Here is a 72,089-nt window from a genome sequence, read left to right as displayed (position 1 = left end):
CTCCTTTCAAGTGACCTGAATACCATTTCAATAATTGGTCATATTATACATTATGGTTATAAGTTTGACTCATGGGTGTGGCAGCTTCTTCCTAATAATAATCAAGGAAGCGTATGTCACGATTCAGAAAAAAAATATATATATACAGGCTAACTTCATTATAACGAACCCCCATGGGATCTGGAGAAATGTTAGTTATATCAGGGTGTTCACTATAATAGGGTTTGACATTTTTATGTATCAGAATAACGATAAAACGGTAAATTTGAATTGAACATCAATATATAGTACTATTATGAAGATTCCTTCACGTTAATCAACATTTAAATGGCATTGTGACAAGGTGCTCGTGTCACATGTGTGGGTAACCGCATTGCAAGACAGAGACATGGAAGTTGGAGTTGAAACGCCGGCACAGGCCCGCAGGATTTATTAAACACAAAACAGAAGGTAAATAAGTGGCTCGTGATACTACCAACGATGGTAACGAACAGAGGACACACGCAGAAGACAGGCAAAGACACTCCAAAAAGCGCACAAAACAAACCAATTTCCACATATAAATAACACTAATTTCCCTCTGTGCAGGTATATTTAAAAGAAAACAGTAAAGAAATGAAAAAAGGAAAGAATGTATACTTACATGCTGAATACAGTAATAACATGTCCTTTCTCTTGAAAAACTATCCAGCCCAGATTGTGACTCACACCTGTTGCCTGGTTGCAGTTTGTGTGAAGATGACGGACAAGCAACGATAGCATTCATCATGCATAATTTGTACTACAGTAGGCCATCTTTGAATTAGTCAACCATGGCCTTTGTTTTCACTGAGAGAATAACACTTGACACTGGAGAAATTTCAGTGTCAGTCAGTACTGACATCGTTGTATCCAGCTGGGTCCTGTACGTGAACGTTCTAATAGGGCTGAAAAAATCGGTTCTTACATTTTTTTTTTTTTTTTATATTTAACGGAAACGTCTTTTGTCTAATGGCCAAGATCTACTTGTTGATATGTGATTGTTCTTGTGTTGACATCCTGGGACAGGGTGCAGTCTATGTAGGGTTGCATTCATTACAGTATGTGACAATGGTGCGTGACATAAACCTGAATACCTCTTGCATCAGAAGATCTGTCTGTTAGTTGATAGGTTACATTCTCAGTTCACCCAGGTTAGCCAGTTCATTCTCTCCCACATTGATTACTTCATAATAATTAACAGGGAATTTCAGTCCTGACTTGAGGCTCAATTCCCTGAAAATAACATTTAAAACATACTTTAAAAAATAATAAAATAGATCAGTTCTGTATTATGCAACCTTAAAAAACATAATCATAGTTTCTAAGATGAGACATGCCTGTTGCCTCGAGGTAACATGTGGCTTATGAAAAATTAAGAATGGGAGAACCGAGGGCCTCCTCACAGCAGTCATGGGAAAGTTACAGTAGCATTCTAATTCCTTTTGTGCTGCTTATCTGCTATATCCATTGACCTCTGCTGGATGAGGATAGTCTGTCTGCAGATGACCCCTCCTAAAAAAAGACACAGTAAACAGACATGAGAGTCAGCTGCCTATATGTTCTATATGGTATTACCACTGCCTGCATACTTCCTGATTTCTACGCAATGCACTGCTGCAGGCATTTTGTGTTAAGGCCTCAAAAGGGGAAAGGCTGAGCATTTTCTTTACCAACGGAAAGTAAGTGTTACTGTATGTGGTTTGATGCACTAAATGTTTCCTGCATTTAGTGTTTCAAAAAGCAAGTGGTAAAAAGAGTGTTTATTTAAATATTCCACATGTTGGGTCCTGAGAGGTCATGCTTATTTTTCAAGCTGTTCTCAGTTCTCCCACATCTATGAGATATATTTAAAAAAAAAAAAAAGGTTACACAACTTTGGAGGGGTTGGTTTGGAAAAATACTGTATTGTCTGTATACTTTATTGTGTGAAACGTAATAAAACTACTGTACACACCATTCTTACGATTTGTAGTTCAAACCTATTCTATCAGTTTATAAACAGTTTATGTATGTATTGGTGTGCTATCCTGGAAAAGCTCTAGAGATTTTTAAAATGTTTGCATTTACTAACTTGCAATTGGCAGTTACAGAGGGGGCACTAAAACATTTCCTTCCAGTATTTTTTTTAGTTAGTTGAAAAGGATTTTAGTAAATACTGTAATAAACTAAGCAGAAACAACAGTAGATAATCTTAAAGAACACACATAATAACATAACAAACAGGCAATCCATGTTATTTAAAAAAAATAATAATAATGTAAATACCTTTAAGGAAGTGCTAAAAGGTCCACAAAACAGGTTATTTGTCATTGGAACAAAAGTCATTCTCATGAACTACACTAACCTGTGTATGCCTTTGCCAGGAGGGTCGTGATTATTTCTTTATGCTTTGCATACTATGCAGGAGTTTGTGAAACTGTTCATTCAAGCTGGTGTAACTAGGAAATCCCAATGCAGCTGTTCCAGGCATGGGACTGTCTCTTTAAACTAGCAGTTGCTGTTAAGTTTCTCTCAGGTATAGCTTCATTAGTTCTGTGCTTCTTGCTGACTGTCACTCCCTATTTGCTGACTAGTTATGGAAAAAGCCATTTACCCTGGTGAATGTCAAGGTTAGAGCAAGGCGTTCTTGTCATCAGTCTCTCCGGCAGAAGGTCAGGGATAAGCTTTCCTCAAATGGGCAGCGACAAACAAAAGAGAGGCTGACTTAACTCACAGAAAGAAAGAAGACCTTCTCTCAGTCGATAAACAATCCACTAGGCAAAGAGCTATAAAAGATTAACCCACCCTCTGCCACATCTGGCTTTTTGCAATCACGCTGAATTAAACATACCAAAAATGTTTGCTGTAAATCATACCTATTTGAAAAATACAATGTAAATTGGTGACAAGACAACTGAAATAGTTTTATGTTTGTTTAATTGCAGTAAATTCATAAGCATCACATATAAATGTGTTACTTTATAACAGTTCCTATATACAAATGAATTATTAAATTTGGTAAAAAAATAAATAAATAAATAAATAAAAAGTGTTTACTTTAAATATATAAAGTATGACAATAAAAAACAACAATATTCCTCAATCAACTATATTCCTTCCTTAATTATTATTTTCTGATATCATCAATTATCTGTTAGCACAACAGTGAAACAGAATTAAAGAAACAACTTTTCAGTAAGTAAATTCTCTGTATTTCAGAAATAAAATCAATCCTACTTCCAATTCTTAAATTAGATTTTACATTTTAGTTCCGAAAGGGATACATTGTTGGATTATTGCATGTTGAATTACAAATCATGTTGACATTGTACAGTTCTAATAATACATTACTACTAATTAAAAAAAAAAACATTTAGAATTTTTATTCAAAAGCATAAAGAACACTGTAAACTTGTATCATGTTGTTAACATCTCATTCCAATTTTAAATAGCATTTAGCTTTTTTCTTCTTTTTTTCTTCTTTTTTTTTTCCAGTGCACTGGCTTGTAAATGTCACATCCCCAATGGAAGTGGCAAGATCAAATGTGATGTAAGTTTGTATTTCATCAGTTAAGTTCCAAAGGGAAATACTCTCATAACAACAAAAAAGAAACAAAATCAGCTGCCTGAATCCTAAATGACTGCATGGGGAGTTACACAGTGTGAATGTCATGTAAGCCATGTCACACAGACAGCTGAAAATACAAAAACAAGCCTTTGTCAGTCCAGTGTTCACTTCACTTTATTTTACAGATTTTTACCATTTAAAAAAAAATTGAGAAATAAACTAAATATTATATATGTTTTTAAAGTGAAATGCAGTCAGCCTGAAAAACTTAAATGTTTCATTATTAGAGACAAATTTGATTGATGGCTGAGGGCAAGGGGCCCTTTTCACAAAGCAAGAGATATTTATGTTTTTTTTTTCTGTTTTTGATTTTTTTTACAGTCTAAAACTTTTTCACCAATATCAAACATTCTTTAAGTTTATAGCAACTCAGGTTTGCATGCTAATGCACTGTGGGCCATACAACTTTGATACCTGTTTGCATTCAGTACCACTGATTTGCTGTACACAAAAAAATACTTGGTAAAGCATGATGTATCACTGGACCACAAAGTTGATGAGTCACATTAGCAGTTCTATAGATTCATGGGAGCACATCTGCAGAACCCATTGCTAACATATATATATAATTTTCATTTTAAAATAAAATGTTTATTGGACTGTTTCATAATAAAATGTTTCATTCATAATAATTGGAGAGAACCCAGAACACGGTTAAACAAGTCATAATGAACTGCTTACACAAACCTCATTTTGAGACTATGGAGCAGGTTGGAACCCAAGCTTCTCATGCCTTTCACCTCTGGCGACCTTCATTCAAAACTGGCTCAAGTGAAATTAATTTGGTAGTCTCAGATTAGCCCCCAATGAACATAAATGTGTATCACAAAACCACTGCACAATTCTGCACCTGAGAGAGACCCAGGACAGACTGTAAGGAGAGAGTACAGTAGGTCCTCAGAGCTATTAAAGAGAAGTGTTTGTTTGACGCCTGCCAGTGCCATGCCTGACTGTTGACAGTGCCAAAGCCCCTCACCTTTCATGAGCATTAAACAAAAAGTAAATATTAGAACAAATCTGTTTTTTACCCCAAAAAATGTGTTTCTAGTTTTAGTACTCCCTCAAATCTGTTTCCTATTTGCATGTAAGGGATGTGACAACCTACCATTACAACCTGAAGTTCCACTCCAGTGCAATATTTTAAAAAGGCACTTTAGTAAGCAAATTTCAATTGTGGCACATGTACATTCATTTATACATGGGCTCATTTTTCTTTCACAGCTGTCCATGCAGATATGTAATAATACAATCAAGGGAAACCTGCGACGTTCCTGAAGAAACATTTACCTCTTTGTTGTACCGCCTTGTTTAGTCTTTCTGTTTCCCTGTGTAAATATATGTAAGTCTATCACAGGGTTATCATTTCCACAGATATATTTAATTAAAGGGTATTTTAAGTGGTTTAAGTTTGTATAGTCAGCTGTTTACAGTAAGGACAATGTGAATGGGATTAATGTGAAGTTTCAAAACCTTACCCTAATCCAGGATAATAATTCTGTTAAGTAAATGTACGGTATGTTTTGTTTTTGATACTACAGTGTTCGCACACTAAGTATATTGATGTATATTGCGTCTGTAATTTGGTGTAATATTTTTCTTTCAGTCCTGTGCTTTAGTATGCAGTATCACAAAAAATAAAAGCCTACTTAAAAGCAAGGCCATGCATATTAAAAGGTGTGTTCTAGTGTGCTATAAAGAACACAGGGGAAATGAAGCTTAGTAATGCAATTTTGTTTATAAACAGGTAAATTCATTTTCCTTAACTAGCCAGTATAACTGTTAAAAGAAAAATGTAATTTGTTGTTAATATCCAACCACATGTAAGTATATTGAAGCTTGTTTATACTCCCATTTGGAAGCTCCAGCCTAAGACAAAAGGCAGCTGACCGTATAAAACTGGAGTATACTCTAGGCTTTATTTAATGTGATTCCCTAAAGTGTTTTCCAGTTAGAGGATAATCATATTGTTCAGAAATTCACAAAACCATCTTGCAGGGTATTTTCTTAGGTTAATTGTAAGCAAAATGGTGCATGATTGTTAAGGATACTGCACTGCACCAAAGAAGGTCACAGGTTCGAGCTTGAGAACTCCCTAGGTGCCTCTCTTGCTGTAAACAGGCACCTAACCAGAAACTGGAGACCTCTCTGGAGGTCATCTTGAGACTGACCAGGTCACTCCTTTTCACAGCGGTGGCAGTAGCAGTCACTCTGCAAGCCTGCTTTCCATCAGAAATGATAAAACAGTTGGTCTTTTCAACAGAAACTAGGCCCACAAAGCACGGTTCACAAGAATGTATCTCTGACAAGCACATTTTGAGACTCTGAGTTTACTGTAACTGTTTCTCTTCTGTGAAGATGTGCAATGAAGGTGTTAGTGTCTGCACGGTGCAAATACTAAAAGTCACTTCAGGATCTGAACATAAAATACATTAACCTTTAATAACTAAAACAGAATTGTGTTATATTGAAAACATTATCATGTAAAGATACTGAAAACATATCACATTCATACTTAAGAACCCAACAAAAGTGCCTGAGGGTCAAAAGTGTATTTTCTCCTGTTATAACATTAGCAATTGTTGCTACCAGAAACTAATTTACAAAAGTGATTTTGGTACACCTGGCCAAAGTTTTACTTTAACCAGATGATAAAAGTACTGCAGTGAGAGAACATTTCAGTCCACATATCTCATTCTTTTGACTTTCAAATATAAAAGACTATTTCATTTTACTCATGAACCACTGATGGGACCTGAGCAGCTGCAAGCTTACACACAGCTATTACCTGTCCAGGTAAATTCAGTGTGGACTTCCCAAGCTGCCAAAATCAAATGTGTCTTCTGTCTCTGCTGATAGAGTGCCAGTTTATCTGACCTGGCTTGGTGTATTTTACAGGGTAAAAACTATTTAATGATATAGTTCCTGCAATCCCAGTTTCCTCATAGTAGTCCAAATCCATATTGATCCAGAATGTATGAGGTATAATTATACACAGTATATAATATAAAATATATGTTTACATAAGCAATAACACTCAACAGGATGTGCAGTCATTCTGGTAATAATGCTTAGGTGTACGTATTACAGAAACAGTCAAACAGTCTTGGAGGATGTTATTTCACTTCTAATTGTGCTATGAAATGGCGGGGAGGGATTTGTACATCGGTCTTGGCTAATGAGAGAGCTTTGTTTGATTTAACTTAACCCTTACATATGTGTATAAAAGGGGCCACATTCGTATGAGTTCATATATAGGCTAAAGATATGACCACTACTGCATATACAGTATGCTGTATATTTCCTGTGTAAGAATTTGTTCAAGAATTTAAAATAAATAAAACAGAGGGAAACACCTGCTTCTCTGCAAGTCTGCGTGGTGCATTCTTGTGTAAAATATGTTCTCTTTTCAAGCATGTATGCTGCCCTCTGTCATCTCATGTGAAAATACCTGCGCGATATTAGTATACACAGGGTAGAATTAATGGACAGCACTAAAATATAGATGATCCCAGATCCCCGTAGGGGGTTCACCAGCAGATCAAGAGGTCACCACTTTATACCAGTCTCCCATATTTTTGAGTTCAGGAGCTACTCTTTTGTTGTAGTTGTCTGATATTGGCATATGTAACTCTATATCTATATATATATATATATATTATTAGATATATATATATATATATATATATATATATATATATAATATATATATATATATAATTTCAAAAATGTTTGACAGATCCTCAATTTTCCTTAGTCCTTTATCCTAATATTATATCCCCTTGGGAAATCAAAATTACCTTTAGGGATCACATTATAAGTGTCCAAGTTCCTCATCATATTCTATTAACAATTCTAGAATATGATTAGAAATAATAAGACTGTTATTAAAAGTGCCATTTTTTTTTTTTTTTGGCAGAGTAATAAGGTTCAAGTTTATTTTTGTGTTGCTGGCAATACAAAGCTGTTCACTTGATACCGCAGCCTGTTACTTCTACAACGACTCTTGCTACTAGCCTGGGCTATGTGTCTACAGCAGGCAACTAGAACAGAAGACATATAAAGCACAAAGAACATATTAGCCTCTAATGTAATGTTACATAAACTACTTTTATAACATGCTGTATATTTAAATGACAGGATAGACTAACAAAATTAAGCTCCATTAAGTTATAGCAATACCAGCTCATTATATTATCATTATATAATTTTATTTACAAAACTAATGAATATATATATATATATATATATATATAATTATATATATATATATATATATATATATAATATATATATATATATTGAATATATAATCTTATGAATTTAATTTTCATATGCGGTACAGCATGTTACGTGCAATGCAGCAACAGGGGCATGGGAAATTCGAAAATCAACACACAGATCAAAAGGGCACTGCATGCATTCATGTCATTATGCCCCATATAATCAAATGCTTGTTATGTAGCTGCTATATATTTTCTCACAACCAATTTGCATATTCCTTGTGCTACACTATAAATTCTTTGAGATGAACGCACTTATTCCTTCATAAATCTCTTCTTGTCATATTCAAATTACAAAGATTTATTTGGAGATGAACATGCCACGTAAAAAATCTTCATCTTTTATGATCCAACATGGCGGTAGTTGCTTCTGCCTGCTATCTGCATAAGTCTTCTGTGTATTGCTAATGGAGTGCTAGAATTGTGGCAGCTCCAAGCAGGGAATACATGCGAGCAACAATACGCTGACAGACCCCTCGGTGGAATCTAATCTGTTCCAGCTCATGCACTCCTCAGAAACTATTTAATTTTCATTAAACTGTGTTTGATATCAGCTAAATAGAATGCATACGGCTCAAATATAGTTTATATGGTCTCATTCATTCTATCGCAACAGTACTTTTTTCCCCTCCATATTCTCCCTCTGCTTGTGTCAGGACCACGTTAGCTGGCTAAATGGGAGACATTTGAAAATGTTGTTAGTCTTCAGATTCCTTTATTCCTTTGTACTGGTTTCATAGTGTTGAAACAGTGATTCATGTAAGTCTCATGCAGCCTCCATTAATTTCATGTAATGTAGCTTTTATCTCGGTAGCTGGGACAACTATCTCTGGCTCCGTCTCTCCGAAGCATCTTGCTCACAGACTTTTTTTTTTTTTTTTTTTTTAAGGCTGCTCATTTGCAGTTACTCTGCTTCTGCTTTTTCTATTAGAGATAGTAAAAACTTCAAACCCTGGCTGGAAATAATGGAAAATGCGTCAGAGGGGCTAGCTATTGCCTAAAGGTTTTTTTTATTGTCAAGGCTTCATACAACATAGCACTTCCCAAGTGCACTGGCAGAAACTGGATCACATGCACAAAGGGATGTAGTCAAATATTGAAGAAGGGATTCGACAGCCTGTTTCCTATAATGGTTTACTTCCAGGCTGCTTTCGTTTCTGTTAAATTTCAATAAATATTCAACAAGGATAGCCCATCTAATTTACAGCCAGGTTTTGTTTACATCCAGTCTTTTGGATGGCAAGGACTGAACTGAAACATAAGGAAGTGGGATTACATATCCAGATCATATAGTATAAGGAGTGTGCAGAAGTGCTGAAATTTACAACCAGGTTTTCCTAGCACCCAGTCCTAACTGCTAACCACTTGCCACACCAGGCTGCATTACTACTACTACTACTAATAATAATAATAATAATAATAATAATAATAATAATAATAATAATAATAATAATGAGTTTAAATTGTAATGCCCTATATTATAACTGTAACTACCACCAAGGTATATTGTTTCATGAGAAAATATTTTTGGTGAACTTTAACTTTGAATTCAAGATGGGTATCATTAATATGCTCAAAAACTTGTCAAAATGAATAGCATCAAGGCCTGGACTGGTCATACAGAATTTCTCAAATTGGCATGGCTGGGTTTTTTTTTTCTTTTTTTCTATTAGGGTTGGTGCTTATTATGATATTCTCTGTATACTTAAATGGGGGAAGATCAAAATCATACTCCATTGAGGTAAATTGAGGAATATTGTAAAACATGTTAAGGATTAATTTAGATGGGAAATGTATCAATTAGAACCACATTTATGTAACATATAATTAATCAAATGCAATTGTTTTGTATCAAGGTGTTTAATTGAATAACTGTATTGTTTGACTGTAAATATCACTGGGAATGTGCAATATCTTCAACACTGAGAACGGTCGCTTGAGGTTGAAACATGGTTGTTGTTTTTTTTTTTTACTTTTAAACTCCATAATCAATGAATAAAGAATAAAGAAAATAAATTCTTACATAATTTCTGAGGTTTGGATAAGTGCAAACATCTGAAAGCCAAAGCCTCTTTCACACTGGCATTCCTACACGGGTGCTGATCCGGGTTCTGGCTACCCGGGTCACAATCCCATGTAGTGTGAAACCATGTAACTGGGTCATACCCGGGTTGACCTGGGTCCCAGCGACCCACCTCAAGATGTGGGTCCACACACTTTGACTTGGGTTGAGCAAGACAAAATGCTGATGCAGTAACAAACTTCCACGCATGCGTGAAGGTTTAACTTCCACAAGGAACATTTCTGTTTATTCTGTTTAGCCATATTTTTGTCGATTGAGACACACCATGAGCCGGATTGCAGCAGAGATGAAGAAACATTTGCTGTAATCAACACTTGGGCCGATGGTTCAATCCAGAGAAGCTTGGATGGAAGAGTCAGTAACGAGCTGCTTCCGGGACATTGAGACGCGTATTGTGCACTTGCTTCTTTCACCAACATTAACCCTGCTTTATCAAAATCAGTGTTAAATCGCGTAGCCGACCAGCATGACACTGGGTCCTGTCCATTGCTATTGGCAAACATTAAGCAGCTGGCTCTTTGAGAAAATTACCCAAACGGTCCATAATGTCTGATAATGCCTAATGTGGAGGGTCTTATTGCTTTTGTACTTCAACGTTACAGCACAAGTCATTATAATTAGTGTTTATTTTAAACATATTTATTTAGTTTTTCTTTTTTATGTATCCTTCCACATAACATACTCTAAAATGAACATTCTACACAATACAGTCCTCCATTATAACAACTGTCTCTATAGAGTATACAAAAGTGTTTTTTTTTTTTTTTTTTTAAATTGGACATTATGTTACCCTTTTATCTTTTTCCTAATGGCCTGCAAGTATACCAGATATTTGTATCTCTCATATTGGTTGGATCTAGTCCGGTTCATAGCTAAAGAGAAAAGCTGTAGTAGTTCCAAAAAATGTCTGCTCTAGTGCACTGGGGCTTGAGATCTGTCCCCTAAATCACTACAGGAAGAGCAATAAAGTAAAAAAAAAAAAAACATAACAACAAGTGTGCTTACACTACACTGCACTGGAGCGGACATTTTGAAAAGAGCTTTGAAACAGACTTTAAAGTTATAAGTGTAAAAAGTTGTCAGGATGTTAACAATGAACATAACAATTACAGGTACTTTATTTAAACAGTTGTAGCAACACGTGGGGACATATAATGTTATATTTTTCGGAACTCTGCTACTTACTCTTTAAACGAAATTTTGTTACAAATAAAACTGGTGGAGTGATCTTGTTTGATTTGTTTTTGTGCTGAGGTTATAAACATTGTAAGGGCATATACGAGGGATTGTATCAGTTGAGCTCAGCCAATCACAGTGCAGGAAATCTTTCCATTGTCAGACAAACTGAAAAACCTAATATGACTATAACAAAAAAATTCAAATAAAAAAAGCCAACGTGTGTTGCATTGTTTTGTTAAAATAGCAAATCGATGTCTTGATTATACAATATGTGCCTCTAAAAACACAATCTCTCACTGTAAATTCTCTGTTAAAAGTGGATTGCACCGACTGAGCAGCTGCCGAAGTGTATTAAGTCCGTACAAAGTCAATAAATATGCACTAAGTGCACTAAGTCACTGGATAAACATGAAATTCCCAAAGTATCCGCCAGCTTTCTGTCTTTATCCACGAACCTGACTAGATGCAACCAAAGTGAACGATACAAATGTCTGGTTTACTTGCAAACCAGTAGAAAGAAAAAAAAAAATTGGTAACATAATGGCAATTAAAAAAAAAAAAAAAAAAAAAAGCTGTTTTGTACACTAATTTTAAACAGAAGCTCATACGTAACGTTTTTATAATTTGTAGTGCTCATGTGTAAGGATACATTAAAAAAAAGAAATAAATACAGTTAAAATAAGCACACATTATAACTATTTAATAATTGAGCTATAAGATTGAAGTATAATAGAAATAAGACCCTCCACATTGGGTATTACCAGTCATTGTGGACCATTGGGTAATGGGGCCCGGGATAAAGTATTTATACATCACTAAATGCTGTCAATATGTTATTAATATGCATTATTGTTAATTTAATAGTTTATGTTAGTCCATTGGGAGCAGTGTTTTAACAATGCAAAAAAATAAAAAATAAATACTGCAATTAGTCTACCCAAGTATTTGTAAACATGGAGGCCTTAGTGGACCTTATACTGTTAGAGGTGTCATCCTTTAGATAAGACATAAAACTGACTTTCAGTTTTGATGTGTGGTTGTTAAAAAAAACCATAAAGCTTTTAATGACAATGCCACAAGAAAAAAGATAAAGCTTTTAATGACAATGCCAACACCCAAATAGGTGTTTACCAACACCCGAGTGTTTACTTCTGACCTTCTGCAAATTGACTTTCTGTGTTCTCTTTTGAAAAAAAGCAACTAATTAAAAAAAGTAGCTTGTAACTCAACAAAAACTGTCTGCTACACAAGTATATTAACATCCACATATTCAATATAAAAAGCTATAAATTGATTCTGTAAAAATAGCTATACAGCTGTCTCCGCATATAGGAGCATCTCCTAAGAGAACACTTCACCTAAGGGAACACCCTTGTGGTGAAACTGATTTTCCCCATTGTAAATGCGCCAGCTAAAGGAACAGGAACTTCACTTAAAAGAACACCTTCTTGGCACCAATAGTGGTTCGTTCACACTGGATAGTGTATTGTTTTGTAAAAATGCAATTTGTCATTGCGAGAGTGTCTTGAGGGACATTGATTGGTTTATTAAATCTTTTCAGAACCGCCGTCATTTCATTGAATTGTTTTGCATTCTGATTTCCACGACTGCACCTCATCGCTACAAAATGGCATTTAAACAAACGGCAAAATGCGCCGCTGTTTCTCTTGCTACATAAAGTTGGAAATTGCTCGAGCTCCTGAAAAAAATCTGAATCAGACACAAGCCACTGAGAAATTTGGTGTTTCCTGTTCTAGTGAGTTGCTTCACCATTCTGTTAAATAATGTGCATGTCTTGTATATTGTTGCTGAATTTTGTAATGTGTGTAGGGGTGCTGCTAGTTTGACAGTTAGTTACAATATACTTGTGATGTAGTATAACCTTGAACTATCGTAACAGTTTCTCTTACACCAATTATAGCAGTTCAATTGCAGTTGTTTGGCATATGGGTAGTTTCAGTTCTCAAGATGTTTTGCTTAGAAGAATATCCGTCGTTTTAATAAATAATTCTTTGACATGTCATTTGAGACCAAACAAAAGCGGCACATTTTCGCTGTAAAATTCTAACTTTCAATAAACTTGATGGGGACAGCTTTTGGTTTACATTTTCAGGCCTTTTATCCCTTGAATCCCCCTTATTTGGCACACCCTACACCAATGCCTATAGCTGCTCATGCTGAGAGAGCCCAGGGCAGGAGCAGCAGAAAGATCTCCCACAGCCATTGCCTACCAGTGCCTGATCTTGGGGCCAGTGGCAAACTGTGCTGCACAGCATGGAGCTGGCTGCCTCTGATTCGTCCCTACCCCTGTTTATGTACAGCTGAAATCTAGAAAGAAATTACGGCTTTGCAAAGCTGTGAGAAGTGACTGGCAGCAGCCGGGTACCTGAATGGAATTCAAGGGTTACAAACTTGTAACACCGGGTTTACTTGTGGAGCTATTTGGTAAAAAAGAAACACATTGTTACATAACAAGGAAGAAATAGCTGCTTTGATTAAAGAGGTCTAAATGAACATGCTAGAGTGGGTAATGTTTATTTCTGCTTATTAAACATATTTAACATCCACCATCCTTTGTTTCCTGTCACACATTTTTTAAGAAGCATTTTTGTATTACCTGTTAACAATTGACTTACTAAAAATAACCAAAAGTTATTTCTTTTTCATGAAAGTTTAATTAAAAATGTAAGTAGCTTCAAATTGAATTGTAATAGTTTTTTTTTTTTTTTTTTTCATTCACCAACTATTTTAAAGTGTTTCCAATTAATATGAATCATTTGTGTTCTGTTGCTATGATATTGAGCTGTTATAATTTGTATTTAAATCTGCCTTCACCTGCTTTCCAGCTTGCTTTGAGGTTGTCTGGAAAATCTTAAGTGTCTAGTCTAAAAACAGACTTCCTCATTCCATTAACATCAAGTGACAATATAACCTATCAACTCTGCCAGCCCTATCTACTCATGTTGTCACATGATTTGAATGGAATAAGGAAGCCTGTTCAGTCTAGGCATTTAGGATTAGAAAAAAAGGTAAAGTGCACATGTAAGTGATATAAGTTTGTAACACAAAATGGACATCATTGTGAATGTGTTATTTAGCTGCTTGTGAAGAGTTAATAAACCAAAAAAAAAGCCCCTTAAAAAGCTTGACCAAAAAGGAAAGTACATAAACTTTGCACTAGATCACAGTACATTTCAACCATAGCTATTTAAATTATATGGGATTTTGGATGTTTTATCGCCAGTATCTATTCTTTTTTGAGAGGAAGTAATTTCAAAATCTCTCTGTCCTTAATCCATATAGTTGCCATTAGCAGCCAACAACTGATAATAAAACAGCTTTGCAATTGAACTGGAAGATGGGAAGTTGGGAATTGTAGTTTTCTAAGCATTCATAGACATCAAAAATCAATGGTACATCAGAGCCATATGTTCCAAGTGCAGCTGACAAGTCTCTTTTTTATATATTACTTGCTTCTGTCAATTCGGGGATTTGAAGCAATTAAAAGTGAGAGAACAAAATGCTTAGTTCCTTTTCAGTTATTTTCTTTTTTGGAGAACTATATATTAAGCCTTGCTCAAAAGTAACAATGTCATGAATTTCAATATCATTCTGTTTGAAAATAGCACTGCAGCATTTTCAAAACATTGCTCCAATTGAAGAATAACGTTGCTGTAATGTCATTCTTTATTTTTCAGGATATCAGACAAGTTGGGTTTATTTTTCATCCGCACAAAATTAATACCACTGGCAGTATTTTTTTTTCTATTGTGGGAAACAAGAAATCATCTTGACACTCAGTATAGATTGCCCTTGTGTTTTACTGTAAACATTGTAATTTTAGACTGAGTTTATTAATTTTATATTCGAGAGCACTGCTTCAAATAGTACATATTTCAAATTCTAGGCTCGGTGTAGTTTGAGGAGCAGGGGCTAATGAACAGGTTGCTATATTTAATAATCTGTAAACTTTGCGTATTTTAATAGGGATAAAAACAGAACAAATCAATAAGAACAATAACAAGAAGAACATAAGTTACAGTTTTTTATTGTATGTATGTATATATTAATATATGAATTCTGATCAAAATTCATGGTGGAAATGTTGAATCATATAAAAGAGCATGCTCATAAATCATAGCTCTTCAGATACATAGCCCTTTTATTTAGCTTTTTTGAAGGACCGCTAAAACTTATACCCCCCTACACACACACACATGCACGCGCACGCGCACACACACACACACAAAGATTTTTAATTAAAATGAGGAAACATTGCCCAAACTTGCATACCATTACAATCCCCACATTTACCAGTGTGATAATGCCAACATCCCCACATTTACCTAAGAGACTAGAAACATTATAAGAATGTTTAAAAAAAAAAAAACTGTGATAATATGTGGTTACCTCAAATTCTGCATTCTAAATGGCTGACTAACAAATTGAAATATGCCACTCTGGTCATTCAATTCTAATTCCAAACAAGGTTAGTACTAATCCTCTGTAGCACCTGGCATCCAGCAGGAATATATATTTTTTGTACCCTTTAACATAAAAAATGACAAGCAAAACAGATGCAATGACTTAACATCAGTAATAAGCATCATGCATACTACACAATGATTAATCATTAGTCTCAGCACTACAGTAGTTAACGAAAAAATGTGGCATATTGGCCATGCTCTCTGCCAAGCTATAGTCGTGCCCTCTCCCCTATCTCCAACTACAAACAAGGCACTGAGGGTCTCTCGGGGGGGGGGGGGGGGGGGTGGTGTTAGCTGTTTTTACACCACTAACATATGTAAAGACACCTGAGCTGCTCGTGTCCATGGCTTGTTATGGCCCCCATTCGGACACCTTTGCTCTCTCGCCATCAACAGTTAATTTCCTCATAGCAGCATGGCTGTCAGTGCTAGCCAAGTTTCTCATCGCCTGCAGAGCACTTCAAGCTGTGATACAGAGCCAGCAAACACCATTAATCCTCTAAATATGAAGGATCACATATGTAAAATGTCTGCTGCTATAGCCAGTTGGGCAGGTACAGTAGAATAGCAATGGGGCAAAAAACCAAAAGCAGATTAAGAGACACCTAGAGGGAAAAAAAGGACTGTGTCTGCCAATTACTTCATCCCTAGTGTAAAAGTCTCAATCTTCCCCTCTGTCTTTAACATTTGGAGCACTAAGGTTTCCATGCCAGGAAAGGTCAGTCCGGTGATTTATTGAACATATACTGAAGCACTTGCACAAGGCACTCCATTGGAATTGTCTGCTATATTTAAGAAAGTAGCTAACAAAGCCTCTATGTCCCCACATGTGTGTTTTTCATTTTGGTTCTTATGAATTTAGTGACTATTAAAGTGCTGCTGTAATGGGGTCAATAATGCCCCTGTTAACTTTCACATGTTTGTTTGGCACTTGTATGTTTTATTATTATAATTTTACATGTTGATTTGATTAGTGCACATTTTAAATAGTATTGGCTGACACTTTGTAATTGATTTGCATCACTTACTGGTAGCTTCTTCATTCAGTCCTCTTGATATGTCTAATTGAATACTGGCTAACTGAATAGCTTTACACACCTGAATATAAATAGCCTGCATTTCTTACAAATGGGGTGGCCATCTTGGAGGTTTGTTTCTGTGTTATGTCTTGGGGTTTTGTTTATGCAGGGGTGGGATCACAGAGTTGTTTTTTAGAATGGAGAGTAACAGAGGAAAGTGAAACAGGCCTGTAAATGCACCTTCCTGCTGATAAGTATTAGGCAGATTGTATTGTATAGTTTGAATAATGTGTTTTAAGTGTTTTTCGCCCAGTCGGTAGCCAACTGGAAGTGTGGTACTGAAATGAAAGTAAGATACTGTGATACTAATTTCTCTCTCTCTGATGTTACCACCCCTGCACAGTGTGTGTGTGTGTGTGTGTGTGTGTGTGTGTGTGTGTGTGTGTGTGTGTGTTTTGTTCTTACACCAGTCACTGTTTGTTTTATTATTTTATATTGTATTTTGATTAAGATAAGAAACCTTTACTTTTACCTTTACTAAATGTACTAAGCAGTTTTTAATGTTAAGTATTGCCGTTTGTACTTAAATAACTATTTCAACCAACTTCAATCATAAAGACTACCTTTTAGTGGAAAATATGTACTATCTACTTGCTGTTGAATTGAATTGTTGTAGTCTTCTATAAGGATCTTGAACAACATGTTATTTACTTACGTTACTTTTAATTTTCATTGATTTCTTATGTATTGCCAGTGTGTTTTTATTGGTGACACTGTTCCCTGCATTTTAGATATGCTATCTGAATAAACAGAACCTGATACATTATTATATCATATTTTGTTCTCTAGCTTATCACAATGAACTGGTGCAGTCTGGCAACATAATAAAAATAACCCCTTGTCTTAAATCTTTCTACCCATTTTTGGGGAGTATTACACTGCTGGTTACATAACAGCAAGATTGCTGCATATTGCCACTGCAGGCAGGTGCTTATGGGATTCCCATCATGGCCCTGTAAACTCATCTCAATTCTGAGCTGAATACCTCCACAGCATTCAGTCCTGGGCATCACCCAAGCGAGACTGTGTGGTGGCTTTGCAAGTGACAAGAATTAATGGCCATTAGGGGTTAGGTTTACTATATAGTGATGCCATTCCAAATACACTGCATCATCAGTTATTCATTGCTTCCAATAGTTTTTAAATAGGAAGGCAGGTACAGGTAAGGTTTCATTTATGGATATAACCTTCCTTATAATTATATATGTTGTCAATGATTGAACAGTTCATATACTGTATGTTAGTGCTTGAACAGCTCACTATGCAAGTCAAGCTATGTCCAGACCAGTCCTTAATTTGTCAGTTGAGGGGTAATTAACTAATCACCCCCACCCGACTTATGCACAAGGATATTAAAACCCTCACCCCCGCCATGTATAACTTGCCACTGCCTCCACAAGCCTGTGCCACCATATTACTTGACAGGGGATCACTCACCCTACCACAATGGCTATGTTTATGCAGTCTAGAAACTCCAGATTCTCACACCATTGTTGTGAGAATGTGACGTAGCACACTGTGACAGCGTGCCCACCCCTATATTAATGTAGATATTTTTGTTATTGTTATGTTTATTTCCATTTTTTACCTTGGAGGGGCTCCACCATTTCCAGTTCCATTGGGTGGTCTGTGCTTTCTCCAGAGCCCATAAGGGGGGAGCCTGAGCTTCCATAACCCATGAAGGAGGTGCCAGAAATGGAGCAGAGATGGTGGTGTCTGGACTGTGAATAGGGCGACGATTCAACATCCTGCTCCCCAGACCAAGCAACTAAGAGGAAACTGCACCAGGTTACAGCATGAAAGGGAGAAGCCCCGTCATCTCCAGCGAGAAAGGGAGTGACCCCGCTGTCTCCAGTGCTGAGGGAAGACTGTCTGGTGTTCTCACTTCCACCTCTGTCACCAGGAAGAGACTGCTCACTGCTTCTGCCTTCGCTGCCACAACGAGAAGGTCCAGCACTAGAGGAAAAGCCGCCCCAGTCTCCAGTGACCAAGGGAGAGCTGCACCAGTCTCCAGTGGCCAAGGGAGAGCTGCCCCAGTCTCCAGTAACCAAGGGAGACCCGCCCCAATCTCCAGTGACTGACAAAGAGCCGCACCAGTCTCCAGTGACCGAGGGAGAGCCGCACCTATCTCCAGAGATGGAGGGAGATTATCTGCCACTCCCACCTCCACCGCTAGAGAGAGACTATCTGCCTCTCCCGCCTCTACCACTAGAAGGAGATTACCTGCCAATCCCACCTCCACCGCTAGAGGGAGTCTATCTGCTGCTCCTGCGTCTGCCACCAGAGGGAGATGGGTTGCTGTTCCCACCTTCGCCACCAGCACCATGACTGTTCCTGACTCCATCACCAGGGGGAGAAGTGGAGCTCCCGCTGCCACCTTCTTGGTCGGGGGCTCCCCTCCCGGCTTCACCTTCCGAGGGTCCAGAGCTGTCGCCTCCCGAGGGTCCGCTGTTGCCTTCGCCTCCCGAGGGTCCGCTGCTGCCTTCGCCTCCTGAAGGACCGCACCTGCCCTGTCTTGCATCACCTGGTTAGGCCAACTCACGGTCGCCTGGGGAGACCTGCTCACTGTCACCTGCTCGCAGCCCAGGGATACCAGTTCATCACCTTAGTCTTTAGTGACCGTGTATAGAGTAAAATCTCTTAAACCTAATTCATAGGGCAAGATTTGTTTCCCAAGAACGAAAACATTAAAAACTAAAACAAAAACATTGGTTCCACAAATTTGTTCAAAAAGACAAATTTACTACAAATATTTAGAAAATGTAATCTACCAAATATTTGACAGGATTTTTTAAATTTTTATTTCATTAAAGTAGTGCTGGATTTCAGCTCTCTTGTTTGACTGCTACATTCAGTAACAAAATCATGTAAATGTTCAAATCTAGAACAAAAACTAATAAAAACAATGCACTGTTTATTTATAAACCAAATTATGAACATAACGTTTTGTATTATTAATATTTGTGTTTATTATTATGTCTCAATACCTGGTGGTTACACAGTTAGTTGTCTGGCTAAGGGACCAAGGGATGTAATATAGGTGGTCAAGTGTTTTTAGTCCCCAAAAACTTTCACCGGATACTGTCTTGCAGCCAGTGAAGCTGTAAATGGCCCCCTGGTGTAAAATCTTGAGCAGTTGCTGTCCATGTCACCTTTGACTTATTAGGATACAGATAAAGACTCTGAAAATGGCCCAGCACTCAGATTTCAGATTTCAGACTTCTTTGAACCAGAGTAGCTTTCCATTTAACAAAGGCTTCACAGAGAGAGGTAGGAGTCTTATTTAGCCAACAACTTTCAAACGTATCTGTCAACTCACTGGCAAGCTGGACCACTGTTTTTAGTTTTCCTAGTTTAAGTGGGCTGCATTCGGAATTTTGCACTTTGTGCATGTAGCAGTAAGTCAGACAGTGAATTGTTTATTTTCTGCAATACAATTTTTATGTTCTATTAATTACTATTGCACAGTATGTATAATGCATGTATGAAACATAAATTATTTAAACATTTCCTTTCACAGGAAGGCTTCATAAAAGAAGGACATAGTTAAAAGGGTGGGTGATCTAAATCTGTTGTCTATCTTGGATGTTGTATATATGTGACCATTTTAACCTCAAGCACACGTTTTAGGTTATGTATTGCAAATCTCATTCGAGTATAAATATGGCAAAGGGAGCATTTTGGATTCCAGCACATTTATTTTTGCTCTGTCAGACCAGCATGCTAACCTTGAAAGTGTGAATGACTAGAACCAAGTGGCAATTTTACTAAGGATACCTTTTTGGTTGCTATGCACATAACCCCATGTATGAAGTTTTTAAAAAATAATTTGTACTATTTTTAGTTTAAGCAATGTAAAGAACAAAAAAAAATGTAAACAGCCAGCATAACTACAGCCAAATATTGAAAAATGTCAGCCTTCAATATTATATCATTTAAAATGTTTATTTCTACTGTATATGGCTACCAATCAAGTATGTACTGTAGAACAGAAGTGCAGTATGTCTATTAAAATGAATTATATTTCTGTTTACATTGCTGGTGTTCAAGAGTTTCTAATTTGCTTTAAGGAGCAAGCAGCTTCAAATGACATTTTACAGTTCTGTTTTTTTTTTTTTTTTTTTTTTTTTTTTTTTTTAAATTGTATTTATTTTCCCATACTTTTCATATGCAGTTGCTCAGATAGTATTTATTTATTTATTTTTAATTCTTATGCCATGGGAAACTTGTATGAACTGCTTTTGAAATCGCAGCAAATTCAACGAATATGGTAGATCTTCTAATTTCTTTTTTAGTTCCCTATTCCTTATACTGGCTTCAAGTAGATCTCCATAAATATCCAAAACAGTCAGACTCAGTTACTGGAATGTGATTTGTACATAGTGCAGGTTTCTTTATTCATAGTCACACTGCTGTCTCATTTGACTTTAATTAATAATATATATATATGTATATATATATAGATATATATATAAATATATATATATATATATATATATATAGATAGATAGATAGATAGATAGATAGATTAGTGAGAGAGAGAGAGAATAGATGGGCTTCAGTGAGTTACAGGAAAAAAATTCCATCTAGGGTTTATGTGACATCATAAACTACGAGACTCAGGTCAAGAGGTTTTTAAACTGTCACAGCAACCCAAATTCAATGAATAATAATGCAAATTAAGTCAATATTACATAATTTTATTTAATATTAAACTAGGTGGATAATGAACTGCATCTGAGTATTTTTAAGGAAAAGGTGTTTTCATTTTAGTCGCAGTCAAATATTATTTGTCTCACTCGCTTGTTTGGTGCTCCCATTGGTGGAGGTTGATCACAGAGACATGCTTGTTAAAAGTGACTAAATAACACGAACAGTAGGTGTTGTCGAGTGATTAAAAACAAGAAATTTTGTGTTTGAAAGTGGTCTCGGGGTGCACAGGAGTCAAATATGGGTCAAAGGTCAAGTGTAATCTTCTAGACGAATATGCCATTTTGACATCACTACTGCAGTATTGTCTTTTTTTCGAATGGCTCAGGATGCAAATAGAGCCTTCATCCATGTATATATAGGAATGGTTGCAGTAATCCATTTGGGGCATTATTAAATACTTAATTGAAGTCTACCTTTCATAGATCTTATAGAGATTGTCTTTTTTAAACAAAAAATTGAGCAAGACAGTATGTGACACACCAAAAAAAATCAGAAATAGCAGAACTTCACAGGTACTAAAATTCATCACCAAAAGACTGAAAATAAGCATATTGGGCTGACTAAGCTAATTCAGCTGTGCAACATTTGCAGTACTTGTTTCCTTGAGAAAAAAAAACAAAAAAACACAACACTATTGATATTGTTTTAAAACTATAAATACAATAAACAAACTGTTAATTTTAGTGCTTATACTGTACATGTACTAACATGGTTCCTTACCTTCCATGTCATTTACAGATTGTTACAAAAGTTTACTAAAATGGAATAAAAGAGATTATATGAAAAATGTGGTATAATGAATAAAAAAAAAATATTATTATTATTATTATTATTATTTATTATTATTATTATTATTATTATTATTATTATTATTATTATTATTTAATCTGACAGGTTCAAACTGTGCATACAAACACAAGTACATAATGAAGGTGAAGAGGGTCCCTGAGAGTCTCAATAGGTGAAGGCACAGACCTTGTCGTGGGCAGAGTCATACAGTCGGGGGAGCACAGGTTTGCATCCTGGCTGTGTGAAGTGGCTGGTCTTCTCTGGGGATTCCACATGGAAATTTACATTGGTTATGTCGATCTTGCAGGGGCTGTTTCTCCTCATCATGTAGCATTGTATCCTACTGACCGGGCACCCGAGGAGCTCAAGTGGACAGCTGTAGGCCTGGCCTTTGTGGTCCAGAGGCTGGTTGCTAGCCAACAAAATTCCTGGGTGTAAAGAGACAATTGGCTTTGTTGCAGGATGAACATTGATTTTCAATTCTCCTGAATTGTTGTGGAGAATTGCTGCAGTGAGGGGAGAAGATCAGGGTTAAAATAATTGGGCATTCTAAATTAAAAACAAAAATGAAGGTGAATAGGTCAGAGAAGTTATAATAATACATAGGCTTCAAACCACAACCTGCAATTTATTTCCACAGGAAAACCATTTATTGCTAAATGTAATAATTTGTTCAGATTTGTCAAAGTAACTTCATCAGTGCCATTAGTGAATCTGAAATGGCTGGGTACAGTTTGTATTAAGTTACTCTCAGAATAGCAATCATTTTGCATTTCAACTCGAAATGGCCATAAAAGGCATACCACAAAAGTTGGAATTGCAAGTACCCTTTCATTTTTAAATGGTAAGTTGGAATTTAACTTTTCAGGTGTCAGCAAAACTTACTCATGAAGTTAAGATCCATTAAAATATGTTTGTTTATACTAACGACCAATTTTAAAACGCTACACGTAATATAATGCTTGCCAACATTAGTGCCCCTGCTGTTTAAATTTCAAGTCTCTATATTATGTTAATTTTAAGAGCACTCTCCTATAACTCTATTAAGTGCTCCCACATCCTGGAGAGCATAAATAGAATTTCAACTCATACAAAATCAGCAAGGACATCAATTGTCAACTGAAACGTGTAAACGTTTCATTATCACTTGTTCAATCCACATAGAGGAAAATTAACAGAACTCCAAAACTCTTTTGTAATTTGTAATGCTTTATGTTATGCTTAGGTTAACTGGCAAATTTTACACAAAGACATCTAAACCAGTATTAAAACTGGACTTATATTATATTTCTAAATTGTTGTGTGTGGAGCAGCAGTCTGTCTGTGTGTGATATGCACATTATACCTAGGGCTTCTGTTTTTCTGTTTTTAGTAATTTTATTTTTCCAAAAAAGGAGCAGCTACCATCCCAACAGCCTGAGGATGATGAGCTGCCATCCCCAAAAGCGATGAAGGAGAGAAGCGATGGGTTTTTATGGAGGAGGAGTCAAGGAGACCACACAGTGGTCACAATCAGTCAATGAGTGAGCTGGGATTTTTTACTGGGGACCTCCTGTTTACAAAGTCTTTTCTTTAACCACTGGACCACACAACCTCCTATGCATAGGGCTATCCCTGAATTTCTAAAAGCAGAGAATATAAACTTCATCCAATCAATAAACTGAAAAGGATCCTATTCAGGACTTCTGCTGTACACGATTACAGCAAACCAATAATTATGCCAAAAGCAATAATGTAGTCAACATAAAGAAATACATGTTACAAAATCAATACATTTTAAATACGTACCGTACAGTCCAGACCTGCGGATGATTACAGACTATTTCACATCCAAGAGCATTGTATTCTTTTATTTAAAACAATCCGCAATTGCTCTGTCACTGCCATATCTAAATCACAGTTTAAAGTAATATTTCAAGATTTTAATGGGCTTTATAATTGAAGGCTTCTTTAAAAATTAGGACCACTGTTGGTTAGATTTTACATTTTGTATGCTGTAAGGTGATAGTTGATAACAAAAATGAAATTTAGACTGTAGTTGCTTATCTGTGAGTCTTATTGTCTTTAGATTCTCAATATGAATATTCAGATACCTCCTATTTATAAAAATATTAGAAAATAAATTTTATAAGATTACAAATAGTGGGCAAATTACTCAAATTTGGTGGTAGATACAACGGAATTTTCAGCACTTTTTGTCTTTTATTCTTCTATAATATTTTAATGTTTGAGCTAAGGACATAACCTACATGAGCTGAAGAGTTCGACTTGATATACGTTCAATCGCATAGGAATGTCTGCTCATAGCTTAATTTAAAGCCTGAATATGGAGATCTTCTGTGAGTTTTCATTATTATATACCCAGTGCTCACTTGGGCGTGAGGTATCACACAGAGTATACAATGCTAGTCATAAATACAGAATAGTGTTTAAAAGTATTAAGGTATTACAGGCCCCCTACTTATCTAGCCTTTTAGACAGCAATATTTACTACATACTTTACTGGGTGAATGCCTACAGTCTCTATGTGTACCCAGAAATACACTAGCCATATTGTATATTGCAATCTTTGAATTCCACTCTTCCTAAAGAAAGACATAATAGTTTATTGTCAAGCATGAAGAAATATTATTAACCCTTTACAGTCCATTTATTCAGCGCTTGTCAGGCGTGTCAGGTCCAATTAATTTTCACACGCGCTGTTTAATTTTTTTTTTTTTCAGAGTAAAACAGGTTTAAAAGGCATTGACTCAAAAGGCAAAAGGACACTCAGTACTGCATCTCCAGCCAAGCCCCACCCCTTGTTCGCTGTATTTTTCACATACCTCTTCATAGTCCTGTCTTCCTCTCCTGATCACTCGTTTTATCACCAAACTCCACAATAATGTGATCCAAGTCATTATTTTATTACTACAACATCTCAAAAAGCTCTGCAAATGTATGTGATATTCTTTGAGCACTGGATGCCTAAGCAGTTATCTCCTTTGTTTACATGTATGTCTGTGTTATCTCTGTGGTGCATTGAGCTGTCAGATATGTCCTTTTTTTCGGTCTCACTCGGCCATTGAAAGGTTTTCTCAGCTTTTTCTAGAGAAAAAATGACTAGAGACCTGTGCTTTACATCATTTTCATGAAGTTGGACAGGATCCGACATTGGACTGAAAAGGGAAAATTAGTCGGGACCACAAAGGGTTAAACCTTGTGACATAGACTAATGATTATTGGTGGTAATTCCTCCACCAGCCACCCCCCCCCCCCCCCCCCCCCCCCCCCCCCCCACGACCTGTGAGGGAGGTGTTAAAAAGGGAACAGTGTGCCATGGACTGAATGGCCAGACAATTCATTCACAGTCAGGCAGAAGTCATCCATCTAGAAAGGGGGCAGGACTACAGTACACTAAATAATCGACCCGGAAGGGAAACGATGTGGCAGCCGCAGATTGGAGGATCGGTTGCAAACGTTAACTAAGAGGGCAGGATTGATGGTATGTAAGGGGACATAGCAAGGTGATCTGTTCCTTTGTATGGTTAAATGCTGAACCTAAAGGAGAACATAAAATATATCGTGGGGGTTTTGTTTGTTTTGTCTGTCTAAAATCCACTTGTTTGTTATTATTAGATGGCTAACATGATTCTGAGTTGTCGCTACAGGCCAGCACAAACCGAGCAACACTGCACCTTGAGCACGATAAATTGTATTTGTGCCACAAGCACTACAGCACTCACTTTGGACTTGTTACCATTTTTTGTGTATTAGTGTGTGTTTAGAAATATTGTGTATATTATTTCGGGACTGAACCCATAGATGTAGTGGAGCAACGCTGTGTATTGCCTGTTCTCTTTATTGTTTACTGTTGTCATCTGACTTTGGATTATAAATAAACCATCATTTCACTAGTAATTTGTTGTTTGTCCTTGTCTTGAGCACTGCATCACTCCTACACATGCACACTGCAAACCACTTGCAACAAACCTCTACAGACACTACCTTTCTTTATTTTGGTTGTATGATATTACGATGGCTACACTTGCTTGTTGCATTTCTACTTTTGTAAAAAAAAATAAAAAAAAAAAAAAATCACCCTGTAAATGAAATGTTTTTTTTGAGCCAGTCACAAGCGTATATGTATAACACTGTCATCACGTACAAGTCAACTAACAAATAATCTTTACCAAGCCCTTAACATTTTTGAGCAAGTCTGTTTTTCTTTTAAGAAAATATGAATACCTCAATTAAGGACTGATTACTTTACTGCCTCTTCAAAACACAGTCCAATTGGACTTGGACTGTATACACCTGAAAAGCTGCATGAAATATTAGCCGATATATCTGTAACTCACTGAGAATTCTCCAAAGGTGATGCTTAGGGAGAAGAACAATGAACAAATAATAATACATATTTATTGTATTTGATATACAGTAACTTGTCTGATTGTGTGTTTACACTTGACAGCAACAGCATTTAGTCGCACCTGGCTCTGGCACACAGTTACACAGGGATGAAGTTGTAGCAAACATCTACAGATTAAAGCTGTTAGAAAAGTCAGTAAACACAACTTTAACCCATTGACACCTTACACGTATGGGTCCTTGTGGCAGAGCAGGGCTCTTCCCTTGGAAATACTGGCAGGGATGGAGTTAAATTCTCCTCCCTGCCCAGGTTGATTGCCCCAGGTGGGAACAATCAACTAATGTAATTAATCAATTATCATTTAGCCACCTGGCATAAAAGGAGGCCTCAGCCTCCCAGTAGAGAGGAGGGAGCTGAGGAAGCAGGTTGGTGGTTTTTCGGTGCATGTTTATTTTGCGTTAATTTATAATAAAAGTATATATTTTTTGGAACTGCAGTCTGTCTCTGGGCCTCTTTCCACTCCCCAGCCAGCCACATTTGGTGTTAGAAGTGGGATAGCGTCACCTAGAGGCTCAGAGCAGTATTTTTCTTTTTTTTGGAATTTTTGGGATAATTATTATTTTTTAAAAAACATGGGAAAGAAGAGCAGACAGTGGCAAAGGCAGGACAAGCAGCAGCTGAAGAAATGTAAGCTGCTGCAGCCACCGCTGGAGGACCCGGCCAGCCTCTTCCCCTGGTGTTCCTGGTGCGGGAAGGAGGACCATCGCTGGCGGTCCTGCCCAGATGTGCCACCGGCAAACTGGTGTGGCTGGTGTGAGGAGGACGGCCACAACTGGGCAGGATGCCCCTACAACCAGGCCCAGGAAGAGATGTAGTGTTCACCCCGGGCATCAGGGGCCACCCCACTACCTCCAGCACCACCACCTTCACCACCGTCCCAGGAGATCTGTCGCTCCCAGAGCCGTCGCTCCCAGAGCCAGAGAGGGAGAAGCCGCTGCTCCCAAAGCCAGAGAGGGAGGAGCCGCTGCTCTCAGAGCCCAGAGGGGAGGAGCTGCTGCTTCCAGAGCTAGAGAGGGAGGAGCTGCCGCTCTCAGAGCCCAGAGGGGAGGAGATGCCGCTTCCAGAGCCAGAGAGGGAGGAGCCGCCGCTCTCAGAGCCCAGAGGGGAGGAGCTATGGCCCAAGGATGCCTGCCTTGCACTGCCCAAGGATGCCTGCCTTGCACCGCCCAGGGATGCCACGCCCGCTCCGCTCAGGGATTACTCATTTGGATCGCCTGGGGTTGCCTGCTGCTCCGCATCGCTTGGGACTGCTGGTGTCTCCTTTTTGTTTTTTAGGCCTCCCGAGGGTCCGCTGCTGCCGTCGCCTCCCGAGGGTCCGCTGCTGCCGTCGCCTCCCGAGGGTCCGCTGCTGCCGTCGCCTCCCGAGGGTCCGCTGCCGCCTTCTCCATTAGAGGAAGCCGGGCCGCCGTCGCCGCCTCCGCCACCAGATGGAGCTGGGCCGCCGTCGCCATACTACCTTGGAGATTCGGGGCCCCCTCAACCAAAGAAGGCTTGGGGGCTTCGACATCAACCTCGCCCACCACCCACTAAAACAGCCCACCCAAGGAACACAATTGGACTCTTGGGGGGGGGGAGTTTGGCCGATTTGCGGCCTCCTCGGGGGAGGTGTCTGCCCTTGGAAATACTGGCAGGGATGGAGTTAAATTCTCCTCCCTGCCCAGGTTGATTGCCCCAGATGGGAGCAATCAACTAATGTAATTAATCAATTATCATTTAACCACCTGGCATAAAAGGAGGCCTCAGCCTCCCAGTAGAGAGGAGGGAGCTGAGGAATGAGGTTGGTGGTTTTTTGGTGGTTTGTGGTTTTGAAATTTTGAATCCAGTGAAGGGATTGCCCAGCCTGGAAACCTTATTTTTGTAAGTTTTGTTTCTTTTTGTTTAGATATTTGTGTTTAAACATCTTTGTTTTGCCCTTATGCACGTTTATTTTGCATTAATTTATAATAAAGGTATATATTTTTTTGAACTGTAGTCTGTCTCTGGGCCTCTGTCCACTCACCAGCCAGCCACAGTCCTATTCTACCAAACAGAAAGCACCTGTGTCGGATTCTGCTTTGAAAAAAAAGTATGTTTACTAACCCTTGTTCGGCTTGACTGAATCACTCCGAAGATTAATGCATCACTGACAAGTGTTGAGAAATATTCAACAATGGTACTGAATAGAGGGAAGAGCAGGGATGTGTAATGCTCCCACACAGTAATTATTGTCAGCATATCCTACCTGAGCTCTGACGAAAAGTTCAGTCCCAGTCCAGCTGCTGTATTTAATGATACCTACTTTTCGACCATTCCACAAGCCTAACTCTAGCCTCTCTCATGATGCATTGTCACACATCAGCCTAACCGTTTACAACGAAAAGCTATTTAGCCTGTGTCTGCAACCCCTCAGCCCACTAAACCTTGACAGCGTGAGGTTATATAAAAAGAACAATGTGCAATCGGTGCTGCATTTTAGATAGAAAAAAAAGTACTTAAACCCTGCAACATTCATCAAGGCTGAATACATAAATGCCACAGTTTGAATAAGCTAGGCAAAAGACAATGACAAAGGGAAGGCGCAGTGGTTTGAGAATCTCTATCATTTACATTTGGTGCTGTCAGAAACCTGTTTTTTAGCCCTTACTCTATCAGACATTATAGCATTAATGAAGTAACCTCACATAGTTATTGACTGACTTGTCAGAGTCTCTGCCTGATCCCTTAATAGAAACCATTGGTCTTCAGTTAAAAATGGGGCAAGCAGGGAGGTGCTGTGGGCATGTACTGAATTTCAAGCGTACTCCAGAGGTTATCGGAAGCTGCATGATGCAAATTATTTGATTTTTCAAAACCCGCAGGTTTTTACAAAACCAAGCCTATAAAAGTAATGGTTGCCATACTTTGGAACATGCATGCCTAATATTGCTTTCAAGTATGTTCTGCATGAGTCCACTGCTCCTGAAGTTAAGGGACATACTTCAATAAATACTATGGACTTGGTTTTATTTGTAACACTGTCGCTCAATTATTCACTGATAAACTGCTCAGTAAAATAGTCTTTCATTGTTATTATGCACCATCACCTGTAATTGTTTCTGTTATACAAATCTGCATAAAATAACTATGAATCCTCAAATATATTGTTATATTTGTGTAGCAAGCAGCGTCTTGTACCTACCATTGTTTTCTCTTCCAGGCCACACTTTTCATTGGGGTTAAGGTCCAGAGCCACTCCTAATGATGGCTCCATGCATATAGTTTAACCCCATCTTGCCCCATATTGAGAACCTTAGACATGCTCTGCAACTTCATCCCAAAGTCTAGCTGTGTGACTCAGAGCTGAGGAAAGCTTCATTATAGAAGCTTTGGTTGTCATTTGGCACAACACAAAATCCGACAATAAAGGCTTTTTTCCACAGTAAATCACCACAAAACAGTCACAGCATGTAGTGTTCAATTGTATAATAAATACAATAAAAATTGACTTATTTGTTTCATTTAATTATCCCTACGGATCATCTTCATAAATGTCTTGTCCATGTTTACAAGGGTTGCAAGTGTAACTCAAAATACCTTTTGCATTAATATAGAATATGTCTAGTCCTATTCTTTTGCAGAAATTGAATGCTCCTTGAACACTTGGGACCATCCCTGATACTCAATAGAAAGTTAACTTAAAAAATGTAGCTCAAAATATCATGACTGGTTAGCAAACCAGTGTCCCTGTAATAAAAGTTGGCACATTCATAAACCGTGCCAAGCATCTTGTCACTTTTTATCCAAGCCTGTGCATAAGTCCTTTTTTAAATATTAGCTACATTAATCCAAACCTGAGAATTTCAGACAGGCACTGTCACCAGGTAGGGGTTGAGTATACTATATCTCTACAAGTCAATTGTCTGTACAACCACATCCTTCAGTCATTTCAGTGAACTGCATTGCCTGTGCTCATTTACAGTTACAGCAATTCTTCAGTGTCACATAGTTCAGATTGATAATATGAGAAATGGAATCTACCTTGGTAAGCAATAGCAATTTTACAAAGGGTATTTTGAAGGCTATTCATTGCTACAACACTGTGCATTTGTATAGTATAAAGACCATGAATGGATTCAAAATCCTATGGAAGTGACACAGTGATACAGTATTATTAAGGCAGGCTGCTCATGAAGTAAATTATGGGGTACCTCTATTTATGTATTTATTTTTTAACTGTTAGATTGCTAACATAATAATGCATGTGTTATATTTAGTTATTTATTTCAGTTAATATAAAAATGTATTTAAAAAAAATGGGTCACCCTTTATTTTAACTGACAACAATTACCAGTAATGGCAGAGTAATCCATCAGGTAATTTAACTGTAATGTACATAATAATAACTGTGAATAATAATTGGGTTAAGATTAGGATTGAGGCTAGGGTTGGGGCATTGAAATCAAATAAGATGACATTATTGGTAATGTCTTATAACAATGGTAACTATTGGTAAATGTTGAAATGTTAATATTAAACAATTACAAAAATAAATATTAATAACTTCCCTCAAAAAGACCTGAGACACCCCTTTTGGATACCACAAGGATATGACATTTAGCTGGAGTTCTCTGTTTTGAGTCAAGCTTCTGCAAACTTGTGACCTTAACCAGGAATTCACCTCAGCTGACTGTATATGCTCAGTCCACACCTCATTTTGAGGGAAGTAGCCCATGTGCTGATAGGAACAAGATTTGACCAAATATCCTGCATGCTGACCACATGACCTGGCAGAAAACTAACTCGGCAATTCCTGTTCAGTACCGTATCTCTTTTTGAGAAAAGTTGTTCTAATTTATAGCACTATGAGTTCAACCCATATTTTTATCCTTTATTTATTTAATTTGTGTTGCTTGTGAATTTAGGTCTGACTTTAGTCAGAAACAGTACCTGTTAACAGTATCTCTTGCAAGTGCCTTATTCCTGAACACCAACTGTTACTCGTTCCTGGGCTCATGCGGTGACTGCCACTGAGGGCTAGGTTGAGACAACCAAAATGATTTCACATATAACCGGAACTGAATTTGAAACTAGGATCCAGAGGTAAAGGGCATGACAGGGTAATGATTTAGCCGACTGCATCAACCTCTCATTACTTATTCGAATGCAATTCATTTGTCAAAGCTGTACAGCTGTGGCCAAAAGTGTTGCATCATCTGAGCATAATTCAAATCATTTAATCAAATAAATCCTGTAATCAAATAAACTACAAAATCATATCACAAAAGTCTACCGGAAGCCATAATAGTAGTTCAACTTTTCATGGTAGATTTCAAAATGTCAAATGTTTGTCCATTTTTTCATTAAGTATATGGAAACCTACAAAGTGGTATGCAATTCAATATGTTACCACAACATTATTCAGCAGGTTTCATTAGATTTTATGAAACAAAATTTGTTAATTCTATAGGGCAATGCAAAACCTATGGTCATAGCTGTAGTTTCCATGCAGATTTAAGCATATTTGATGCATATTTAGAGCTTGTTTAAAATGTCAATACTACAGGTATTTCAGTCATAAAACACCATTGCCTGAGTCTAACATAGGTTGCTGGCATCATGTACAATCTCCTGCTTGTTGTGCTTTTTGCCTCTGCAGTTTAAGATGCCTTAGAAGAATATATACCATCCAGGCTGTCAAACAATATAATAAAGTATATAATGTATTTGTATTTTGCTGCCTTGCTTTTGTTTAGTTGTAAATAATAAAAATGTACTTTTGACAAACAATCTGATATTTTTTTCACTATCAGCTTGACTTTCAACACACAGAAGCTTGAACCCTGGCAATCATTAATTTAACAGATATAGTTTTTCATATTGCTGTTTTTCACAGTACTGTTCATGTTGTACTTTAAAATCAGGTAAGTATATTATAAGTCAGTAAATATTATGGCACTGTTCTAAAACGTCATTCTCCAGTGGCTATATCTAAGTGCAATGTGTATTTTTCTGGCAGTGCAAATTAGGGTGTCGAAAAAAAGATCTATGTTGGTAACTGGCTTGAACGAACAAAAAAGCAACTTGCATATATGTATAGTATTCACAATATTCAGATATTTTTCAACAAATATTTAAATGAAAATTGAATAAATCCTATTTTCTTCAGGGGACCAGTATCACATTTTTCCATAAAATGAACTTGCTTTACATTAAATTCTAAATGTAGTAGTAATACATGACAAGGTATGCACTTTGAGCTCTTAATAGCCCACAAGGGCATATTTTGTCAGAAGGCAGAAGTTTTTTTTTTTTTGTTTTTTTTAAAGAACGATAAACTGTTCTTAGTGTTAAGGCTGCAGAAAAACTATAGGTTCCTCCAAATGTCATAAAAGTATGACTGCTGATCAGTAAATTATTGTGTTTTCTTTGTTCATTTTTTCATTATTGAATCATTTGTTGTAGTATTTATTATTGTACCCTTCATTTGCAAGTTATGGAAACAAAACATGCATTATTATTATTATTATTATTATTATTATTATTATTATTATTATTATTATTATTATTATTGAAACTGAATACAACTAGCTTAAAAAAATCTAAAGTCATTATATCCATGTTTATAATGTGTGCTGCCTCTAGACCCTGTTTTCTTAACTATTTTCTATTACAATACACAACACAACATTAACTAAGTATACTTTATTGTACTGTTTAGAGAGTCTGATTAAAAGCAAGTAAACCTGTTTTAGTTAAATGAGATTAATCCTTTTAGCAAACTATAATTTAGAGATACATTGCTTGATGACCTGGCAACAAACAAGCGATCACAAGTTCACAGTCGGTTTCGCTGAATCCCATACATTACGTCTGTTCTATTTCTGCAGGGTCTCCAGATACCATATCTAATTTTCAAAAATGAATATAGCTTCATTTACCCACTTCATGTATCCTACTTTTCACCCCATTAAAAAAAAAAAAACACACACACAACAGCCTCTGGCACTAAAGGCTGCCTCTCCAAAAGAAATTGAGCCTTTTTTCCATAAACGGGGGGAATGGCACAGGTCAAAGTGGGAAAAAAATAAAATCAGTCAGCCCTGGTAAATTTCATATTAACCTTTTTTTGTGTGGCCTGTTCTTTCTACTGAACAGTTTCTCTTCAGCAAACCATGCCCACTGAAATGTTCAGAATCAGCAAAAAAAATACCCTGCATTCATATTACAATTGTAACTTTAATAATAAAAAAAAACATATATTTATACAAAGAAAAATCCCAGTGAGTTTTAATGGGGGCAGTCTCTGAATCAGCACATACAAATCTGTAGCTAACTCTCATATTAGTAACTGATTTGAATAAACCCACTTTAGATAATTCTGATTGGTTGGATGGCTCTAGGTACATAACCATTGGGAGAATGAGCTCTGTATTTTTCTGCAGGCAAGTCAAAATTGCTGTGTTATAACAAGAAATGGATGAACTAGTTCAGAGAGTTCAGGAAAAAAAAATAGAACAAGCATTTCATCTATTATATAGATATTACAATGGCCGAAATTAGAATAAACTTCTAGACTCTCCATAGATATATAATTCACTACAACTGAGGTTTTTATTTTGTTTTTTTTTAAAGTTTGAAAATAAGGCAGTCAGTTGATCTCACAAAGTGATCACTTAGTGTACTGAATTTTTTGCTTAACATCTTCTAATTGCTAGCTTATGGTAAACAATTGAAAAAATAAATCCATCTAGATATTCTTTCGCATTTGTTTCATGCAGTATATATACACTGATGTACAAAAGTCTTAGGCATGTTGTATTTTTCTACTCTGATGCATTATGAGTATCAACAATTTACTCAAAGCCTCCACTAGTGTTTTCTACTATTATAACAATGCATAATACTTGCACAATACTTGCATAAATTAGAAAAAACATTTTGTGAAATAGCTTGCATCGCTCGATTTGCAAGGTGTGGTATCTGAAGCATAAGCAACAAGTACAGAGAAACGTCATCTGTGATTGACAAACCCACGACTGGAAGACCCAAAAAGCTGTCTAACAGGGATGAGCAATACTTGAAGACAATATCCTTAAGGAATAGAAAGAAGACAAGCGTTGAATTGACAGCAGAACTGGCAGAAGGCAATCGGATTCAACTTCATATTTTTATTTAGAAGCATAACATTTTCAGAGCAGAAACATTGTATTTACATTGAAAATTAAACTTTTTTCTTATTTTTTACAAAAACAGCAAATATACATAAACATGAAAAACTGTAACAAAATAAACTTTACGCAATAAACTGTAAACAAGTGTAGAAAGCTGTATGCACATATACAATTATAAAACATAAATAATTAGTTATAAAAAATAGCATAAAACAAAAATATAACATAACTTATGCAACGTGAAAGCATTTTGAATGAAACAGAGTTCAAAGGCTCTGACTGTCTTTTTCAGAGTTCTATTAAAGCTTTCTCAGTACAATCTATGCAGAAAACACACTTTTCAACTGTACCAGTGCATTTGCCACAGACTGTCTTTTCACAATGCGAGCAGATATCAAAAGTTCTGTTTTTATTACATTTAGCAACCTGGCATTGTCTTTTATTCCATGTGCCAGTGGGCGTGGCGCTGGCTGAACGTTGAGGGGCATTTGCCAGCTGGCTTTTGTGTCTCTTATCAAAATGTTTCTGCCATAGCTCCAGGGCTAGCTTCAAAATAAAGTCGCTCCGGGAGATTGTATTCCCAGTGCACTCCTTGTACAAACCATAACCCAGGTCCAAAATATTTTAAAAAGCAGCCACAGGCCATCTGCAAGTACTACCTTTGACAGAAGACAACCGTGCCATTTCCATTATATCCACACCATACTTTGTTGCGTTGTAAAATGAAACAGTCTCTGGCTTTCGTTTAAGTATCAGTACTGATTGTCACTGATTTGTGCAGAGAGCTTAGACTAAGCACATTTTTTTTTTTTTTTTACACCTGTAAGTAGTGTAGCTATATCACATTGTATTGTGATTTAATGTGTATATTTTGTGACACTTAAGAATGGACATGCACAAGATATTCACATAGGCGGAGAGATATTTAAGTTTGAATTGCAAAAGCTGTTCAAAAATCGGCTATGGTGGTGCTAGTGTTAATACAAAAGCTTAGCTTATACAGTAATATACATTTGATTATCCTTGTTTTATCTTCTTCTTTTATATTCTAAGTATGTTGCTGAGGAAAAAGCGTCAGGAGCTTGCCAGAGTAGAGATGTAGTGATAGTAGGAGAGGGAGGAGTTGAGGGTGACACCGAGGTTCTTGGTGGATGAGGTGGGAGAGAGGGTGGTGGATGCAAGAGGAATAGGGATAGAGAGATCAGTGATGGGGGAGGAAGAGGGAGAAAAATAAGGAGGTCTGATTTGGAGAGTTTGAGTTTAAGATGATGCAAGTGCATCCAGGAGGAGATAGCCAAGAGATAGGTAGAGATACGGGAGTCAGAGGGGGAAAAAGAGAGGAAGATCTGGGCATCATCAGGATACAGATGATACAAGAAGCCACGTGGGGAGATGAGGGGACCCAGGAAGTGAGCGTAGAGAGAAAACAGGGGGGGGGGGGACACTAGACTGAGGACTGAGCCTTGGGGACGCCTGTAGAAAAATAGCAAGAGGCAGAGGGTGAGCCAGTGCCAGAGTCCTAGGTCAGCGAGGGAGGACCGAATAGAGTGGTGGACTTCATCAAAGGGCCACAGAGAGGTTGAGGAGAATTAGGACAGACGAGAAGGAGGTGGCATGGGCAGAGAATAGATAGAGAGACGGAGAGAAGTGCAGTTTTACTGGAGTGTGCCAGCGAAAAAAACAGAATGGAGGGGGTAGAGTAGGGAATCTGTTGACAGGAAAGCAGAGAGCTGGCGGGAGGGGAAGGTAGAGAAAAATTTGGGGGGATTGTTGGTAGAAGACTGAATCATAGAGTGGAAGGAGGAGTATGACATTTGTGGAGCACAAAAATACAAAGTCCTGACAAGGAGCTGAGAGTCCTTATGGCTGAGGTCACTCAGCATGAAACAAAGTTATTTGGAAAAGCCTTAGCCAGCATCAGTTATGCTAGTATCCTAATATGTCTGTCGTTTTCAGCATGATATTCAGAAATTTACCTAGCACTCAGGAAAAGGTGGATTGGAATATGTGTGGATATCCCTCCACACATTTCAACTAGAAAGGAAACAGAGGTTAAGTAGTGGCAGAGACCATAGCACTTTCACATCTGCAGGGATAAAGGCATAGAGGTCTAGATTGACGCTGGGGTCTAGCTCATCCCTCAATTCAACTGTTTGGTCTAAGATGACCTATGGAGTGAGACAATAATGCTTTAGCACCACATCCTCCGACATCTGAACTGAATAACAGCCATTGAAATATACATGTTTTAAATATTGAGGTATTTAATGCCATTGGAAATACTTAAGAGATGACATCATCCACCACTGGGATACTGAAGCCTGAAGGCTACCAGACCACACATGGAATTCTGAACAAGCCGCATTCCTCATGGAATATTGTGGAAAACATTTGTATTGATTAGTTACAAAAACTAGCGATACATAAATTCACGAAAAAAAGTAAACAGAAAAACTTTAAAGGTTTTTTTTTTAAACCTATCCATTTTCTAATAGCAATGTAACTGTCATAACAGGGCTTTGCTGTCTGTTAGGGTCCTTCTTGTTATGTTAAATGTCCCCACCTTCAACTCAGGAATTTAATGAAACTAGGCAGGTTTTACCAGATGGTAAAGCCCTCTTTGAGGGTTGTATTGCTTAAATAAGCCAAAAAGCTACTATTTTAAATGACAGCTTGTGGCAAAGTAGCTTGCAGTGTGCAGGTGCAGGAGTGATGCTGTGATTAATGAATAGCCACATAATAAGATTCCAGGTGCAATGGTGTTTATTTATAATCCCGGTCTGGCGACCGCAAATAATATATCTCAAGCAATACCCAACAATGGGTATTGCACTGCTAACAAAACAGGCTACAGTCCCAAATAATAAACATAATCAATTTGCAGAACAAAAACACAAAACAAAACTCATGGTGCAGGTACAAAGTATTCGTGACTTTTTGGTGCAGTGCTGTTCCGGGTTAGTGCAGGCCCTTGGCGACATCTCCGGAACGTGTTAGCTGCCTAAAAATAATAACAAACAACAATTAGAGACAAACACTCGTGGTAAATTTTTACACACAAATCACGGGTCCTTCCAGGTTGTTCTCTAACCAAAATGAAGGAACAGATTACATTGCTTCATCCCCTATTTGTACCATAATGTATGACCCCTTGGTAAATGATTGTAGCTGCTCCTCCAATCCTTGGCTGCCACATAATTTCCCTTCCAGGTCGATGAGTTAGTGCACTGAAGCTCCACTGCCTTTCTAGATGACTTCCTTTTAACCCTAATCACAAAACTGTTAATTCTGAAGGTGAAAACACATAACAGTCAGGTATCTATCAACTAGTCACCTATTGGCACCAACTAGTCAACTGGTAAAATCTACTAGTTGTTGCAGCCCTAAAATGCAAACTTATCATGAATACGATCCATTGGTAATTTGCATAAAATAGCCACTAGAATGGCCATCAATAAAACCATATTCTTCGCCACCAGAGCCACGCCATAGACTCCAGTATTTTAACAGTTCTGATAGAATAATAAACACATACAAATGTATTTTATATGACTTATGTATGGAATATTAAGCCAATACCAAGGTGGATCTGGGAGAAAAGTATACTAGTTCAAGAGGGATCTTTAACATGAGTAAGTGAAATACCATTGCAGTATGAAATCAAGTTGAATATAAAATTAGCAAAATATTACATACAGTATTATCCTACTGGTAGCTTTAACTAATGCATAAATTAAAACAAAATAAAAATTATAATAAGTAATATTTCTCATAGTCCATTTTAGGGTGCTAATAGGCATGATGCAAACTAAGAATTAATTAGTAAATGCAACATTAGTGATACTACTAATCTAAACAATGCATAACCAAGAGGGCAATTTCACAGTTTATATTAGGCATTTTGGGGAGCCCAGGTTATGAATAGATATCCAAACGATTGTGTAAGAGATTGGGGAATAAGAAGTTATTAGGAAGCTAATAATATATATTTTTAAGATAGCTGCTTTAAAATTGTATTTCGTCCTATACACAGATACCAAATGTCACTATTTATCTATTTAGCTATTTAAATGTATAGGCATATGATTACATGCAGTTTTTACAACATGTATAATTAAAAAAAAGCAGAAATAAAAAGAACAAAGGCATGTTCATCTCTAACCATGAAATGAAAAGGTTATATGGGTGGCCATTATAGATCCATCTGTCTGCATTTAAGATCACTAGTCAGCGGCTTATGAACTTCAGTTTCTATTAGAGGCATAGCAGGGACGTTCTTTCTATATAGATCAATAGGATGAAGGACAATAGTGTCAGAAAAATTAAAAAATTCCTCCTTTCTCCAGCACAATGGTGCCTCTGTGGACTAGTGAACTAGTGTCTCGAGCCTCTCCCAAAGGGACAAGTCTCCAATCTAGGGGCCAGCTCATATGTATGAAATGGTGCTCAGGTTTGTCCTTTACAGATATTCAGATCTGGAGTCCAAGGTCATCTGTATAGTAGCTTATTGATAGCCACAAAGCAGTTTAAAAAGAGATGCAGGGTATATATGAGCATATATATAATTTCAAACTCATTTCAAGCATGTACTCTGGGTGAGATGTTTTGCCATTCTTCTCTATAGATTTCTTTCAGCTGTCGAATGCTTGGATACGGACAAAGAATATTGAAGTTTCCAACCCGTGTCAACATTCATTGCATGTTATTGTAACATGTTATGCAAGAGAGCAGATATTAGGTGTGAACTAGCAACGACAATCTTCAAATGGACATCTTAACAGCACAAAAGAGATCTTTTTTTTTTCCTGAGTGACAGCAGTCAGACTCTGTATTGGCAGTGCATCACATAAAACACTGTTTCACTGCTCTCTGGATATATTTTTGTAAAGCCTATTGTGCCAGCTTTGCCATCTTTTAGCCTTTGCATTTCATCTACAGCACTGGTTAAAATTAATTCTCTATAACTATGTATAATACTGAAGAGGCTATGACAGTGATTAAATTAACGTTGGGCTACTTTGAGTCTGAAATTACCCAAAGAGATGTCTTTCAAGATTGGCCCCCGTTACATATTTTCTACCTGTACCGACTGTACCTCCTATGTATAAACATGATTTAAATAGAAGCCTGATTTGAAAGAAAATAAGGTATATATCAACTGTGTCCTTTTCTTTAACTTGTTGTCATTATGATGTATGTCAGGAATATATGAGTGCCAACAGGACTTTAAGGATCTAATTTGAAGTTTAAATATATTTCAGCCATTAAATAATACAGAACTGTAGTTTTACTTAGACTGTTCACAAATATATGGCCAATGTCAGAAACACAAATGAAAGAGAAAGAAATCATCAGGTCATATTTCTACACTTTAGCAAACCATATATGTATGCCCCCATTCTATGGCTTCATGAGGATTATGAGCTGGCCCTTGCAAGCTAATTACACAGCTTTTGTAATATATATATATATATATATATATATATATATATATATATATATATATATATATATATATATATATATGAATGTCTTCTTGCAAGACAAAGGGTCTGACGTGTAGGTAAAGTGGCAAATGCAGTAGAAGAAAAGCAGGAAAAATAAACCTTATGTAGAAATGAAAATTCTGTTGAACTTCAAATTGCACAATTCTAGCTCTCCTTTGGAAATCTTTCAAAACTGAAAAGGCAGAAAGTTCACTCTTAATGAAGGCCTGGGTATGTCTCGCTGTTCTCCTTCCAATTCAGCTGACACTTTGAACTAGTGAACATTTCTTTAATCCTGCCCCATTATCATCCTAATACCTTCCGATATTCATAAACGTCTGGCATGGCTTTCAGCTATTTTGTGGGAAGAAGAAACATCCAGCAAAAATGAGAAGATTACTACATCACCATGTAAATCACTGACAGCCTGTGTGCTTTTACAGCTGATTTTTGTTGACAGTTGACTGTAGGCAGTTGCTTTTCAAAGGCTTATTTTAAGGGAAAATTAAACAAAATCCCATGCAAAATGCAGTCCTACAATTCAAATATGAAATTAGCATTTTGTATTTAAAAGGTAGCACAGGACAATTTTCCACTGAAAGGTCTGTGCAGTTGTCACTAATAGGTGCTTCACATATGACACTAATGCAACTGATTCCTTTCAAAAACAGTCACCAGTTTCTGCAGTTACTTTCAATTACATACTATTTATTTATTTATTTTGTTTTTACTGTGGCACAAGAGAAAAACTGTCAGTAGCCCAAACTGGACAGGAATGAATTGTTATATGATGGATTTTAATAATAACAGTACTTAAAGTTTATAATCCATTAAAATTGATTCAGTAGATGTCTTCAGTCAGACTGAGACTGGGGTCACCAGGGTTGCAGTTTAGTCAACAAAACAGTCCAGTCATGATCAGTTTTAATCAGTCCTGACAAGTGGCATTATGGTTATGCTTATTAGAAATACAAAAATAAAAAGACATATAATTACTCAGTTCTGCAATAATCTAATTTATTCTGTACCAACTGGATGATATTACCTTTGATCTTTCATTTCCAGCTCTCAAAAATGCCAAAGATACAGTACTTTATTATTTATGATTGAGAAGAAGCACATTCCACCACTAGTGCATCATCAATAATAATTAAACATTACTCAATCTTTCTCAATCTATATATTCTACTACAGTAGTTTAATTAACAAATGACTGATAATAATATTAGAATATTACTGCTACTAATAATAGTAATAATAATTAATGTACACCTGACTGTACCTACTGTAAAAAGGCCATTATTCCATTAAGTTTAGTTTTATCTATACACTGCCTATTCTATGTCTAACTCACCACAAAGGGCATGTGGTTCATATTCAGACCCACTGGGCACTTTACTAACAGAATGAAATGCATTAACAGTGAGTGCCATGTACAGCAAATGGACATCCACTGACCTCTCTAGGTAATAAGTGCCTTATTAAATCATTGTTGCTTGTTGTTTATTTTGGTAGGAATTTTGATGGCAATGCTGTTTTGTTCTGTGCTGGTAACAGAAAAGCAGCATAATGTTTGCACTGGGAGGGTCATAATAAGGGTTTTAAACTATGCAGTTTATTGATTCACCAAGTATTTTATAATTATTATCATTATTATTAGTAGTAGTTATAGTCATCGTAGTAGTCGTATTAATAATAATAATAGTAATAATAATAATAATAAATAATAATAATAATCCTTCCTGTTCACATATTTTTTACTTTGAATTGTTCTATGGAAGTATGAATTTATCAAGGTCTTTAAAAGCATATTCACACCTGAAAATAAATGCTACAATTGTTGGGTGAACACAGTGGATATGAATTGCTTTGTCCAAATCTTTGCCCATTATGCTATAGCAAGGTAAAGAGATGCAATCCAAACTAAGTTTAATCTGACTGAAAACCAAGACCTCTTGCTGTCCAGTCTGGACACAGTGAAAAGTGAAAAACCTATGTAGGTGGCAACATTATATATATATATATATTGTCCTTCCACAATAAAACCATTCACCATACATACTTGTACATATTGGAAAATGGTAACTACGTAAGCCAATATGTTAATATTACAACAGTATATGGCACAGACTGAGCGAGAATAAGGTAAACATAAAAAATAAAAAATGTTTCAGCAAATGTAGTCAATTCATTATTTTTCATCAAAAATCCTTTTGGCGCACACCAGTCATAAAGCTGCTTTAATAACAGACAAGGCTACAGTGCAGTTTTCTTCCCTTGCCGTATAATCAAATATAAAGCTTCCGTTCACTTCTTATGTTTTACAGAGAGGACAGACTTCCAATTTAGTTGTGTCTTGCACTAAACTGATTTTTCATTGTAATCAATATCTAGCAAGACCTCAGCACTTAAAAAAACTTTCATTAAAGGTTTTGAATTCATCCAGCTTTCTTCATCTGACCACTGAGGCTTTTTTTTTTTTTTACTTAGATTCTGTTATTGTTTTATTAGTTGCTTTTAAGGGATGTGAAGATTGTCCAGCTATACCTTTGCTTTTTTCCACGTTGCCTTACTAACTCTAATGGGCAACTGTCTGAGTTGCTGAAATGCTTTTAAGTGGTTTTAGTGGAGGCCAGTGGAACCTGCAGGACCTGGGATGGCTGTGGTTAATTTTCAGTCCACGTTTTGTGCTGCCCGTTTCCTCTGAAATACAACCTGGGGTTTAAGGTTCCTCAGCACAGGATGTTAGCAGACCTCTGCAAACATTCAGCAGCTTGCTTTACCACCGCCAGCCTTTAAAAGATTATGGCAGAGGGCCCAGGGTCGGATTGTATAGATGAGAAAGTGTCTGCAGCTATGGCCGTAACTAGCTAAAGGACACTGAGGTCGTGTCCTTGGTTGTTTTTTTGCATCATCAATGCTGATACTCATGTAAAAATTATGGTAAAGTACAAAATGCTGCTTAATTTTGTCTGTTAGTTTGCCATGTAACATAGATTTGGAGGTTGAATAGTAAATATCAAGAAGTCATAGAAAATACTGCCAACTATAGCTTGAAACCTAATTTTGACCTCAGTAGAATCTCATCTCTGATTACGACCCTGTCTGCAGCGCTACAGGCAACTCCCAGGACCTTTTTCCATATGGCCACTTTTCTCTGGACCTTTCTGCTTTCTTCTGGGAAACTTATTCAACCCCACACCTATTTTATTAGGAAGAGTCACCATTGAGCATTCTGCAGTAACAATTAAATAGTCCAGTGTGTGTCTGTGTGCGTGAGGTCATGGTTTCGAGGTTCTCAGTTTGTGTGCATGGTTTTCTCAAACCTGTCAATGAATTCCAAATGAACTTAAACTTAGTAAACAGCAACGTTGACTGTGAAGTTTAACCATTTTGATATTATTACATTTAAGAGCCTGCAGCTGCTCTTTATACTTGACTTAAGGAAAGAGAGCAATGAATACAATCAGCACGGCAAATAAGGTTTTGGGTCTGGGAGTAACTTACCCTCTAATTTTAACACTAAGAGTAAAATGTATTTCAGGGGGTAAAATGCTACATTACCTTGAAGTCATGAGTAATCTCAATAAATACTGTACAATCTTTAATGGTAATGGGGTAGGCATTAAAAAAGAGCCCTCCAGTTTAACTACAATGTTGCTTTGAACTACTGTACCACGCTTGTGTTCTACAAGGTTCCTTATTTGCTCAGCACAATTTTTTCAAGGTATTATTGTTATTTATTTCTTAGCAGATGCCTTATCCAGAGCGTCTTACAGTTGACTTCACACTGACTCTGCAAATGAATTACATTACGCATAGTTTAACATTAAATTCTTAAACTCAGTGAACATGTTAAAACTTAAATTAAAAGCCATACAGATAAATAAAATAAGGACATGCATTAATAAGTTATAAAACAGTTTGTTTAATATTAGAGGCACCTTTTTTTAGTGGTTGCCTCTGACGATTGTTCCTGTTGGATTTGTAGCTGGACAGGGGTGTTTATACTTCAACCTGTGTAGCTTCAGTGTTTTCTTATTCATACTTTGATTGGCTGCAAAGACAACAGGGCTAGCCAGCCATTGGATACTGTTAGTTCGGTTGGTTTTTCTTCTATACAGTGCCCTGGTAACTGAAAACACTGTATTCTGGGAGATGTAGTTGTTAGTGGAAGATTCAGAGGGGGTGGGAAGGGAGCCAGACAAGCTGTGCAACAAAATTGCTATGCATATTTGTACACATTCAATTTAAATTTAGTGTGTATTACTGATTTTTTTAATGCATAGAAACGACAGGTTCTCAGCTTATCTGGACCGCTGAATACAATACAACCATTCCTTGTGAGGCCGACAGTAGGCCTAGTGTAAAAGCTACATTATTTACGGCTTACATTTATATTTTTTGCTTTTTTATGTTTTCAAAAAAAATGTAGATGCTGAAAAGAAAAAAGTATGCTGATACAGTATGGTTACTCACACCACAACAGTAGATACAAATTTTAACTATTTGCATATGGTGTAAAAGTTATAAACAGTGTGTGAACCTTCATGTAAACATGCCATATATAGACAATTATAAATAAATAAATACATATTCTAGCTAGAATTTCAAAAATATAACCAGAAAACCATTAAAGTACTATTCTACTAGCACTGAAGAAACCACAGCGATACAAAAAATGTTTTTGAACAGATATGGTACCATGGTACTGCAGTGCATTTCCAGTTTATATTGGTTGATTCATGCAACTGTGATATCATTCGCATATAAATATGTTACCACTGCAGTACCATTATACCACAGTCACAGAACAGAGGGCACAGCAACAAGCATATTAATTTTCCACAGAAAAATATTCAAACCATTTGTCGTGGGACGTGGTGGCGAAATCCTCAGAAATGACGATGTCTGCTTGTTGTCAGGAATTACTATTACACAGTGAGCTATTTTGTGATGTAAAAATCAGAGTAATTGCAGTAATATGTGAAATAATATTTCTATCTTACCTTCCCCGGCAGCTCAGACAGTAATAACATGTGACTAGCTCCAGGAAGTTTGAATCAAGCACTGGCAGATCTAGTCGCGAGAGAATAGAGTAGTAACAGTCTTTGCCACCAGAGAAGGTAAGACCATTTACTATTTTATATTAAACTACTGTTGCATATAAATTCAGATTTTCATTTAAAAAATAGATGGTGCTGCAGTATTAATGCCCCGCAACAAGTAAGACAAGTAATTTCTGATGATTTCTCTACTAGTTCCCCCAACAAATGGTTTGAATATTATTCAGTAGGAAATGTACATGCCTGTTGCTTAATTGGGAAGGTAATATGGCACCTGGGACTACTCCATTGGTTCACACTATTGTGGTTACCTCTGTGCTATTTTGCCCCTGTGTACAAAAGCTCTGCATTCCCATTACATCATTATTATTAATAATAAACAGCAACATTATTCTTCTTTATAGTAAGGACCCTCCCAACACACTGTTGTGATTATCACTAAGTTTCACGTATTAGCTTCAATTCTCAAATCATAGAAAATAAATGTAAAAGAAGTTTGTTTGTTGTTATGCTGCTTTAAACAGAAAACAATAAACACATACAAACAGAATAATAAGCAACATACATTGCATTAGAAATAAAATAGCATTTTTAGTTTTTCTGATTTTAAATAAAGATTGCCAGCAATATGGTGTGTCTTGATAAAAAGCTAGAGATAAGCAGACTGGAAAAGCATGCCTTTATAGCCTGACCTGTGTTTTAGTCTTAGGAGGAGTACTATAAGACGAAAAAAAAGAACAGCAGCCTGAAGCAAAAAGACAAAACAAAAAAACAAAATGAGAGGCCTAGATTTATAGGCTCTTTAAAACCTGTCTTCATTGTGTAAGAGTTACCATATAATTTTAGAAGGTTTTTTTTTTCCATGATTTCTCTTTTCTACTTTAGTTGAAAGTATTCCCTAACACTATTAATGTCAGGTCTCCTGATTTCCAATCGTGCATAACCCTGACTGGGTTCAAATGTCTGGATCCAATTGTAATATCTGACATAACAACTCATGTACCCACCAATTTATTTAAAACAAATTATTTCCAGCGTATTCCACATAATTCAATCCTGTTTTTTTTCTACCTTTAAATATCAGGGTCATTATGAGCTGCAAAATGCACTTGGTATTATTATTTAAGCAAGAAGAAACCTCCTTTGTCTAACATTTCAATAAGAAACACTTCATCTACATTAAATTGGTGACGACCCTCCAGGTGTCCTTTGCGTTTAAAAGGTGTTTGCCAGACCATTCTAAACCACTGTCCAAATTCATGTGACACCCTCATGACATAGTTTGGAACTCTAAAGCACATACACCCTTGTAAATACAGGAAGGGTCACTAATAGCCTGCCATAAGCTTCCTTAAGGGTCATGTGCAAATTGCTAGCCCCACACAAAAGGAAATGGGAGCTTTTAATTATCATCCCATTTTCTCTCAAGGCCTAGAGTTATGCTCCATGTCAGTGTGTTAATGCTCTTGCAACCAAGGAAACACAGAATGCTGCTCTCAGTCTTGTTTATTATCGAGATCCATTTGCAAGGCCCCCTCTTTTGTCCTACGATATGAATGCACTTTGATGGTTAATAATTATGCCAGTTCTTTTGACATGAGGATCCACAGGCTCCCCTAGTTAAGCCAGTAATTAGCCTGCCCTCCTTATTTACTGAGAGAGTACAAATTATCCCTCATATGGGCACTGGCCATTCCATTCTCTCCATTTTTCCCCTTGTATCTCCCAGCACTTTTGATAGGCTGAATGCAGCTGCACTAGAGCAAGATAAAGCTTCGCCATCAAGATGATGAACAGTTTGGATGAAGAGCCTTCGAGATGAGCACAAAAGCTGAAGGAGTGTGGCTGATACAGTGCCGGACAGCAGAAGAATGCGATAGTCTGCAGATGAATAGCCCTCATTTGTGAATATACAGATTTGCTGTGATGAATAAAAACCAGGCGCAGGTCACAATAAATAAACTTTTAAAAAATAATAATTCAGGTTGCAGGCACAGAACAGCTGCAAAATTGAAGGTTGTGCTTAGTTTTCCCCGCTCTCAAAGGGGATAATTAAGCTAAGCCCATATTGTTTGATATATTAGTATAATGATGAGCTCCTGGATTCAGGTTCATTTCTTCATTGTTGTTTTAGAGCTGAAACCAGAAACATATTCCAGTGGAAAAGTCCTATTACATAGGATGTAGCTCATTTCAGTAGGTTGATTTAGCAGTGTGTATGAACACATTTAGAGTTTCCTAAGCACAATGGATCTTGCCATTTCTCTATCTGTCTAAAACTTGCCTAGAATGTAAAAAGAAAAAAATATAATAAAAATGAGTAATATGTTTCAATGTTAATGATTTGATATAACATTTTGACTTTATATAACTACAGTTTAAGGAGCATGTTGCTACAATAGTGGCTAGTAGAGGTTGATCTTAAAAAATGTACGAAATATCTAAACCTTTTATGCAGTGGCCCCCTGTTACTTCCTGATTCAATACTTCACACAGATACTGAAGAACATGTTGAGTGTAAATTATACATGTACAATACTTTATAAGGTCCCTTCACTAATTTACTGTCTTCAATTTGTTTGTATGTAGGTAAGATACAAAGGGAACACTTAGTGGAATCTTTTCATATCGTACTGAACTTTTCCAACATTTTTCTTACTTTGAACAAGAACAGTAAGGTAGATGGTGAGCATATTAGGGGGACTGCATAGTTGCACGTACCCGCAATGACTCCATTGCAATCAGCTGTGGGACAGCCCTCTATTGGAGAAACCATGACGACGGGTTGATTACAGGGAGGAGTTTGTGGGTACAAAGGGGAAGCAGCTATGTCAGTATGTCTCCTTGTGCTGACAAACGTAACCAGATGGCTGGAGCCTGTATTATTTGTTGTTTTGTAACATGTGTGTTTTGTGGTGCAGAGGAGGATTGAGCACCCCGGAGCTGTCACTAGCAAGCCAGCAGTCACCCCAGAGCACCACGTCTACTTGCACAATGGTCCCCACACACCATTTTGTGCATGGAGTACGCAGGACAGATCAAGTCCATTGGACTATTGTTGTTAATATTATTATTTTTGGGTATGCAAGCCTGCCGTGTACCCCCAATACCATTGCTGGTAGAGGGGCGGACTGTTTTCTGTTTGTGTTTTGATAAACATGGATCATTTTGGGAGAAGTACAGTCTGGACAATCACTTTGTTCCACCACATCACTTGCACCTGACGACACTGGGATAGGGTTCATTCCAAACTAAATCAAAATACTAATACGACTATTCAGGATGGGCATTTGCCTTCATTAAGTAGTTCAAAACCACCATAAGTTCACAAGCTCACCATAAACTCCTTCCCCAAACAAATGATTTCTCCTGCTTGATTTGTGATCAATTATTCAATCAAGACCCAGCCACATTCTACATGTGTATTCAGCAGGGATAAAATTAACCCCATCACTGCCAAACTTAAATAAAACACACCACTATTTACATTGGCAGGCCGTCGGCCCGGCCACAGATGCCATTATAATACCAGTGCTTAAAATTGAAGAGGCCATAGCATAACTATTATCACACCACAGCTGTGGATCTCAGCCAGTCTGTTTGGAGATTTACCGCTATGGACCACTCCAAGCATTGAATGAAAAGCATTCAAAAGTACACCACCCCGTACAAGTACTGATTATTTAGATATGCTAAACTGTGTGTGTTATCTGAAACAAAAACACATTGGAAACATGAAAAAATGTCAAGTTATCAAAAGTGCCCAGTCATTTAAAATGGAGATATCAAAAACATAAGCTAAGTTAGACAAAAAAATTGGGGCAACCTTGGCCAGCACCAAGCAAATAGGCACAACTGTAAAAGCAGTGGGGGTCAAGGTTGCCCAAATTGTTTCCATTAACTTGGCTTGTGTTTTTGGTGAAAGTTTGATCCGCTTTTATTGTGCCTGAAAAACACAAGCCAAGTTAGTAGAAACAACTGGGGTTTGTTTGGCTGTTTTTAATAGGTTTCAATCTTACCTATGCAAATGGATAGTAAAAAGAATTGAAATGTCCAAGTCTTTATTGCTAGTTACTGATTTTTACTTTGGTACAAAAGTATAAAAGCAAAGCAATGGTAAAAAATAATGTACATTTCCAAAATGTTTCAACATTCTACTAATTTGTGCTTGGTTACAAACTTACATATGCATATGAATGCTAAAGTGAATTACATGAACATATTAATTGTAGAAATTATTTTTTTGCCTCCTAATCTTGTGATTTAATCAACTTAGTCTAATGTAGTGCAATTAAAGCATTACATCTGTTCATAAAAGGCCATGCACATGTCTTTTGCATTTCTTGGCCACGGTTTGACTTCAATAAGTGTGTAATTTGCATGCACCCACTTTGTAGTGTCAGGAACTGAAAGGACACACACATAGTGTCCTGAATTGACATCTCCTCCTTTGTGTATAATAATGGAAGATAATTTGTAATTGCAGTTGTCCACCAGTAAACTTCACATCTTGTCACTTTGTAATATTCCCATTTGGTTTGGTTTGACAAAGCATAAGCTGGACTGCAAGCATTCTTCCTGCTGACTGAAGGACTTTGTGTTTATGTAGTGTAGATCTTTGGCAGTGGTCACCATCAATGGGTGCCCTCTTGTGCTCCATATTAATTAGTTGTTCCAAACACATGTAATGTGTACCATCAGGTACATGCAGAGAGTGAAAATGCCCCCACCTCTTTATTTGATGTGCGGTACCAACATTGTGTACATAGCATGTCGTGCCTTGTGGTAACTGAAACCAGATCACATATTTCTGTGCAAGTTTGACACAATTTGGTTCTACTGAAGGTTTCTTCTAAGAAGTGACAAATGTCCACAGTACTGAGAGATGTAGTGGATGGCAACTGACCATAGTTGGTAACAAAAGTCCTGAGGGCTCTTTTGATGGCTCTTTCAGAAGTTTGTGGTAAAGAAGACATTATAATATAATGTTTGCATAGCAGGAGGTGAGATGAGTGTTGCTCAAGCCTCTGATTGAATGTGTGTCCTCAGAATGTGGTAGCTTTTGTTTTGATCGTGAACATTGCTGATGGCTTGACGTACGAAATACACACAATCCTTCACCATGGATCCCTTGTGCGTGTTGGTCTCCTTCAAGCTTATCAACTCAGGTAGTAAAGACTTCTCAGCCTGCTGTACTCTGCAACTGCAGATGGAAGTGCTTTAATGCAGGGGGGGTCAGAGTTTATAGGGTGGACACCATTTAAAACTTTGGCCACAGCAGACAATGGAGTTACCAAGGTCCGTCATTACTGTTTTGACTGGTGATTGCATGAGCCCCGATGATTGGAACTGCTCTCAAACAATGTATGCCCTGTCCATGACTTCAAACTTTGACCTTGAGCGTTCAAATGTATGTGTGAATCCATTGTTAAAATGGATGGTTATGGTTTTACCATGATGGGGTTTTCTAGATAATAGGAAAAAGCTTGACGTTTTCCTTTTGCACGATCGATGAGACCTGTGGCAATGTGGATATTTTTCTGCAGTCAACCTTATAAGCTTTAAATTTTTTCAGCACATTTTACAGTCTACAGTATCTATTGCCCCAAGATGAATGTCCTCCCCAGGCATACTATCAAGCATAGCGGTCTGTATCTGGTTACAGGTGTCTACTGTAGGCATGAGACAGGTTGAACTTCCATCTTTGTCATCTAAATTTTTCATGTGTTGGATAACTTATTTTTTGCAGCTGTACATATCTCTTCCCTTGATTGGTATCAGTCATTTACTCAACAAAATGTGATCAGTTTTGCTGTTGGCTCCGAGTGGCACGGTTAAGCAGATTTGCATAAACCCGTTCCTGTTTCTGGCTGTAACAAAGTGCCCGCCCCTGTGTATATTATCTGTTATGTGTTGCGTGTGGTGTGTTTAAATGTTGGTGTATAGACATTGGTACACGGGATATAAACGGGTCTGTGTAACACGAGTGTTTAAAAATGTATATGTGTATTTAGGCACGAGGATTGCACAGCACTTCACGTGCAAGTAAAATGTAGTAATATGTGAGCACGGGGAATTGCACTTTATTAATTCACGTGCTGGGATTCAAGTGAATAATTAATTGGTAATTGAATCCCAGCACAATAGTATATATAGATGCACGTTGTCACATACTGGGGGTTGGGTGTTCGGTGAGCGGAGAACGGGATTGGAGACGGAGGAAATAAGCAGTAGTAGTAATAATAAGAGGAGAAAGTATCCGCTCACCGTGTTTGTCAGTGTCTGTCCGTGCACCGTTTTGTTAAGTTTAGTCTGTTTTTTTTGTTTGTCTATTTATTTTGGCGTAGAGTGCCGTGTCCTGTGTTTTTCGTGTTTGTTAAACCTTTTATTTTGTAATAAACCGGCGCCAACAGGCGTCTTCATCATTTCATTTCATCCGTCCTGTGTTGTGTGTATTGCATTACCTTTCCTGGTTCTGACGCCGCCCACTTCGGCCGTCTCTGTGACACTGGCGTATAGTAATTATGAGCTCATCATATGTGAACAATTTCCACAGGTCCATAGATCCCATAGACACAGGTAGTAAGATGTTGATTTTTTCAAACCAGCCATTGTCTTTGTTGGCAGTGTGGAAAATCACACACAGGCAAAGATGGATTGTAAAAAGATTGGAAATCATAGACACCTCATCAATAATGATGGTTAAGGGCCTGCTAATCAAATAAAGAAGAAGAAATTTATATATATATATATATATATATATATATATATATATATATATATATATATATATAAAATTGAAAAGGAGCTTTGTTTCAATAGAACACAAATTAATAATTTACCAGATGCTTTTATCCAGAGAGACTTATAAAGATTAGGGTGGATGAACAACTTCTGCTGTAGAGTCACTTACAATAGGACCTGGGTTTCATGTCTCATCTGAAGGACAGAGTACAAAGAGGTTAAGCAACTTGCTCTTCAGGATCACACACAGTGAGTTAGTGGCTGAGCCGAGGTTTGAACCAGGCTGCTGGTATAAAGCCCCTTTCTTTAAGCACTGACCCTCAATATTACAGTATGTTTAACAAAATGTTGTATAACATGACATTGCAATATCAGACTGAAGTGCAGCAAAGTAAAAATGTATACTTATTTGTACTTACTCTTGGTGGGCCGTTCCTCATCGAATTTTTGTGCAATTGAGAACTATGTGAAGCGTGCATTAATCCCATAGAAGAATCAGTGATCAATTGTAATGTAATCCAATGGACAGATTGATGATAGACTGAATGAAACAAGTATTTTCTTAAAACAACAGTTGGTGTTTACATAAAATCCAACAAAACAAAACATAACAGTACAAAGAACTTTCATGTTATGTCTGGTAAAATGACATTCTCACGCACAGCTGGAGAAGTGACTTGATATAAACGATGTGAAATGCAGAAGCAATTAGCTGTTCTAACACGTTACTGATAATAACACACACACACACATTATGGGAATAGGAAAATTATTCAACCTATACTGAGGCAATGTATTGCCATTTGGATAGGGTAAATGTAAATAGTAGCCTAGTCTGTTGAAAGGGTTAAGATGTGAATCTGTATAGCATAGCGGTTATGTAGTTGAAGTGAAAGCATGACTAGTTAGAGTTCAAATCCTGCCTCTATATATATATAATATATATATATATATATATATATATATATATATATATATACACACACACACACACACAGTGCCTATAGAAAAGTCTACACCCCCTTGAACTTGTTTTCACATTTTGTTGTGTCAATGCTTCAGAGTTTCATGTATTTAAATTAGGATTTTTTCTGCTTATCTACACACCATACTCCACACTGTTAAGGGGAAAAATGTTTTTATTGAGAAAAAGATTATATATTAAAAATACAAAACTGAAAGATCATAATTGGATAAGTCTCCACCCCCCTGAGTTAATACTTGTTGGAAGAAACTTTGGCAGCTGTGAGTCGCTTTGCATTTAGGCCAAAAAGTTCAATTTTAGTTTCGTCAAACCAGAAAACTTTTTGCCACTTGGCTACAGAATCTCAGAGTGTTAGGGTTAGACTTAGGGTAAGGGTTAGGGTTTTTGGATACTTCAAATGGGATTCAAGGTGGGCTTTCTTGAGTAAAATATAGGACAGATTTGTGGAGTGCTTGGGATATTGTTGTCACATGCACACTTTGACCAGTCTTGGCCATAAAAGTCTGTAGCTCTTGCAAAGTTACCATTGGCCTCTCGGTAGCCTATCTGATCAGTCTCCTTCTTGCTCGGTCATTCAGTTTGCAGGGACGGCTTGATCTAGGCAGGGTCTTGGTGGTGCCATACACCTTTCACTTCTTAATAATCATCTTGACCGTGCTCCAAGGGATATTCAAGGCCTTTGATATTTTTTTTATACCCATCCACTGATCTGTGCCTTTCAACAGCTTTGTCCCGGAGTTCTTTTGAAAGCACCTTGGTTACCTAGCAGAGGGAACCTAAAGGAACTGTTAAATTTATCCTGAAATGATTTGAATCACTACAATTTAATACAGGTGGAAGCCACTTAACTTGGTGTGTGATTTTGAAGGCGATAAGTTACACCTGAGCTAATTTAGGATTGCTATTACAAGGGGCGGGTTGACACTTATCCAACCAAGCTATTTCAGTTTTTATTTTTCATTAATTTTCTTCAAATTTCAAGAATATTTTTTTCACTTGGAAGTTGTGGGGTAAGATGTGTAGATAAATGAAAGGAAAAAAACAATTTTAATTCCAGGCTATAAGGCAACAAAAGGTGAACAATTTGAAAGGGGGTGTAGACTTTCTATAGGCACTGTGTGTGTGTGTGTGTGTGTGTGTGTGTGTATATATATATAATATATATATATATATATATATATATATATATATATATATATATATATATATATATATATATATATATATATATATATATATATATATATATATATATATATATACACATACACACTTTAAAATTATGTGTGCAAAAGTGTGTGTTCAATGAAAGTGTCATTCATATCAATGACATTTTTTTTTGCATGCAGTCCAGGCTAGACCTGTTGTTCAGTTGCTGTGATTGAAACTCCGCTTCTGGGAACTCAGCTATGAAGGCCATTTTGTGTTTTTTCCTCTGCTATTTCAGCGGGAAAAAAACAAAAAGAAAAAGAGACAGTCTTTCTATTAGCCATCACCTCTGCTAAGTGAGTTAGTGAGCTACAGGCTCTGTCAATGCAAAATAATGCAGAAGCATCTGTAATTTGAAAAATTGAAATAAGATTAGTCCCATTGGATTGTGGACACAATCTCGACTGCGTATACTAATGCCAGCCTACCCCTACCTGGGAGGGTGGCCGCTCACTCTACCAGGGCTCATGGGCTCTCTTTCAAGGTGCCTGTGGCAGGCTGGCGAGTGGAGAGGGCCAGAGACAGACTGCAGTTCAAAAAAAATAACAATTTTATTATAAACACAAAAATAAAGTGCACAAGGGCAAAATAAAGGGATTTAAACACAAATAAAGCAATACAAAAAAACAAAACTTACAAAATAACAATTTCCAGGCTGGGCAATGCCTTCACTGGATTCACAATTCACAAATCACAAATCACAAATCACAAATCACAAAAACCCCACAAACACCAACCTGCTTCCTCAGCTTTCTCCTCCCAAATGAGAAGCAGAGGCCTCCTTTTATGTCAGGTGGCTGGGCGCTGATTGATCGTTAATTAACCTAATCAACTAATCAACCCCAGCCACCTGAACATAATAAACCCAGGCAGGTAGGGGAAATTAACCCCATCCCTGCCAATTTAAAAAGGGCAGAGCTTTGCTCTGCCACAGTGCCTCTTTGACTGACTAGCTGGGCTACGGTGCATACATTCACCAGGTTCTACTGACTTAATGTTGTAGATCTGTTTAAGCCTTCATGAGGCACAAGAGTCCATGAGGTTGAACGCGAACACCACCAACACTAGTTGGCAGTAGCGAGGCATTGCTCGTATGCTGTCCGCTCATAGTCCCTCGCGACTGCTCCAGTATACTTTCCCAAAAGTATTGGTTGGAAAGGAATGTTAGGTTACTTACCGTAACCCTGATTTCCTGAGTGAGTACTTATTCCCTTGGCAGGCAGGACTGAGGACGTCACTCCACAGATTGGCCTATCGGCAGCTCTAACATAAAATGCTCAGCAAATACCTACCTAAGGCAGGCATAATCTAAAAGTATAGGTTGGTGATCGTCTTCTCTTTCAGGGAACCATGGTTATGGTAAGTAACCTAACGTTCTTGTGCTTCACTGATAACTTGGCATGAGGAACTACCATTCCTCTCCGTCTCAATGTAACACTTTCCACTAAAAAAATAATACAACTGACTCTTGGCATGTGAATTTAATTCTAGTATGACTATTTAATATTCATTATATTAGATGAACAAAAAGAAACTAGGGTGTGAAAAAACTCAGAGTTTGTTGGTTGAGATGTTGCATTACCTACACAATGTAATACATAGTTTGCAGGTACCTATTCACCGTAGCATTCTACTAGTTCCGTCCATAGTATCTCATTTGCCTCTTAGTAGGGAATCATTCTACTGCCATTAAAAATAATTTACTATCCATAAAGATTATTGTCCTAAATTTATATTAATATCCTAAAGTAAGAATTATATATATGTGTGTGTGTATATATATATATATATATATATATATATATATATATATATATATATATATATATACAGTGCCTTGCAAAAGTATTCAGACCCCTGACCAATTCTCTCATATTACAGAATTACAAATGCTACATTGAAATTTTGTTCTGTTCGATATTTTATTTTAAAACACTTAAACTCAAAATCAATTATTGTAAGGTGACATTGGTTTTATGTTGGAATATATTTTTAAGAAAAATAAAAAACTAAAATATCTTGCTTGCATAAGTATTCAACCCCCACACATTAATATTTGGTAGAGCCACCTTTCGCTGCAATAACAACTTTAAGTCTTTTGGGGTAAGTACGTACCAGCTTTGCACACAGTGTCGGAGTGATTTTGGCCCATTCTTCTTGGCAGATTTGCTCCAGGTTGTTCAGGTTGGTTGGATGACTCTTGTGGACCTCAATTTTCAAATGGTGCCACAGACTCTCAGGATTGAGATCAGGACTTTGACTGGGCCACTGTAGGACATTCACCTTTTTGTTCTTGAGCCACTCCAATGTTGCTTTGGCCTTGTGCTTGGGATCATTGTCCTGCTGAAAGGTAAATTTCCTCCCAAGCTTCAGTTTTTTAGCGAAATGAAGCAGATTCTCTTGCAGTATTTTCCTGTATTTTGCTCCACCCATTCTTCCGTCAATTGTAACAAGATGCCCAGTCCCTGCTGATGAGAAGCATCCCCACAGCATGATGCTGCCACCACCATACTTCACTGTAGGGATGGTGTGTCTTGAGGCATGGGCAGTGTTAGGTTTGCGCCACACAGAGCGCTTTGAGTTTTGGCCAAAAAGCTCTATCTTGGTCTCATCTGACCACAAAACCTTTTCCCACATCGCAGCTGGGTCACTCTCATGCTTTCTGGTAAACTCCAGACATGCTTTCAGATGGTACTTTTTGAGTAACGGCTTCTTTCTTGCCACCCTCACATATAGGCCAGTGTTATGCAGAGCTCTTGATGTGGTTGACTGGTGCACATTACTCCAATCCCAGCCATTGAACTCTGTAGCTCCTTCAAAGTGATTGTTGGCCTCTCTGTGGCTTCTCTCACAAGTCTCCTTCTTGTTTGAGTGTTGAGTTTTGAGGGACGGCCTTTTCTTGGCAGTGCTTGGGTGGTGTGATGCAGCTTCCACTTCCTGATTATTGATCCAACTGTGCTCACTGGGATATCCAAACACTTGGATATTATTTTGTACCCTTTCCCTAATCTATGCATTTGTATTACTTTATCTTTAACTTCTGTAGAATGCTCTTTGGTCTTCATTTTCCTTCAGATTCACAGCCTTACCAATGATCCTTCAACACTGGGGTTTTTATCCAGAAAATGTGACAGCAACTTTAATGGTTCACAGGTGGAGGCCAATGGTAAGGTAACTGTGTCCTCATTAGTGCAATTTCTTTCATCGGTGCAAACTGGGAGCTTCCACAGCACAGGGGTTGAATACTTATGCAAGCAAGATATTTCAGTTTTTTTATTTTTCTTAAAAATATTTCCCAACATAAAACCAATGTCACCTTACAATAATTGATTCTGAGTTTCAGTGTTTAAAAATAAAATATCAAACAGAACGAAATTTCAATGTACCATTTGTAATTCAGTAATATGAGAGAATTGGTCAGGGGTCTGAATACTTTTGCAAGGCACTGTATATATATATATATATATATATATATATATATATATATATATATATATATATATATATATATATATATAGCTCTGGAATAAATTGAGAGACCACTGCAAAATTATCAGTTTCTCTGGTTTTATTATTTATAGGTATGTGTTTGGGTAAAATGAACATTTTTGTTTTATTCTATAAACTACTGACAACATTTCTCCCAAATTCCAAATAAAAATATTCATTTAGACCATTTATTTGCAGAAAATGACAACTGGTCAAAATAACAAAAAAAGGTGCAGTGTTGTCAGACCTCGAATAATGCAAAGAAAATAAGTTCATATTCATTTTTAAACAACACAATACTAATGTTTTAACTTAGGAAGAGTTCAGAAATCAATATTTGGTGGAATAACCCTGATTTTCAAGTACAGCTTTCATGCGTCTTGGCATGCTCTCCACCAGTCTTTCACATTGATGTTGGGTGACTTTATGCCACTCCTGGCGCAAAAATTCAAGCCGCTCGGCTTTGTTTGATGGCTTGTGACCATCCATCTTCCTCTTGATCACATTCCAAAGGTTTTCAATGGGGTTCAGGTCTGGAGATTGGGCTGGCCATGACAGGGTCTTGATCTGGTGGTCCTCCAGAGAAGAGAAGGGAGGAGGATGGAATGCCATCAACTCCACAGATTGGTTCACGTGGATATTACTTTCGGCAAAAATGCCGAGTTTGGTCGCATGGAGACTCTAGATCCATCTCCAGCGAAGCGAGTGCAAGAAGGGTGCACTGAAAGTGCATGCAGCTCACTCACCCGTTTTGCTGAAGCAATAGCCAACAAAAACATAGTCTTTAAGGACATGAGCTTCAGATCCACAGTGTGGAGTGGCTTAAATGGGGCTTTTGTAAGGGCTTCCAGCACCACATCAAGGTGCCACGTGGGGAGGCTAGATGTCCTGGGAGGACGCAGCCTCCTCTCACCCTTAAGAAATTGGGACGTCAGGAAATGGTCCAGGCGATAACCCATCTATGCGCATGTGACAAGCAGATATGGCTGCCAGGTACACCTTCAATGTGGAAGGGGACCTACCATCCTCTAATAGTCTCTGGAGAAACTGTAAGATAACTGCCATGGGGCAGGTAATTGGGTCCTGGCCCTGGGCCAGACACCAGTCCTGAAATAACTGCCACTTATACGCGTATTGTGACCTGGTAGAGGGAGCTCTTGCGCTCTGAATAGTGGCAGTAACTGCAGATGACAGCCCTAGAGCTGACAGGAGTTCCTGTTCAGGGGTCAGACCCATAGTTGCATCAGCTGGGGGTTCGGGTGCCACTGTAGTTTACTCTACCCTGACCTTCTCTAGGAAGGCGGGGAGCAGTGGTATCGGTGGGAAGGCATATAGGAGACAAGTGGGCCACTCGTCGGCCAGGGCGTCGACTCCTAAAGGACTGTCGAGGTCTCTCATCGAGAACCAAAGAGGGCAGTGCGTAGACTCCCGTGAGACGAAGAGATCTACATCTGCTCTGCCGAACCACTCCCAGATGTGTTCCACCGCCCTGGGGTGGAGACGCCATTCCGAGGCCAGGGAACCTCCTCTGGAGAGGAGATCCGCGGCGTGGTTGAGTCGGCCCAGTAAGTGGACTGCTCAAAGAGAAGCCAGCTGGGGCTGCGACCACAGTAACAACCGAACCGCCATGTAGTGAAGGTTCGGACATCTCAGGTCGTCCTGGCGGTTGATATATGCCACAACCGTAGTGTTATCTGACCGCACCAGCACGTGTTTGTTCCAGACAACCGGAGGAAAGTGTTGTAGGGCAAAAGCTACTGCCCTGAGTTCCAGGACATTGATGTGGGCTGAGGTCCAAGGCCCCGTCCACACTCCACGAGTCCCCACACCATTCCAGACTGCGCCCCAGCCATGGCTGGAGGTGTCTTCGGTGATTACTTCCCTCCAGAAGATGGGACCCATGGTTGTCCCCTGACGAAGGTTGGAGGGGATCCTCCACCAGCGCAGGGTTCTCCAGCAGGACTGGGATATCACCAGCCTGCGATGTCTATCTTGTTGCGGGTGAAGCACAAATAGTTGAACCAGTCCTGGAAAGGCCTTTGATGGAGAAGGCCCAAAGGAAGAGCCTGAGAAGCAACAGCCATCAACCCCAGCATGCGCTGACACAGCACACAGACACAGCAGTCTCTCTCAACCTGAACAGGGAGAGGCAAGACTCTACGGTAACTCTCTGAGTTGTTAATGTGGTCTTCATAGACACCGAGTCTAGGTGGAGGCCCAGAAAATCTGATTGCTGACTTGGTGTGAGGCGGTACTTTTACAGGTTCATCCTGAGACAGAGCCGCTGGAGGTCGTCTGTGAACAACGTGGTATGTGCCAGGGCCTGTGACTGAGCGCAGACGAGTCAGTTGTCTAGAAAATTCATCAGTCGAATGCTGTGAACCCACAGGGGGGCCAGAATAGCATCCATGCACTTGGAAAAAGTGCGAGGCGCAAGGGACAGGCCGAAGGAGAGTACGCAGTACTCGTAGAACCTGCCCTGAAATGCGAAGCAAAGGTATTTCCAGTGCCCAGGCCTGATGGGTATGTGAAAGTATGCATCCTTCAGGTCCACGGTGGTAAACCAATCGCCTGGCCAAATGGCCTGGATGACATGGTGTGCGTGAGCACCTTGAATAGTAACACCCAAAGGTGTTTGTTTAGAAGTCTCAGATCCAAGATAGGGCGGAACCCGTCGTCCTTCTTGGGCACTAGGAAGTACTTTGAATAGAACCCCTCCCTGCAAGAGGAGTGATCTACTTCGCAAATGGCACGCTTCAAGAGAAGCACCAGGATTTCTGTGTTGACAGCCGCATGATGGAGCGGCTCCTTCACTGCAGTTACGATCACGCCCCTGAAAGGGGGGTGGTTTTAACTGAAACTGAAGGCTGTAACCAGCCCGCATAGTCTTGAGAACCCAACTGTCATTGGTGCTGGTTTGCCAGTATACTAACTGGGAGACAGGGGTTGAAGGCTGCTGCTGCCCTTCAGGGATGCTGAGCCTTAGGCCACGCGGGGGGTGCAGTTGCGGGACCACGAGCAGGCAAGGCAGGCTTGATGCCTCCCTGGTCTTCAGAGTCCTCTGAAGCATCTCCTCCACTGTGGGGCCAAACGTATGGCCAGGAGTGGTAGAGACATCCAGGAGATAGGACTTGTCCTGCTCCTGAACTCTAGCCTGGGAAAGCCAGAGTTGACATCTGGTGACCACCAGCGTCGCAAGGCATCGGCCCTCCGCTCTGGCCATGAGTTGGGCCAGTCTGGTGACTGCCTCAGAGACCTAGTTCAGCTCTTGTCTGTGAGCCGCAGTGACCATATCAGGGAGTTCCTTAATAAGGATGGCCTGATAGACAGAGAGCATGCTCGACACATTGGAATGCCGGGCAGCTTGGGAGCAAGCGGCATATGCCTTCTTGAGGTGCAACTCTGTTGTCCGACACTGTCTGTTAGGACATTGTAGGTCCTTGGCCGGTCCAATGCCCGGTGCCCGTAAGACGGCCGCAATGGCAGAGTCCACCGGAGGGAAGGCTGCCAGACAGCACCCTCCGCTCCCTGCATGGAACCCGAGCTCCAGCCACAGTGCTAGGTGCTGATGCTGGGTTGGCCCAGGAAGACTGGATCTCCCTGACAAAGTCGGGGAAAGGGGGCAGTATCCTGTCCTGTACTGGCTTAACCAAGGAGAAGCAGGAGGCCTGGGGCTCCTTGTCTCTGGGCCATTCCACCCGTAGACGTTGAGCCGCTCGCTCAACAAAAGCCTCAAACGCTGGCCCTGGAGATACCTCCGGTTCCTGTTGCAGCTCGTCCACCGAATTGCAAGAAGGTCCCTCCTGCACAAGCTCGTCGTCACCAGATGCCTGCAGAGAGAGGATGTCCTCTTCATAGTCTGAGATGGCCTCAGGCTCAAGCTGAGGCTCAGACTCAACAGTAGGAACGGACAGCTGGGGAACCGGCACAGCCTTGGTGCCAGGGGCCGACAACATACTCATCATGAATGACTGCTAGAAGGAGATCCCAGCCCCACTGCCCTGTTTGCTCTAGCCTTTAGGACCTGCCTCTGGCACTTCCGCAGATAGTGCAGAATGCTGTGTCGGACAGAGAAAAAGCAGCATGTTCTGGACCCAGGCATGAAACACAGAATTCATGCAGGTTCTCTGGGGGTATTTTTCGGCTACAAGAGCCGCATTCATGGAAACCCGGCATAGCACACAACACTTGCCCGGGTTGCACGGCAGACACAAATGTACACAGGGATCAGGAGCGGGTATGCGCACGGAGTGCACGATAAGTGCACAGAGTGCACGATAAGTGCACGGGCACAGAACAGATGTACACCAATGAGTGCATGGGGTGCTCGGATGCGTGGGCGCACAGTCACCGATGTGCATGGAGAGCACACTAGCCATAGGTGCGCGGATAGATGTACCGGCATGGAAGTGCACTGGTATGCACAGGGTGCACGGGCACGGATGTACACGGGCACGGTTGTGCACGGGGTTCACGGAAGTGCGCGGCTACACTGAGGTGCATGGGTATGCATGGGATGCACGGGCACAAATGTGCACAGGCATGGGTGTGCGCAGAGCACAGGTGTGCACGGGGTGCACAGCACAGATGTGCCTTATATATGTACGGGGTGCACGGGCATGGGTGTGCACAGGGTGCACGGCATGAATATGCCTTATATGCACATGGTGCACAGGCACGGATGTGCACGGGGAACGGATGTGCACGGGGAACGAGTGTGAATGGGAGTGCACAGGCACGGATGTGCATGGGCACGGTGCACGGGTGTATGGGCACGGCTGTGCACAGGATTACACGGGGCACGAGTGTGCACAGGAGTGCACGGGTGCGTGTGTTGCTGCCAGGGTGTGGTGAGACACACTTGGGGAATAATCCCTCAGAAAACCTGATTAAAATTTAGATTGGGAGATCTAAGGCAACACATAGGCTATGATCTAAAAAGATCGCTGCTGTAGTGTACTGTCTGGCCCGCGGCCAACACACACACACCTCGTGTTTCTCTCTGAAAGAAAGAAAAACAAATGTTAGCACAAGTAATAAAATACACAGGTAATAACAATAAGCTCTCAAAGTAATAAATAGTAATAGTTAATGAGACAGACTCAGAGAGTCAGCAAGCTGAAAAGAGTGAGAACGCTGGAATAAGCGACTCAGCCGAGTGCTTAAGGGGCAGTGCCAGACGGCACGTCAAATATGAGAGCTAAAGGCGGGCGCAAAATTCAACCGAGCCCGGTGAATTGAAAACACTATGTAACACAATTTTTGTTCCTGGGTAGTAAGTGTTATTTCCTAATTGCTTATGCCTCAAAAGTAAAGAAAATGGCTATTATTCCCCACAAACTTTGCTTTTGTGAAGAGGACAGTGATATTTCAAAATATCACTATTTCCAATGGGAAAACAGGCAAATGTGTGTCTTTTCGTTCACATAAAGTCAGAAAAAAACAACATATGAATCCAAATTAACATGTATTTATACTAAAGTAATACAAAAATGACTACAAAAGATTTAGAAGTGAGTAGTTTTTCGAGATTTACGATTATACAGTATTTTTGCCCGTTTTCCCATTAGAAATAGTGATATTTTGAAATATCACTGTCCTGGTCACAAAAGCAGTTTGTGGGGAATAATAGCCATTTTCTATACTTTTGAGGCATAAGCAATTAGGAAATAATACTTACTACCCAGGAACAAAAAACAAAAAAATATGTGTTACACAGTGAAATTCAACCGAGCCCGGTCTGTGCTCAGTGAACGTACCTAGGTTTTCAGTGAGATAAACCCGGGGAAGGGGCAGTCACCAGCTTCCCGTGCACAATTAAGGCAACGGAGGGTACAAACACTGAATTTTATTTTTTATTTTTTTAATAATCAGAGTGTTGTAGAACAACAAATAGATTATGCTCAATCCGACCAGCAGCTGAAAGCAAAAGAGGCTGGGTTTCCTACACTCTGCATAGTCATTCAGCACCCGAGGGGCGGGGCGTGACATCAGAGCTACAGAGGCCTAAAGGCAGCTTTTATATTAAGCTCAGCATACCCATTAGTTAATGGCTATTTTCGAATTGAAAGAAAACTGCTGTTTCTGATAGATTAGTCAACTTCTCAATGGCATTGAAAAAAGCATTTAGAAAGCATTTGTATATATGGCCATAATTCCTTTATTTATTATCCAATTTTTCCCCCAAAAATGTCCATGTTCCCTACATGTTGAAGTTTCATTGTACACAGTAAGTAATGTTTTTTTTTTTTTTTAAAGCATCTCTTTTTCTGTGTTTTTTGTTATCTGTATTGAGTTTCAGACTATTTCACTTTTTTTATGGTAGCTTAGTGTGTGCACATTCATTTCATATATGACCTGTACTTGTAACCTTTATAGTTAAAGTGTTATAGCCACAGATCTAATACAGTAAAAAAAAAAAAAAAAAAAAAAAAAAAAAAAACAAAGCAAAAATAGCTTGGACCCTAAACACCACAGACTCACCCTCCTTTTTGGCACATAGGCACTTCAGCTATCAGGCACCTGAGATGGCTACCCAGAACTTAGTCTTAGATGACAGCAGTTAGCAATAACTTCAGAGATGCTCCAAATCTTGTATGAGGAGGGGTTGTACTACAGATGTTAAAAAAAAAGGCTGAAGGAAGGAAGGGTTATATTTTCAGTTCTGTTTTGTATCACTTCTGCATCCTGAAGCTGCTATACACATCTTGAGCACTGCACCATGAAGTTCTGCCACATTGCCCATTCACCATCACCCTAATTTAAATTTAATGTCAATCTTAATGACAATGCAATCTGATCGCAAACATGTAATATCTCCATCACGACTACATGTTAATAACGCTTTCCAGCACTAAATGAATGAAACCAAATTCATGAATAGTGTTTATTTTAAATGATATAAATACTGTAGAAATGCAAAACAACTAACAGTCTTAATAGGTGTTTAAAATAATGTGCAAGACCATTATTAAGATGAGTAATTATTCAGTTACTACATGACAAATTCAATCTAAATGGCAATTTTTGTGTCACCTGTAGCTGAATTGAAGGTTGACTTACAACTATAAACATTGTAGAGATCTCCAGGGGCCACCAAGAGCAGGGCTTGCAGTTAAATGACTTTTAAGAGTAAATAACTTTTGTTCACCTTTTGCTTACCTTTTATGATGTTTGAGTGATTCTCAGTGGTTCTGAGTACTACAGGTTTAAGAGTAGGTAGTGGGGTTCCAAGAAATATAGCATTACACATCCCCACGTGTTGCTACAACTGTTTAAATAATGTACTTGTAATTTCTCTTTTCATTGTTAATATCCTGACAACATTATACACTTATAACTTTAAAGCATGTTTCAAAACTCTTTTCAAAATGGTCTCTATATTAGAATCCACCTGGCAGTATCTTGGCCTATAGAATTGTAGTTGGCGGCTCCATCTGAGTACTGCATTAATCACATACCTTTCAACTCTGCTAGTCCCAGGGCATTTTTTCTCAAAAAGTACTCAATAGGATCCAAAAATCATAAAAATTTGACTCTGTTTACCATTAATGCAATGTTTTTTATATTCTATTAATTTGAAATTTAATTCGGTTTACATACCCCTCAGAGTATTATATGTAGAGATAGAAAATGGTTTGCAAAACTGTTAAAATTACAAGTTAAAATGAATGCTCCCCTTTGTTTAATGGCACAACCTTTCTATAGACATCATGTCAGTGCATATTGATTGGGCTGACAGTACAACTCCCCCTGGACTCAAATGCCAGTGGTCCCTTTGTGCTCACAACCTAGCACATTCCACTACCAAGAGTCACATTTGCACTGAAGATCTCCTGTGACTTTTGACATAATGTTTTACAGAGAAAACTGAACTATGCCTTGGAGCTCAGAGAATTACACAAGCAAAATTTCAATGCAGGGAATGAATATGAAAGAAGGCTGAAAGTATGCAGTAAAATTTCGTTATATTTATCAGCTAAAGAAAGTGAGGTTCATTAACATAAAGCTAGTGTACCTATATACATGTTTTAATTTCAGTGAGGTTCTTTTGAGAATTGTGATGGCAAAACAATAAAAAAAAACATTTTTTTTTTTTTTTTTATCTCAATATTGGTAAATCCCAGGTAACCATGTCAGACAAGTTGAAATGTCAGCGCTTTTAAAGAAGAATAACGCTAAAAGTGAAAGGGCATATGAATGGTGCTTAGATAAATATAAGACATGTAAGAAACAAATGAATGATGATACTGGAAAATAAAAGGATAAAACAGTCCAATAAGTCTGCAAGCAAACTAAGCATCTTCTTTCCAAAGACAGCTGTCCGTGAATCATGACTAAGGGCATTCATCATTCACTATTGGCAACCAATGGGGAGGCCAACCCAAAATGGTTAGACCCAAAGAAAGGGCAGCCCCTTTTAAGTAAATATTACAGTTTTGAGTAGCAAGGTATAGAATGGCAAACTATAGCAAGGCCTAGTGAAAGCATGACATACTATCCTCGTAAAGCATACGTGCTTGTCTGGAAAAACATGGAAACAAATTCACTGCAAATTCCTATTACCTTATTAAGCACATTTATGATGGGAGAACAACACTCCAGCTCCTCGTGTTGATATGTTACGATTCCTGTTGAAATAGATCACTTAAAAAAAAAAAAAAAAAAAGAAACTGACTATACACCATCCTCTAATGTATCAGCGAAGTTAGATTTTGTCATAAATATGTATATCTTTTTTTTTTTTAATATAGGTCTTAAAAGTGTGAATCTTTGCCCTACAGAATTTTTTTATTTTTTTTTAATGTCTGACTTGGGGATGATTGTTCATTGACGTGTTTCAAGAAGCGTTGATGCCAGTAAGTAACCTGTTGTATGCTACAGTGTCCCATTCAAAATCTATGCTTTATCACTGCAGTCTTTTCTCTTAGATTATTTCAGAGAGTGTTATGTGGTTGTAAAAGTCTTAAAGGAAGATACTAATATAACATTGTGTAAAATTATCATTTTTACACTTTGTTACTTTCTGTTTAGCTTGGCAGGGTTACTGTAATGGATCTCCTCCTAGCAGATGATGAGCTTATAATACTCACATCAGCATGAGACACATACTTACCTCTCGACGACAGAGGGTGTTCTTTACTTAAATGGCAAACCGTTTGTCTTTGAAGGTAGTGGTTCATGTCCAGCCCTGCCTTTCTATTCAATTCAATGAGCTGACATGCCAAACCATTACAGTTTTAGACTATGGGAATGTATCCTGACCACTGTGGTTGAACAGATAATTAAATATCTGTGCTATGTGTGTTATAGCTATAGTATGCTGGCTTGCAAGAAACGTTGGTTCCAGGGGGGCAGTGAGTGGTTGCGGTGACGAGTGATGTTGAAACTCTCTAACCATAAATGGAGGTGCACTTGTATTTACGCTTGAGAACAAGCTTTGATTAAGTGTGGGAGAGGCTGGTGAGTTTATAATACATATAAAATGTAATTGCCTCTTGACTACAGAGCTTGCTCTTTAGTTGAATAGTAAGACTGTCTTTGAACCATATGGTTTGATGTTTCCAGCCCTTTCCTTTCCATTCAATTCAATGGGCTGACATGCCAAATCATTACAATAACACCAATGCCTAGTATAACTACTGTATATCAATTATATTTTAAGTGGTTAATGCTGAATGTCCCTTGGACCTCATTTACAGCTATGGCCAAAAGTTTTGCGTCACCCTATAGAATTAACACATTTTGCTTCATAAAGTCAAAAGAAACCTGTAGAATAATGTTACGTTAACATTAAATTACATACCGTTTTGTAGTTTTCCATATACTTTATGAGCAACTGATAAAAATGAAACATTTCACATTTCATAATTTAACATGAAATACTGTTATGGTTTCCAGTAGACTTTTGCAATATCATTTTGTAGTTTCTTTGATTATATGATGTTAAATAAAAAAAAAATATATATATATGAATAGAATTTTTTTTTTATTATGTCTTAATCCTAAAATTCTTGGTGATGCAAAACTTTTGGTCATATCTGTATTTGTATGATATTAATGATAAACCAAATTAAACGTATACTTTATATTATTTATATTTTCATTAATGTGTATTTAGTAGATCATTATTTGCACTGATATCAAATTATTCCAGTAAAAAAAAAGAAAACACGTTTTTAAAAGACTCTTTAATGCTAGTTGTACGGAAGTGAGGTGGGGAAGCATATTAACGCTGATCTGTGCACTAAAGCCCATTTCAAGGGGGAGGTGTGTGGCAGGGCAAAAACCCTACTTGTGTAAATAGTGTGTGTGGGAATGAAAGGTTCATAGGGATGGAGTTTATTCTGTCCCTGCCAACAATTACAGGTGCGGCCATTCTCCAATTGGGTAATTGAGTGCTAATTGAAAAATGGCCACCTGTATAAAAGGGGTGTGAAATCCTTTGTTTGGTGAAGGAAGTTAGGTGAGTGGTTTTGACCTGTGTGTTTGTTAAGTGAACTTTATAGTTAAGGAGAATGCCCAGCCTATATTGTATTGTTTGGTGTAAACCTTTTGTTCTTTATGTTTAATAAATGTGAGAAACAGTAAATGTGACAAACTGGCAGAGGAGTGAAAGCAGGAGCTGAGGTGGGTAGAAGCTGATGGGGCTTTTATTTGCGGGGTCTCCCTGGAGTTTGGGCACCATACAAGGACCCCTGCTTTGTGATGACAAGGGATGAGATGGAGTCCCCGGATGAGTGGCTCCACTCCACTGCCGGAGTGTCCAGAGTTGCAGCTGTTAGCGTCACCACTGCCGGAGTGTCCAGAGTTGCAGCAGCTAGCGTCATCGCTGCCAGAATGCCCCACGCTGAGGAAGTTAGGTGTGTGTGTTTGTGTGTGTATTGTTTTGTTTGTTTGTTAAGTGAATTTTATAGTGAAGGCAAATGCCCAGCATATATCGTATTGTTTGGTGTAAACATTTTGTTTTGTCTCTGGTCTTTTTGTTTAATAAATGTGTGCAACAGTGCTTCACTACAGCTTCTGTCTCTAATAACCCTTCTCCACTGGCACATCGGAACCATGAGGGCTCGGTACGGTATAGGTACGGGTGGTTCTCCACTGGGTATTTGTTGAGCCGAGTAAGAACCAAACAGTGAAACTCTGGCCTCACAAGACATCTGAATCTGGCTCCAAGCCAAGCCAGGCCAGGGGCAGGATTATGGATTTTCATCATTATAAAGAAAAACAACAAACATGGCAGGCACCAAGTGTGATGATATAGAAAAGTGCAGCCTTGAGATGCTGACGAAGTGTTTCTCTGTGGGCAGATAGAAGTGTTCAGGAAGATCTGGAGTTGTGTGTCAGAAATGAAAAAGTTTATGCTCGAATTTCTGATGATTTGAAGCAAATGCACTAAACCGCAGGTACGGTACACTTAACTCACACACTCAAAAACACAACATTCTACCACATTTCTCATCCTTGACCTTTATTATATTAATATAAAGAAGAAATGCAGAAGATAAAACAATTCTAAATTTATTTGCAAAAATATAGTCAAACAAAATACTGTACATATTAAAAATAAAAACTGAAATAGCTTGGTTGGATAATTGTCCACCCCCCACCCTTGTAATAGCAATCCTAAATTAGCTCAGGTGTAACCAATTGCTTTCAAAACCACACACCAATTTAAGTGGCCTCCACCTATGTTAAATTGTAGTGATTCACATGATTCAGGATAAATTCAGCAGTTCCTGTAGATTCCCTCTTATGGGTAGTGCATTTCAAAGCAAAGACTCATGAGCATCAAGGCGCTTTCAAAAGAACTCTGGGACAAAGTTGTTGAAAGGCACAGATCAATGGATGGGTATAAAAAAATATCAAAGATATTGAATATTCCTTGGAGCACGGTCAAGATGATTACTAAGAAGTGGAAGGTGTATGGCACCACCAAGACCCTGCCTAGATCAGACCGTCCCTCCAAACTGGATGACCGAGCAAGAAGGAGACTGATCAGAGAGGCTACCAAGAGGCCAATGGCAACTTTTATGTCATTTGCGCATTTAACAAAAAAATCCCAAACAGCAAAGGGGTTTCAAGACATTTCTTTCAATATGGCTTACGCTGTACAACACATTACTGTCGAGATGGTGAATGAATAAATTAAAGTTTTGCCTCTGGCTAACATGAGCTGGAGGGGGAAGGGGCAGACACTGCTCAGTTTTAAAAAAAATATTAGTGTTAGCATATATTTTGTATGTTTCAAACATATTCTACCATAGCACTTCTCTTACACTGTCTTGTACACTAAGTATTCAGTACATATTTTACTGAATCACTACAACCGCTACAGGTACCCCCCAGTGCTTTGGATAATATACCATGTTGCAATACACGGCAGTGGCGCCATAGAGTTGCTAAGTATAACGATTTGGTAGTGGATTTTAATACAAGTTTTGTTTTAGTAATATGAATTATACAAATCAAAAGATCCAATTTTGCATGTGAGTGACATTTAATGTGTGATTTATAATACTCACACGTTGTCAAACGATTTTTGATAACAGAGGGGGAAAAAAAACAACATACAGTGCGAGAATGCCAACCTGACATACCTTCAAATTCCTGGCTAGCGAATGAACCTTCAAGTATTCGAACACAGTCCTAATTTTAACTAAGGCTTATACTGACCTGCGTTGAGATAATTCACACTTAAAACAAACAAACAAAAAAGAAGCATACTGCGCATACACTACTGTCTCCACAGCCCTTTTAATTTAATATACAATTCTAATAAGTTCATTAATAAATAATCTTGCCACTTCATAGTGTCTTGTCTGTTACTGAGAAGTCAGATGATTACAGCAGGAAACAGAGTAGCTAGCAGACATTACAGTTAAAAATAGAAATAATTATAAAGTCAAGGCTTACAAAATAATAAAAGTGCTTTGCAGTACAAAACTTTGTGGTACCTTAAGCAAAATACCTTAAGCATGCCACATAAGGTGGGCATTGTCTTTATAAGATGGCACCTCATAAAACGGCATTATATATATATCACCAACGGGGCTTCATATTTCATCCAGCAGGATTTAGGGCAGGCATGTTCTATATCACACATTATTAGAATGACATCTGCTTTGCAAGTCATGTACCCAGGAGCATACCTTGATAACTCATTTCAGCACTCATTCTCAAGCTTCTGTGCCTCTCTAATGCTTAATATGTTTAACTAATTTTGAACAGAAGTCTAAAGCCTGCCATGGCCCTCTGGCCAAAACTATATCTGTCAAACAACAGAACGGGCCTTTTATCAATCTGTACTGGCATAAAATACACAATTCATTAAACAGGATGTCATTTGTTCTTCAGCAAGAAGTCTGATTTCCCTTGCATCGCTCACTACAGTGACAAAAAAGATAATTTACTGAAATAAGATAACAATTTCTGAAGCCGTGCAGGCTGTGTCAAAAAGCATATTGCAACAATACTTTTCCTATTCCTTCACACTCATGTTTTCTCTTGTTAAAAAAAATGGAACAGACTGGCAAAACACAAAAACACATACATTTTTGTTCACGGTTAGCCCTCCCTCTTTTTCTATTGTTCTTATCCCAGATAGTGGGTCGCAGATTGCGGGCTGGAACTGCTTATTGATAAGAGACTGCAGCATACGCTTGCATAAACAAAGGTGCCAAGATTAGAGCATTAACAGGAATGAGATTTCAGAGGATCATCATGGAGATTGTCTGCTTCCATTTAAATACATTGCAAGTCAGGTGGCTATTCTAGGTGTGAGATGTAAATGAAAATTTTAAAATTGGGAAACAAGCAGAAGACTGACAATTGTAATTGTACTTTAAAAACTAATTTAAAATATATATTTATATAATATTAAATTATCTTCTGGTAAACATAACAGAGCTATTAATAATAATAATAATAATAATAATAATAATAATAATAATAATAATAATACAATGTGGCAATAGTCTTACAGAAACGCTTATGTTTTTATGTTTTGGGATACCACTACACTTGTGGGACTCACTCATTAAAATGCATTACTAGAAAATTGATAACTTTTTGGCACTTTCAAGACAGCTTGCTAATTCAAATAATTTGCATATGGTTAAGAAACAATTATCTATTCAGGCCTGCCAACATATTTAGTAAGCAAGCTAGAGGTCCAGCGGGGGAAACCTAGCTACAAATAACCCACACACTGTCATTCTCCATTTATTCATCTGCTTCACAACGTTTCTGAAAGGTATTGTAGTGTAAATAAGGGGTTCACCTGTTTGTACATGGCCTGAGGATTTTCTGAGGATATCATAAAGCAGTTACT

This window comes from Polyodon spathula, chromosome 6 (assembly GCF_017654505.1).
Source record: "Polyodon spathula isolate WHYD16114869_AA chromosome 6, ASM1765450v1, whole genome shotgun sequence".
NCBI classification, from domain to species: Eukaryota; Metazoa; Chordata; class Actinopteri; order Acipenseriformes; family Polyodontidae; genus Polyodon; species Polyodon spathula.
The sequence above is the reverse complement of the archived record's forward strand: the minus strand, read 5'-3'. Positions refer to the sequence as shown.